Below are 58,092 nucleotides of genomic sequence, written 5' to 3'. Positions count from 1 at the left end.
AGGCCAGGGAGCGGGGAGCGGGGCGTGGCTGAGGCCAGCGAGCGGGGGGCGGGGCGGGGCTGAGGCCAGGGAGCGGGGGGCGGGGCGTGGCTGAGGCCAGCGAGCAGGGGCGGGGCTGAGGCCAGGGAGCGGGGGGCGGGCCGGGGCTGAGGCCAGGGAGCGGGGGGCGGGCCGGGGCTGAGGCCAGGGAGCGGGGGCGGGCCGGGGCTGAGGCCAGGGAGCGGGGAGCGGGGCGGGGCTGAGGCCAGCGAGCGGGGGCGGGGCTGAGGCCAGGGAGCGGGGGCGGGGCTGAGGCCAGGGAGCGGGGGGCGGGGCGGGGCTGAGGCCAGCGAGCAGGGGCGGGGCTGAGGCCAGGGAGCGGGGGGCGGGCCGGGGCTGAGGCCAGGGAGCGGGGGGCGGGGCGGGGCTGAGGCCAGCGAGCAGGGGCGGGGCTGAGGCCAGGGAGCGGGGGCGGGCCGGGGCTGAGGCCAGGGAGCGGGGGCGGGCCGGGGCTGAGGCCAGGGAGCGGGGAGCGGGGCGTGGCTGAGGCCAGCGAGCAGGGGCGGGGCTGAGGCCAGGGAGCGGGGGGCGGGGGGGAGGCCAGGGAGCGGGGGGCGGGCCGGGGCTGAGGCCAGGGAGCGGGGGCGGGCCGGGGCTGAGGTCAGGGAGCGGGGGCGGGCCGGGGCTGAGGCCAGGGAGCGGGGGGCGGGCCGGGGCTGAGGCCAGGGAGCGGGGGGCGGGGCGTGGCTGAGGCCAGGGAGCGGGGGCGGGCCGGGGCTGAGGCCAGGGAGCGGGGAGCGGGGCGTGGCTGAGGCCAGCGAGCGGGGGCGTGGCTGAGGCCAGGGAGCGGGGGCGGGGCTGAGGCCAGGGAGCGGGGGGCGGGGCGGGGCTGAGGCCAGCGAGCAGGGGCGGGGCTGAGGCCAGGGAGCGGGGGGCGGGCCGGGGCTGAGGCCAGGGAGCGGGGGGCGGGCCGGGGCTGAGGCCAGGGAGCGGGGGCGGGCCGGGGCTGAGGCCAGGGAGCGGGGGCGGGCCGGGGCTGAGGCCAGGGAGCGGGGAGCGGGGCGTGGCTTAGGCCAGCGAGCAGGGGCGGGGCTGAGGCCAGGGAGCGGGGGGCGGGGTTGAGGCCAGGGAGCGGGGGGCGGGCCGGGGCTGAGGCCAGGGAGCGGGGGCGGGCCGGGGCTGAGGCCAGGGAGCGGGGGGCGGGCCGGGGCTGAGGCCAGGGAGCGGGGGGCGGGCCGGGGCTGAGGCCAGGGAGCGGGGGCGGGCCGGGGCTGAGGCCAGGGAGCGGGGTCGGGGTGTGGCTGTGGGACTGTCCGGGCGGGAGCTGGGTATGGCAGGTTTGACTCCCGGACGTCCCGCGCCTCCTACCGGGTCTGAGCTGCGTACAGCAGGGCTGGGCTCTCCGAAGCTCCCGCTTGCTCTCTGTTGTGGTTCCGGGTGCTGTGCGACCCCACGGACGTCACTCTCAGGCTCAGGTTGTAACTCCGGGGCGCGGCCTGAACCCCCTCCTCCCGTCAGCATTCTAATTAGGTTGGATTCACAAGAATCCACAAGTGTATTGGATGCCACGGTGAGCATGTATATATCCCCCAGAAAAACAACAAGAAAACTCCTACAAATTGTTCTGGGTTCACCAAATCAGTGAAATTTAGGGATTCTGCGGTGCGGGGCACACTTTTTTTGTGTTCCGTTTAAGAAAGATTTGCTAATTCTTGATAATTTTTACGTTTAAAGTATTTATTTTACTGTCATATTTAGATCTACGATCCATATGGAGTTGATTTTTTGTGTGTGTATGAGATACAAGGTCTGTCTTTACTTATTTTGTAGTGTTAACCAACATCCCTCAAGATCATTACTGGAAAACAAAACAACAAAACAAAAAAACCTTTCCATCATTGCTCTGTACTATTACTTTTGAAAATTTAAATTGCTTTATATGTGTGGATCTTTTTTGGGTCTTTCTAATTCAACCCATTTGCCTATTGTCTAGCCTTGTGCGAATAGCACACAGACTTAATAACTTAATAACTATCACTTTAGAATACATTTTGTTACATTACACAGTGCTTTTGAAAACCAGAACTTCTATGACCAGAAGTCATAGCAGTCACTTGGTTGGGTGTAGGATGTGGAATGGATATCAGCGCAGGACGAGGGGCTCCTGAAGTGGGAGCAGAGCCTGCACCAGTTAGGTCCTAAGGGAAGTGTTAAGAATTCAGCTCCTGACTAGATGAAAGTGTACCATTATGAAACAGAGAAGTTAAGAGAGGTTGATTGTAATTTGGAGAAGAGTAAAAACAATAAGTTGGCAGGGTGAAATGGTTATAGTCACCATAGTCGTCAAACACCATCATTAGGATCCATACAAAGGAATTACTGCAATTTAAGAAACTGCAAATGCTTGGAATTACATAAGTGGTTAGTACGTTAGTGTCTTTAAGTATGAAGTTTCCTTACGTTGCTTTGTAATTAATTGCCAAAGCTATTTCCATTCACAATCAGAAAAAAGCAGATCATCTAATGGCCAACAGCTGAAAATGGGATCCATACTTCCCAGACCTTTAATCCAGTACACATCCATAGATTGCGCTATTTTCGCCTAGCCACCAGGTGGCGACCAGGCGCCAAATTGCCCTCCGCCTACTTTTCCTACGCAGGCGCGGTCCCGGGAGCGCGCACGTCACAGAGCCCGCGAGTTTGCGGGAGCCGCGGCCGCGCATATCTGTGAGCTGAGGTTTCGCAGCAGCACGTCGTCCCGACACTAAGACTGGATCCATGTGGAAGCTGGTCCCCGAGGCGGACTCGGCCCGAGGTGAGGCGGAAGGGAAATGATCAAGAGCCGATTTCCCAGGGACATGCTGGGGAGAGAGGGTATGAGGAGCTCTTCCGGCTCGGCCCCGCCCTTCTCGTCATCTTCCGGCGACGGCGGGAGGCGGGGCGCGCCTTGCGAGGGGGCGGGGCGTCGGACACGTCACTGTAGCGGCGGCGCGGCCCTCGCGGCCCTCGACGCGGCGCCACCCCGCAGGTTTACCTAGAGGCGGGGCGGGCCGCGTGTTCACCGGCAGCTGCGCGAAGGTCGATGCGCAATAAATTTAGACGTGAACGGGGTGGAACGTTCGCGCTTTTCAGCATGGTTTTCCTCTAGTCTGCCTTCTGCGTCCTGCAGTGAGGCTTTGCTGGAAAAACACGCTTCATTTGGGAGCGCACTGTTAACATTTAAAGAGCAAAGTGAAAATACTTTATTGGAATCTTGCCATACCTGTTTATATGTGCACGCGTGTGCGTGCGTGTACACGTGTACGTTTACCAGTTTCCTCTTTAATTTTCTTAGAACCGTACCGACTTTTGACGGATGTTGAGTACGTGGTTGGAAGGAAGAACTGTGGCATCCTCATTGAAAACGATCAGTCCATCAGTCGCAGTCACGCTGTGTTAACCGCCTGCTTTCTCAGGACCGGCCAGGTGTGTGACTGGTTGTACTTCAGTGGCTCACAGTCAGGGCACAAAAGATTGCCTTGCTGCATATAGGAAAGTCTGTAGGAACTTTCACTTTATAAACCTATTAGATTCTTTTTAAATATTTTTATTTAAATAAAGGATTTGAGAGAGAGGAAGAGGGAGAGAAGCATCAATCAGCGGCCTCCTGCACGCCCCCTACTGGGGGTTGAGCTTGACTGGGAATCACCCTGAGGCCTCCCTGTGCAAGTAAGGCCCGACCAACTGAGCCACACTGGTCAGGGCTAGATTTTTTTAATGTTAATAAATTAAATACATTTTTGGGTGGTACCAGTGGTGTTTGTTTATTTTGATATTTGAAATTTGTGTTCCAGTATTTTACTGTTCATTTTAATGGTTTAAAAACGCAGAGGAAGTAGGACATATATATGTATATTGACCTAAACATTCATTGAGTCTTACTGTGTGCCAAGCCTGGGGATGGAGCAGTGAGTATCCTGCGTTAAAGGGTTTGTGCACCCCTGTGAACACAGGTATTTTCCCTACAAGGTGGGTTTGCACAGTGGGAACCGATTTGTTTTATTAGAGAAAACAGCTGTTGTTCCTGCCCCACAGTTCTTTTGAATGGCTTTGAGTTTGTTTGGCTTGGTTGGTTGTTTTAATTACAACCTTGGGTGATAAAAGTACTAAAACCAAATATAAACAGCTGTGCTCGTGGTCATGTTGGCGGTAATAAGAAAGAAAAGCCATTATCCAGTAAGTGCTGGATCTGTTCAGTGATATTTAGGTTTTGTATCTCTATTCTTACAGGTATAGAAAAACATCATTGAATATTTACTGACTGGTAGAACACTTAAATTGTTTGTTGATTTTTTTTTCCAGAGTCAAACACAAGAAATCCCTGTATTGACGATAAAAGATACTTCTAAGTATGGTACCTTTGTTAATAAGGAAAAAATGCAGAATGGCCTTTCCCAAACTTTGCAGACAGGGGATAGAGTTGCTTTTGGAGTGTTTGAAAGTAAATTCAGGTAAGAACTTTTAAAGTTGATATTAAAAATGGAGCACTTTATTTGCATCAGTCACATTCTAAAGCACATGGAAGTCTAATTTAGTTTCTACTTAGCACAGCGGTGAACTTTGTACTGTTTGTTGTCAGTGGGTCTTGTCAGTCATAGGAAGTGACCAGAGGGAGGAAGAGTTTGGGGGTGCCCTTGGAACCTTGATTCCCATAAGTGAAAGTAGAATGTTAACTTCGTTGTTTTTTGTTTGCAACTCCAGATTTAGGGAATATTTAGTTAGATTTTATTAGGTACAAAGCTTAGTAATACATAAAAATTAAAATAACACGTGTTTAAAGTTCTATAAGTTGCCATCTCTATACCCGTGATAACAACTTTATGTAATTCATTTTCATTTGCAGAGTGGAGTATGAACCTTTGGTTGCTTGCCCTTCTTGTTTAGATGTCTCTTGGAAAACTGCTTTACATCAAGCCCTACTGCAGCTGGGAGGACTTACTGTAAACAGTTGGACAGAAGAATGCACTCACCTTGTCATGGTATCAGTTAAAGTTACCATTAAAGTAGGTTGAATGCCTCATTATTATGTTAATGAGTTCTGTGAACTCACCCACTATGCATAGTTGTTTTTCAAGTCATTTACTGTAAACCCTTCAGAACTGTTAGTTGTAGATTTATATATGCCAACCCCATATTTTATTATTTATTTTTGTTACAGATGTTTCTCCTTTCTCCCCCTCTAGACACCTTCCTCCCGATCCCGCCCCCCCCAGCATTGTTGTCTGTGTCCACTGATTATGCATATGTGCATATAAGTTCTTTGGTTTATCTCTTCCCTTCCTGTCCCCCTCCTCAAGGTTTGTTGATTTAGCATTTTAAAGAATGATTTACGTTATTTGTTCATCAAGAAGTTTATTCAGTGTGTAGCTTGTGTTTTTAGTCTGAAAGCAAAGTGACTAGAGAGCAACTGCCAGTCTTCACAATTAGCATCTTCTGCCTCCTCATCAAGTTGTCTTCCTCCAGTCTGTCATCTCATCTCACGCTCTTTTATCTGGTTTAAGGCCCTAATCATAAATATTTATTAAGTTCTTGTAGTTTAGTATTACCTTAATGTACCTTCACAATCTAGAGATTTTAAGTATGTACATTTAGAAGATGCTGATTATTCATTAAAACAGTGATATATTTTGTTGTGTTTGCAGATTTTGCATCTTCATCAGATTTATTTATATCCAAAACTAATTGAAGAAAGACATTGGGAGGTGATTCATCTCCTATTAAATAGATTGATCCTACATATATAGAATTGTTTTAGGTTAATATCTATAGTGTAAAGCAACAGATATTTAGATTTCTTTGTTAGATGATAGGAAAATCCTTTAATATTTAATATAATTAATTAAATAAGATCGTGTTATAGCTACAGAGGTGTCGCAGAGAAGGTCTTGCTGCTCAGATTGAACCTCATGTCAAACTTGTGTCTTGGTGAGGTTATTTCTGACCAAGGGTTATATCATCTTTGCAAGTTTATGAAATTGATTTATAAATTCAGCAGAGTACTTATTTATGCCAGTACACCCACAGGTAACAGATTCATAAATCATGTGTGGACTCTCAGAAATCAAGGTACCTGAGAAACAGGACATAATCATGCTCTTGCTTGGTGGCTATGAAATAGGAGCCGAGTATATGAGAGTCCTGGAAACTAGCGCCCATTCACCAGAGCACACACTTTCAGTGATGGGATCCGACAGCCACCCTGTGAAAGTCCTGAATATAAATCAGTGAAGGCTTGTAGAGCCATCCTTTTCGATACTTCTGATCAATCACATGCCAAAAAAGAAAACCTCGTCATTACTTTTTTGGTAAAATTTCCCAAAGTACAGACAGGTTAGCTTATGTGTTTAAAATCATTGAATGTTAGAACAAAATAGAACTTCACATTTAGTTCAATTTTTATTTTCTGGAGAGGAAACTGAGGCACAGAGCAATTAAATCCTTTGCCCAGGATTACATGTTTTGGAGCTTACTCAGCCCAGTGTTGAATTGCGCACTTTTGCTTCATAAGTCAGTTATTTCATTTGTTGATGCCTTTCAGATTCCATTCTTGAGAGATACCCCAAATTGCTTGCTCACATTTAGGTAATATCATGTTATTAGAAGCATACTTAAACAAGTTCCTTCCTTAGCTGGATTATTTCCAGACTTATGCTGAATCTTCTTCATTTGTATTACCAGTGGAGGTATTTCCTAATCTTTCTCAAATGTTGTGGATATATCTTATTTGAGGCTGACATCTTCATTCACTTGCTACTTAAAGCCCCTACCCCATCTATAAATACTTACTTTGAGCTTTTACTTAACCCCAAACAGTTATTCCTTTGTTTACTTTCTTGAAAAAACCTTATTTCGTAGTCACAATCTGTGGAAAGGTAGGCTGAAAAGGTCTTCTCTTTCATGTTTCTCTCTTGATACAGTCTTGTCTCGGGCACATGTTACATTGCCTCGATCCTAACATATTTTTTAGCATTTTAATGTTTTAAAAATTGGAATACGTTTTGTAATTGATGTGTGTTTTATATTATGTTTTTCCACGTCCCCAAAGAAATTTATAAGTTAATACTAAATATGGTGGTGTTCATAAGTGAGTGATTATGTTGGGATTTATATACTAAATTAAGCAGTGACTGAACTGACTTCTATTATATAGACTGGTTTCTTTCTAGAGAGATGAGAGGGAAAAAGAATAGAATAGCCCCTTTGTAGTCTATAACTTAAAACTTTTCTTTAAAATAATCTAGCAAAGCCCTGGCCAGTTTGGCTCAGTGGTAGAGCATTGGCCTGCAAACCAATGAGTTTCAGGTTCAATTCTGGCCAAGGGCACATACCTCGGTTGCGGGACCAGGTTGTGTGGGAGGCAACCAGTTGATGTGTCTCTCTCATTGATGTTCCTCTCTCTTTCCCTTTCCCTCTCTCTCCTCCCACTCTATCTGAAGATAAATAGAAAAATATCCTCAGGTGAGGATTAAAAGTAGATAATAAATAAAATAAGCTAGCACGAGTATAGGTATTCACATACATTTCCTTCTTTCAGACAATATGTGCACTCATTTGTGGACGTCCGATTGTAAAGCCAGAGTATTTTACTGAATTTCTTAAAGCAGTTCAGTCCAAGAAACAGCTTCCACAAATTGAAAGGTATATTGTGTACTTTAAATACAATAAAATATGGCATGTAAAATATGATAGCACTAATTTTTTTTAGGTTAATTCCCTCTTTAATGACTGTTTCAGGATGTAAGGTTATAGTTCAGTTTTATTAGTGAAGTTTTTTTTTGTTAGTATGTAAAGAAACGATCCCCATATTCTGTGTTGGTTGTTTTTTATCTTGGTGAAACAAGTGTTACGTATATGCTAATATTTAAAGAAATACACTGAAGGGCAGTGACTAGCACAAAGGTGCCATTAGCAGAACACACCGGCCAGTGCCAGGCGTCCTGCATGTGGACACTCCCTGGACTGTGTGGTGCAGCAGCAACCTGTCTGGGAGCCAGAGGATTCCCAGCCAGAATTGTGACAGTACCAGGGCTGGGAATGGAGCTCTCTTCTCCTGAGAGTCACTTAACTCCTTTGAAGAAGGAGACTAATGCCTGTCCTGCTGAGGATTTACATATTTAGTGTTAGGTATTTTAACTACTTGTATATACAAAGTCTGAGCACGTTGCCTGGCATCATAATAGGTGCTTGTTAAAAGAAATTTTGCTAATTGCAATATGTGGGGAGATTCATAATAGCTTACTAGCTAGCTTTATTTATTTATTTATTTATTTATTTATTTATTTATTTATTTCTATTTATATGCTTTGCTAAATTTGTGAACCACCAGGCTCAATGATATGGTATTAATAATGTTTGAAGTAATATAAACATTACATTAATTACATTAACAGAACGAGATCCTCGGATTTTAAAATAGATGATTCTTAACCTTTTTTGAGTCCTAGATCCTGTGAGAACCTGAAACTTCACTTACATACCCCCAGCTAGCGTGGTATTTCAACAAAATCACATTTTCCCCTGAAGCCAATTTATGAACCTCCTTAGAGGAATTGATAAATGCTGTAAATAACGACCCTTGTTACAGAGTGCAAACCATCATTAATTCTAGATTACTTGGGATAGGTTACTGCTGCTGAGAGTATGTTTCATGGTCTTAGAGGGTTTCAAATTAGTCATTGATTCCTACTTACTGTTCTGATTCTCAGGTGTTTCTGACTTTAGGTTTGGCATACATTTTTTTTTTCTGGCTCAGTTTATGACTTTATTAATCTGAATGGCTACACAAAAACATTTCTGCCAAGAGATTGTTCAGTAACTCCTGATTCATTGTTAACTGGGAAAGTCTGTTACATTAGTCCATGCTTGATGATGGCAATTGAAAATCAGATTTTTAATGTTTTTTAAAAAAAATACGTAGTTTTTCCCTTAATCAGTTCCTACACCTACTGGGATCCATTTGATGCTTGTTGAAGACTTTTTTTTTTTAACTCAACTATTAAATAGAAAAAGGGTTACATTGAGTAGTAGGAATATGAAATAAATTGTTGTGGCTTTATTACATAACTGCCTCCTCTTTTAGTTCTGAAAAAAGCATTGTCGCTAGTCCTGGGTTTGAAATTGGAAGGCATGCTACAGTATTTTTACCTCACCAAAAGTACATCCTTTTTGGTGCAGTTATGTCTGCACTGTTAGCAAGAGACAGGGGAAGACAGGCTATAAGCCTCCTGTACCCGGCCCGATGTTGTCTATTTTTTGGTCAGTACCACACTGTCTTAATTACTGTAGCTTCATAGTGATTCTTGAATTCAGGCAGCATCAGTATTCTTAACTTTGTTGTTCTTCAGTATTGTTGGCTATTCTGGGTCTTTTGCTTCTTCATATAAAATTTTAGAATATGTCAGTATCCACAAAATGACTTGCTGGTAGTTTTATTGGGATTGCATTGAATTTACAGATCAAGTTAGGAAGAACTGACAGCTTGACAATACGGAGCCTTCCATTATCCATGGACATTAGTAATTTTTACTAGAAGGTAGAGGTAAGCTGAAAGGCTGGTCACTTCTGAATAGCTATAGCAAAATATCTGAGTATGTAGAAAGTTGAGACTGGACTGATGAGAGAGTTAAGGATTATCTGTTGATTTTTTCCTTTTTATTTTCTTTTTTAAATAATGTTTTATTGATTTTTTTAAAAAAGAGATAGAAATATCTATGTGAGAGAAACATCAATCGGTTGCCTCCTGCACGCCCACTACTGGGGATTGAGCCGGCAGCCCCAGCATGTGCCCTGACTGGGAATCGAACCTGGATCTCTCAGTCCATGGGACCATGCTCAATCCACTGAGTCACAGCAGCCGGGCTCCTCTCTATTTTCTTCTTTTCCCACATTTTCATTGGTGATTAAGATGTTTTTATAGCATTGTATTAAAGAGCTAAAAGATTGTATTTTTAAATCTTACTTTGGAGATTTAATTTAAACTGACAAAATTATGTAGAACTTAATTTCCTGAGCTTCCTTAAAGAGACCTGTAACAAAACACTTATAGTAGAAGTTCACAGAATTGGAGTACAAAAACTATTAATATATACTGGTTCCCAAGCAAACACAAGATGGTGGTAGAATCTAATCTTTATGGATGTCTCTCTCAGCTTTTGTAATTCATGTAACTTGAGTCGTATATATATTTAATTGTGTCTTGTTATGATTGTCAAAAAACAAACAAAAACCAGTTCTGTTGTATGTGGCACCTGTCACAATATTCTAGAAAAAGCATTTAGATGCTTTTTGTCATTTTGTCCTAGATAAAAACTTCTTTAAAATAATAAAATGGTATTATGGAAATTAAGCCTTTCTAGTGTCTAGAGAGCTACTCCATTTCCAAATTTAACAGCATGCATACAGAGTAGTTTATAATTAGAATATACTTTAATTTTTTTACAGTTTTTACCCACCTATTGATGAGCCAGCCATTGGAAGTAAAAATATTGATCTGTCAGGACGGCAGGAAAGAAAACAGATTTTCAAAGGGAAAACATTTGTATTTCTGAGTGCCAAGCAGGTAATGCTATAAGCTAAATTTTTCTAAACAAAACATTACACACGAGGAAAAATTAGTACTGTTTTCAATAGCTGTTAATGCATTGTCTTTTGAGATTTTTTGCAAAAGTGTGGCATCAAATAAAAAACTGCCTATCATGTACATGATTATAATATTCCTTAATATCCGTCAGTTGGCCTATTAATTAAGTTTACATAAATATGTAAATTGGGGTGGGAAGAACTGGTTTAAGTTCTGATTTGTTGGATTAGTGTTGAATGTCTTCCGTGTGCTGAAGTGGGAGTTCTAGGGTTTTAGTCTCGGGTGGGAAGCCCTGCCCTTCGGCCCTGTGGACAGTATGATGTTCCAAAGCTGCAGAGGCGCCTGTGAACCAGGAATTTTCTCAGAATGGAGGCCCAGATTTCCTCTTAAGGAGTAGGACCAATTCTATGTCAGTTCTTTCATTTTATTTCCAGATCAAATTCTTACAAATTTTAGAAAATACTCAAAATTAATTGTGGCTGTTATATTACTTTTTTCTTCTTTCCATTTTTAGCATAAAAAATTAAGTCCAGCAGTTGTTTTTGGAGGAGGAGTTGCTAGGTTGATAACAGAAGAAAATGAAGAAGAAGAGAGTTTCTTTTTGGCTTCTGGAACTTGTGTTATTGATATAGGAATAACAAATTCGCAGACCTTAATTTCTGACTCTCAGAAAAAATGGATTCATTCAATTATGGATATGCTCCAAAGGTACTTTATTATTCTTTAATAGTAAAAAAATACATATATATATGCAAGTAGGAGGCTTTGTATGTAACTTTTGGTGCACTCTACATAACAATGAAAAAGCATATACAATAATTATTACAAAGATTTCATTATATGTGGTTCTTGTATTTTGCTTAAGAAATCCTTTTCTATTCATGGATCAGATTATTCACCTATATTGTGTACTAGTATTTTGATATTTTGTTTTGAAATTTGTTTTTAATCTATCTGGAATGGATTCTGTTTATACCAAAGCTCCAAGTACATTGGAGCGGTTTGACTTTATCTTCCTCCACTGATCAGCATCCATTTTGCACCAACACTACATTAACACCGTCATGTCTGGCCAGTGTGGCTCAGTGGTTGAGCATCGACTCATGCACCAAGATTCCTGTCAGGACACATGCCCAGGTTGTGGACCTCAATGGGGGGCTTGCAGGAGGCGGCCAATCGATGTTCTCTCTCATCGATGTTTCCATCTCTCTTCTTCTCACCTCCTCTCTCTCTAAATCACTAAAGAGGAAAAAAAAAATAACACCCTCATGTCCAGCAGTATAGGCTCTCCGTCTGCTCTTCCTCAGAAGCACCCTGGCTATTCTTGGCTCTTTACTTTTCCACATACATTTTAGAAGCATCTTTCCAAAAACCTTTTTGGAAATTTGATTAGGAATTTTATTGACTCCACAGATCAATTTGGTGATAATTAACAGTTTTTCTCATTTCTCTGGAGAGATCTCAAATCCTATTTATTAGGTCTGCCTAGATACTACATATTTTCTGGCAGATAGTACATCTGTGGTAGGTATAACATAAACACATGTTATTTCTTAAGTATATCTTTTAGTTGTTTCCTGTTGATGGATAGAAATTTAGCTGAAATTTAGATACTATTCTTTTATTCCACAACCTTGCTATAATTCATCTGTAGTCTTTTTTTGTATAAACCATATCTGTAAATAATGACACTTCTGTCCTATTTTTAATCATCATGTCTCTGATACCTCTCTCTCTCCCTCTCTCCATATGTGTGTGTGTGTATACTTCTCTTTGTACTTCTTTCCCTCCTTCCCTTTCTCCCTACTTCTTTTTCTCTAATTTTTTTTTTTTAGGATTTTAGTAATCATAGATTTGCTTACAGAAATATTTTTTTTGCTTCTATATATGTATGTTGTGTGTCCCCTGGGACCTCCGGAGCCGTGTTGAAAGGGAGTGGTGATATAGCCAGATATATCTCAGTGTTGACTTCAAGAGGGTGCTTCTACTGTTTCCCCAACTAAGATAATGTAATGTCTGTATAGCAGTTATTAAATATGTGTTTTAAATGTTTCAACTTTATTTTATACAGCCAATCTTTATAACTAATTTTCATAGTATATTTATAGTTTCAAAAACCTTTAGAAGGGTAACAAAGTATCAATTTTTAATTACCTGAATTGTAAGTAGGTATATGTGGTCACTTGTTTATAATAATTTGTAAATTTTTTTTTAGTATACCACTATTAGAATTGCACATAAGTTAATGTAAGTTAACCCAGTCAATACATTAAAGAACAAATGTTAAAGCATCTGAAAAAGACCTTTTAAACTTCTGCAGCCTCTTAAAATATCTTGCAATGAGTATTAAAAGGAATTTTGTAGTTCTTAAAATTTGAGGTATAGTTTCTGTATGTTGCTTTTGTTTTATAAAATCAATCATTATTCACATTACAAAATAACAGAAGATAGGTTCACCATAAGATTCCTTTAATAAGATTCCTTAACACATGTAAATTTGGTAAAATGATTTAATTTACTAAACTTTAAATCATACCACGTCTAGATTCAGCTTATACATAGTTCTTTCTACTTTTCTCCCTCCTTCCCTTTCTCCCTACTTCTTTTTCTCCTTTAAGTTTTCTTTTAGGATTTTAGTAATCATAGATTTGCTTACAAAAATCTTTTTTATTGCTTCTTTTGAGTATTACTGTTGTCTTCTTGTCCTGAAAATTATAGCATTTTAGAAATGAAGGACCTGTATCCTTTACTCCAGACCTTTACAGATGAAATGCCTGAGTTAGTAAATGTGGTGGACTTGCCCAGTGTAACCTTACTCAGTGAGTAAGCCAACACTATGCATATTTGAAATTCTCTCCATATCATAAAATTCCTGGGCCCCTTAGGTGGGGGAGATAGATTCAACTTGACTTCATCTTAATAAATTTGTTAATTGGAATGAATATATCATAACAATTAAACTATTTTATTCTAATAGGCAGGGTCTTAGACCTATTCCTGAAGCAGAAATTGGATTGGCAGTGATTTTCATAACTACAGAGAATTACTGTGACCCTCAAGCCCAGCCCAATACAGGTAATTTATGTATTGTTTTTTTTAAATATATTTTTTAATTAATTAATTTATTTTTGTTGTAGATGTTTCTCCTTTGTCCCCCAGTCACCCTCCTCCCTATCTCACCACCCCCTAGCCAAGCATTATTGTCTATGTCCATTGGTTACGCATACGTGCATATAAGTTCTTTGGTTTATTTCTCCCTCCCGCTTATTCCCCTCCTCTGAGGTTTGTCAGTCTGAACCATACTTCTTTCTATGTCTCTGGGTCTATTTTGTTCATCAGCTTTTTTTGTTCATTATATTCCACAAATTAGTGACATCATGTGGTATTTGTCTTTCTTTGATTGGCTTATTTCACTTAGCATAATACTCTCCAGGTCCCTCCATGTTGTCTCAAAGAATCAAGTACTGTTTTATTGACTCTTTGGCAACTTTATTATGTAATTGACAATGGGCTGTATGCACATTACTGTGTATTTGCCAGGGGTCAGCATTTCCAATGCCTTTAAAACTCACCTTTTCCACTCAGTCATTTATTCACTGGATAAATATTTGTGGCTGCTGCGTACTGGGCACTATTCTACGTGCTGAAGGTACAGTGGTGAATAAAGTAAACAAGTTACCTGTTATTGTGAACTTTATATTCTGAAGGTCGGGATTCAGACAGTTAGCAAACAAACACTTCATATACATTCTGTTAGTGCCAAGTACAAAGAGAAGCTGAGAAACAGTGAGGTGTGGAGTGCTGGGAGTGGGCTGTTGTAGCTGGTGGTCAAGAGGGTGTTACTGCGGAAATAACTTTGGGGCATCACGCGTTCTGCGTGATGAGAAGGGGCAGGGTGGGAGGATCTGGGGAGCAGAGTTCCAGAGAGGAGGACCTGAGCACAGCTGTGTCTATGGAGAATGGATTCTGGGGTCCAGGAAGTGGGGATCAAGTGGAAAGCTCTTGTGGCAGTCCAGGTGGGGGCGCCAGGGGCCTGGGACTGCGGTGGCAGCTGTGGAGAAGCAGAACAGATTCAGGGTATAGCTTGGAAACAACTTGTAGTTTTGGCATGAGTCGCTGGTTGCTGGTGGTGCCATTTCTGAGGTGAAGGGCCAGTGCTGCAGTCAGCTCGGTGCTGGCTGGCACAGCCGTGTGCTTGCAGGCGGCAGCGCTTGCCCCTGCTGTTAGCGCATGTTCCCCTGCTTTTCCTGAAAATGAGCTGCTCTGGCCGTCAGGATGATTCATTTATTCTTTGCCGCTTGCTTTTGGACCCTAGATATTTTTATGTTTATTCTCCCTAGGATCTCTCCTTTCTCTTCTTTCCCTGGCTATGAGAGCATCCATTCTGTATGCCTGTATACATTTATTTTCCTATAGTTACTTGTCAGCAGTGATTGGACTTCAGCTAAGGGAGACAGCATACCTCACCGTGCACCCAGGGATATTGCTCACGTTATGGCCCACTGAATGCAGTTGGACAGTGTGCCTCCTGAGAGACTGTACTCTGCAACCTGGTTTAGACCAGCTAGGAATGTGCTAAGCTAGATTTTGGAAGGAGAGAGACATTAGAGCCTGATGGCCAGGAATTGGTTAGGTGTGTAGATCATTACTAGTAACAATTGGTAATAATAATGGCTGTCTCTTGAGTTTGCAGAGACGGAAGTGATTTACATACATCATCAAATTTAGTCTGCAAAACAATCTTTTTAAGATAAATGACATCGTCTGCACTTTATAGATAAGGGAACTAATGTACAGAGAAATTAAAAAATTAGCCAGAGATCATGTAGCAAATCATTTGATTAAACTGACTCTTAAGTGAAAGCTGCTATGATTTCAATGCTCTGCGGTGCAGAGAGCAGATACTTGGATGTGTGAAATTCTGAGAAACGGTGTGGGGCGATGGGAGCAGATGTGAAAGGACAGAGATCTGGTAACAGTTTGACAGGCTAGTATTTTACTCTGGATGAGAATGCTTCCTCACCAGCTGTCTCTCCCTTTCCCACTGAGCACACTAGGTATGTTTCTGTATGTAGCTGACCTTCACCTACAGTTTTAAATGCTTGTGAAGTTTTCAGTATATCCAAAGAATGTATTTTTCTGGAATTGTGTTATGTTGAGTATTTCCCCAAAATTCACCCCTGGAGTCAAAGCTAAAGACAACTTCCCAGCCTCTGAGAGAGATGCGCGTCAGTATGGATCCAAACAGCCACTTCTTGGAGACACTACACCACCTTCAGAGACAGTATGCGCTCTAGATACTGTTATTGACAGGATTTCTGTTCTGTTACAGAAAAACACAAAACAAACGAATCCTATCAATAATTGCAAGCTTTTAACAACACACCAAAAAACGTGTAAAAACAAACAATTGTGTCTGAGTAGCTCCGCTTGTCCCAGCCCCTATGTAGGACAACTGTCCTTTGTTTATCTTTTAGAAAACTAATTCTCAACTAGGTAAATGCTTCAGAAACATTTTTTTAAATGCAAATTTACATTCTCCGTAATTTAAAATATTCTGGGATATGGCCAAGACATCTTTTTGTTTGTTTTAATTGAATTTATGCTTGTGTTTCTCATACAAATGCCAAGAACCAGTGGGTTAGATTATCTAGGGAAGGACTAACTAGACAGGAGCCTCCTTTTATGTCAGTCGTTCCTCATTCTTACAAGACTTAAAGTACTCCCTCTGCAGCTGCTGCTCAGAGGCTGTTCCCATGCCCTCCCACAGCTTCTGCCCTATGTGAACCCTGCACATCTGTCTGTCTTGAGGGCTGCTTATCGGCCCCGTAGAGGTCCTGTCTCTATATCCATCTCTACAGTTAACATTTTACTTTGCCACTGCAATCATTTTCCCTTTAAAACTCTTACTTCTCACTCGATTGAGTAAACCCATAACCTTGTCTAGACTTGTGAGTCCTCGAGAGTTTAGCCGCAGCCTGTCTCCTCACATCCTCACTTTTTCAAATATACCTTACAGAACACACATGCACTTTTATTTCTTTTCTTTTTTTTATCCTCACCCGAGGACATTTTTCCATTTTTTGTTCAGGTAGAGTGGGGGCGGGAGAGTGGAACAGAGAGAGAGAGAGAAACATCGATATGAAAGGGACACATCGAGTGGCTGCCACCCGCACAACCAACCAGGGCCGGGGACAAACTGCAACCGAGGTACATGCCCTTAGCGGGAACCAAACCCGGGTCTCTCAGGACCGCAGGCCGACGCTCTAACCGCTGAGCCAAACCGGCCAGGGCATGCTCTTTTATTTCTAGTCCCTACTCTTGACCTTGCTCCTATGGTCCTTGTTCCTGCTCCAGATCTGCCTCCTCCACAGATACTTATCTCTGTCGTGGAGCTTTTCCAAATTGTTTTCTCTCATAACTCTCCTCCAAGTCAGAATCAGTTACTCTATTCTCTACCCCAGCAACTTCTGTTTACATTGCAGTTAGAGTTTCTTCCTACTTTGAAATCTACCCAACTGTTTCCATGCCTCTACCAGTCACTGTGTTGTTTGTAAGCTCTTGTTGACTATCCCTGACAGCACCAAGCACATTACTTGTTTGTAGGAGGCATGAATATTTACTTAATTTGAACTAAGTTGTTGGTACATAAGATTATCTTTGCCATTGTGGAGCAGCAATTATCTTTGCCATTTCATCATCCATGGTTGGAATGTATTTATGGCCCTAGAGATCATCTGATCTGTCTTCTTATTAAAAGGTAAGAGATCTCAAGGCTGAGAAGAGTTAAGGTCCCAGAGATACTATATGGCCAAGCCAATCCTAAAATTTGGATTTATAGACCATTACTTCTTCTGTTGTATAGTTTCATATAGAAACAAGGTCATAAGGAACTGGTAAAAATCTACATCATAATTAGTAGTAGTACTTCTTTTTTAAAACATTTTTTTTACTTTATTGATTTTAGAGAGAGAGGAAGGGAGAGAGAGAGAGAGAGAGAGAGAGAAACATCGATGAGAGAGAACATCGATTGGCTGCCTCCCACATGCCCTCCCCTGGAGATTGGGCCCAAAACCTGGATATGTGCCCTGACCAGGAATTGAACTGGGACCTATCAGTCCATGGGTTGACACTCAACCACTGAGCCACACCAGCCAGGCAGTAGTATTACTTCTTGCACACATTCATAGGTAGGTCAGTGTGGGTTCCAAGTCATACACCTCTGACTTACAGTTTTAGAAGACAGCCCGTTTGGGGGAACAGAACAAATGCATATCTCTTTCCCTGTCTCACCCCTCCTTTCTTTCCTCCTGCTATGGTCATCCATTTACTTATTCAACAAGTATTAATTGAACATTTGTTATATACCTGTAATTATTCTAAACACTTGGAATAAAGAGGTGAGCAGACCAGACCAAATAATCCCTGCCCTCTGATATTTTCAGCAGGGGGAACATTGTAAATGATCTTACTGTTGACAGACATCAGTTATTCTGGGTTATTGGGTTCCATTTATAAATGTTTCTTTTAGTGATTATATAAACATCTGTAATTATTATTTTTTGCAAACTTCTGTGCAAGCAAAAATGAGTTTTAGGGATATGTATGTTCAAGGAAATGCCAAGTGAGCTTGTGAGGTGGTCACCTAAGGAGAGTGGCAGTCTTTAAATATCTAAATTTGAAATCAGTAGTAAACATTTGTTAGACACATCTATGTCATGAAGACCTAACAGTGATAATTGAGCCTAGATACTTAGTAAATGCCATTTATCAAAATGTTCAGCTCCAATTTAATCCCATTAACCTATTTATGTTCACTATTTACCAAACATTGCTCTGGGACTGGAGACAGAAATGAATGGCTTCCGTCCCAGCTCCGAGACAGAAGGGAAAGTCACAGATGTACAGCGCCATGCACAGTGAAGCAGTGGTAACACCCACACTTGCACAGTGCTTACTGTGCTCCAAGCATTTCCAAGTGCCATCCGTATGTCAGGTCATTTTACCCTCAACTTCCCCATTTTATAGATAGAAACGTCCAGCATAGAGAGGTTCACTAATGCAGGTCCCACAGCTGGAGATAGTGTATTGAAGTTAATGGGCAGGTGCATGGGAGTTGAGATGAAGGCCCTCTTCCAGTGCAGGTTCAGAGAAGTGTGCCAGGAGAGCGGCACTTGAGCTAAGTCGCTGTCCTAGTAACTAAAATGATGACATAGTCATGATTTTCTTTAGTAGCCAAAAAATTTGTCTAAAATTATTTATGTATATTTTTCAGATAGTGTATTCCTTCTAAAAATAGAACTTACGTTATGATTTGTGTAGATGGTAGGGTAGATACACTTTCTTTGGGGAAGAACTGTAATTTTGTGTCTATTGATTTAAAGCATTATTTGAGTTAGAATTTAAGTTGATTATTTTTACTTAATTCTTTACCATGAAGGATATGACATAGCTATCAAATGATTTAGTTTAGTCCTGGCCGGTTTGGCTCAGCGGTTAGAGTGTTGGCCTGAGGACCAAAGAGTCCTGGGTTTGATTTTGACCAAGGGCATGTACCTCGGTTGCTGTTTGTCCCCGGCCCCAGTGGGGTCATGCGGATGGCAACCAATCGATGGTTTCTCTCACATCGTTGTTTCTCTTTCTCTCTCTCTCTCTGTCTCCACCCCCACTCTGTCTGAAGATAAATGTAAAAATATCCTTGAATGAGGATTAAAAAAATAATAATAAAAATAAATAAAATGATTTAGTTTAGATAAACTCATCATAGAGGCCATTTCGTTAACTATTTGTTGGCTCCACTGACTGGAGACAGCCATGTGCTGTCTTACTTACATGGTTAGTTCTGTCAGCATGACACAATATAACAATAGTGAGTGACCAAGTGTTCTTGTGTCCAGTAGCTGTGTTCTTTCTTTCACACTTATGATTTGCAGGATCCAGGATGATGAGTCCAGGGCTGAGCCTTTCCCAAGGCTTGTCAGTCAAAGAGCAACTCATGTCAAGTGCCCCCATGAACACTGTGACGTATGTGGCTGACACGGAGTCAGAGCAAGCAGACACATGGTAAAGCTTCCCTGTTAACAAATTGTCATATAATTCTGTCAAATTCTATCAGAGCCTTTATCAGATCATTATCTTGGGAGGTGTAGCATGAGAGACAGGATGCCAGGGGAAATAATGTTTTAGGACAGGGATCAGCAAACTTTTTATGATGGACCAGAGAGTAAGTATTTTTGGCTGTGTCACAGCTGCTGAACTCTGCCATTGTACCGTGGGAGCGGCCAAAACAACATGTGAATGAATGAGAGGCTGTACTCCAAGGAACTTAATATACAGAAAAGATGGCAGGCCAGATCCCACATGCAGGCTGTCCTTTGCCAACCCATCTTGTGATAACATTCTTTTTGTTCCTTGTAAATGTACATAGAAGACAAGAAAGAATTATACTGCTTTATTTGTGACTGGCAAAATGAGTTTGTGTTATATGATGTTGCCTGAATTTGAACATTACTTATAATTTTGGAGATACTTTATGTGTGTATACCTGGCTAATCTAAATAATTAACACAGTGTGTCTTATTTTGAATAACCCATAATGAATTTTCATATTGAAAGGTACTTGTGATTATCACTGTATATGACCCCATTTCAGTTTTCTGCACCATATTTTATATTGAGGCCAGATAGAACTTTCTAAAAAGAAACTGTCAAGTGTTTTGAAGGTCACTTGAATGACAGCTTTACTGTTTTGTGTGAAATATGAATAGCAAAGACTGTATATACTCAGCCATGCATTGCAGATGTGTGTGTGTAAAATATTTTTTCAGGCAGTCTAGAGCTGAGTTCTATTGTAGAGACTTCGTCTGGCTGGAATATAATCACATTAGTTCATTTAAAGTAATCTGAATACCCTAATCTATGATACTGGAATGCTAGGAGATTATTCTTTTTGTAATTTTTCCATTTTTAATTTTTTTGCATGGAAATAATTTAAAAATTTTAAACAAAGCAACAATTACCTTGGATTCTAGGTCATAAGAGGACACTGGGTTGATATTATTCCATGTGTGCTTGGCAGTGCGAGAAGGAGAGGGGTCATCCGTCTTCAGGGAGCATTGATGACACGGGAGAGTAAAACAGTCACTGAATTATCACTGTCTGAGCATAATTATGTTCTAAAACTGTGTTACATTAGTACTACTTAAAGAACTTTGTTTCTGGATAAAAACTGCTGTAAACTTGATTTCCTTGCATTCTTTTCTTTTGCTACAGTATGGATTTTAGTACAAGGCCAAAAGAAATCAAAATCTCCAGAATGGAACAAAATTTGAGAATGCCTTCACAAGCACCCTCTACTGTTAAGGAACCCCCCAAAATAAGCTCTGATAATACTACTGTAGGATCAAACGCTCAACTTAGGACGAAAGTCCCAGACTATCAGCTCTCACCAGTGATGCTCCCAAGTGTCAGTAGAGGTAGAGATCTGGCTTCCCAGCAGCCCAAGACCAACTCCATCCGAAACTACTTTCAGCCATCCACCAAGAAAAGGTACATCTTCACAGCCCTCCATGTTTCGGAGAAATGTTCGTCATGTGGTTGGAGAGGGGTGTTTAGTCTGGGGAAAGCTTGGCCTTGACCGTGCTCCCTCACCTTTGGATGGATTTGCTCTCACCTTTTCCTTCTGTGCCTTCACTCATCTGTTGTTTCCTTGGCCGCACTATCCTTTCACCTCTGTCCCTTCCCTGAGGTAGGACCTGCTTCATCAGTGTTCTCTCAATTTCTAGCACGTTAGTGTCTTCTGGGTCCTGTTCTGTATTCAAGAGCTCTGTCTCATTTCTTCCAACCTTCCCTCAACTCAGTTTCTTCCTCTTGCTACTGTTAAACTTCTCAGAAAAGGAGACAATTGTCACTGCTCCCATTTCTGTATGAGATAATTCTAAACGGGCAGATTTCATCTGGACGTGATGTCCTTGAAAGTAACCACTGATACATCACCCCTTAAATGGCCTGTTGACAACATGCAGCTCCCAAGCCTTCTCCTCGAGTCCCTTCTTGGTTGTGTGGCACTGGTCTGTCCTGGATCTTGTCCTCTCTCACTGGCCCTTTGCCCCTGCTTTGAGGCCTTTTTCCTCCCACCACTGCTTTTTTCCTCTTTATATCTACCTGCAGGATGTCGTGACATTATTAGAGATGGTCAGTACATTTGGCTCTAACTCATCCTTTAAGCTTCACTTTTGCACAGGAATTTCCTGCTGTTTTCCCAAATGATAGTGCTGAAATTGTTTCTCAGTGACTGAATGTTTTCTTTTTAATTAATTGATTTATTTTTGTTACAGACGTTTCTCCTTTTTTCCCCTTTGACACTCTCCTCCTTGCTTTTGTCCTCCCCCCACCACCTTCACAGTATTGTTGTCTGTCTATTGGTTATGCATATATGCATGTAAGTTCTTTGGTTTATCTCTTCCTGCCCTCCCACCCGCTCTTTCTCTGAGGTTTGTCAGTCTGTTAACTACTTCTATATCTCTGAGTCTATTTTGTTCATTATATTCTACAAAAAGTGAGATCATGTGATATTTCTTTTTCTGATTTGCTTATATCACTTATCATACTCTCCAGGTCCCTCCACGTTGTCTCCGAGGGCAAGAGGTCTTTGTTTCTTACAGCTGCATAGTACTACATTGTGTATATGTACCACAGCCTTTTTGAAAAAAAATATGTTTTCATTTATTTTTAGGGAGAGAGAGATAGAACCATTGATGTGAGGGAGAAACATCGATCGGCTGCTTCCTATACGTCCCACATTGGGGATTAAGGCTGAAATCCTGGCATGTGCCCTGACCAGGAGTCAAACCAGGACCTCCCAGTCCATGGGATGATGCTCAATCCACAGAGCCACACCAGCTGGGCATACCACAGCTTTTTTACCCACTCATCTACTGATGGACACTTAGGCTGTTTCCAGATCTTAGCTATTGTAAATAGTGCTGCTATGAACACAGAAGTGCATATATTCTTCCTGATTGGTGTTTCAGGCTTCTTAGGATATATTCCTAGAAATGGGACCACTGGGTCATATGGAAGCTCGATTTTTAATTTTTTGAGGAAACTCCATATTGTTTTCTACCAGCAGTGTACTAGAGTCCCCTTTTCTCCATATCCTTGCCAGCACTTGTTTGATAATTTGTTGATGGCAGCCATTCTGGCAAGTGTGAGATAATACCTCATTGTAGCTTTAATTTGCATCTCTTTGATGATTACTGACATTGAGCATTTTTTTATATAATCTCTTGGCCATTTGTTTGTCCTATTTGGAAAGGTGTCTATTCAGGTCCTCTGCTCATTTTTTAATTGGATTATTTGTCTTCCTTTTGTTGAGTTGTATGATTACTCTCTATATATTTTGGAAATTAACCCCTTATCTGATGTAACATAGCAATTATGTTCTCCCATACAGTGTGTTTCCTTTTTTTTTTAGTACGTGCCCCTTGTGGGAACTGAACCCAGGACTCTCTGGTCCACAGGCCGATGCTCCAACCGCTGAGCCAAACCAGCCAGGGTCCCTTTTCATTTTGATGCTTGTTTTTTTTGCCATGCAGAAGATTTTTAGCCTGGTGTAGTCCCATTTATTATTTCTTTCTTTGTTTCTCTTGCCCTAGGCGATATATTGGTGAAAATTTGCTATGTGATGTCTGAGATTTTGCTGCCTACATTTTCTTCTAGGATTTTTATGGTTTCACTAGTGACATGTAAATATTTTATTCATTTTGAGTTTATTCTTGTGTATGTTGTAAATTGGTGGTCTAGTTTCATTGTTTTTGCACATAGCTGTCCAATTTTTCCAACATCATTTATTTAAGAGACTATCTTGACTGCATTGTATGCTCTTGCCATTTTTGTCAAATATTAGTTGAGCATTATGTCTTGGGTTGATTTCTGGGTTCTCTGTTCTGTTCCATTGAGCTATATGCGTGTTCTTGAGTCAGTACCAGGCTGTTTTGAGTACAATGGCTTTGTAATATAACCTGATAGCTGGAATTGAGATCCCTCCCACTTTATTCTTCTTTTTCAAGATTGCAGTGGCTATTCAGGGTCTTTTTATGGTTCCATATAAACTTTTGAAGTATTTGTTCTAGATCTGTGAAATACATCATTGAGTTTTTTTGTGGTTGCTTTGAGTCTATAGATTGCTTTGGGTAGTATGGACATTTTAATGATGTTGATCCTTCCAATCTGTGAACATGGTATATGTTTCCACTTTTTAATATCTTCCTCTATTTAAGTGGTTCTCAACCTGTGGGTTGTGACCCCTTTGGGGGTTGAACAACCCTTTCACAGGGGTCGCCTAAGACATACATATTTCCGATGGTCTTAGGAACTGAGACACCGCTCCTCTATCCATCTACAGGAGGGTCTGTCCACATACAGCATGAGGAACTGTATTAAAGGGTCGTGGCATTAGGAAGGTTGAGAACCACTGCTCTATTTCCTTTTTCAATGTCCTATAGTTTTCTGAGAACAAGTCCTTTACTTCTTTGGTTAAGTTTATTCCTAGGTATCTTAATTTTTTTGTTGCAGTGGTAAATGGGATTTTTTTTTTTTTTAAGTTTCTCTTTCTGTGTGTTCATTATTGGTGTATAAAAATGCTAAACATTTCTGGATGTTGATTTTGTATCCTGCTACTTGGCCAAATTCATTTATTAAATCTACTAGTATTTTGGTGGAGTCTTTAGGGTTTTCTGTATATAATATCATGTCATCTGCAAACAATGACAGTTTCACGTCCTCCTTTCCAATTTGGATGCTTTTTATTTTTTCTTGTCTGATTACTGTGGCTAAGACTTCCAGTATTATGTTGAATTGGTAAAAGTGGACATCCCTGTTTTGTTCCTGTTATTAATGGAAATGCTTTTAGTTTTTGCCCATTGAGTATGTTGGCTGAGGATTGTCATATATGGCCTTTATTATGTTGAGGTGTGATCCTTTAATCCCACTTTTCTGAGAGTTTTTGTCAGAAATGGGTGCTGGATTTTTTTGAATGCTTTTTTTAGCATTTGTTGTTATGATCATATCATTTTTATCTTTTGTTTATGTGGTGTATCACTGAATGTGTAGTATTTTTGTTAGGTGTTCACTTTGTCAAAATCTTTGACTCTTCTGTGCTCCCCTCCAACCAGTAGTTTGATTCTTATTTTCAGTGTTTTATAAATTGCTCCCTTTCCATCTATTTGTGTTGTTTTCTCTGGTTCAAACTCTGACGACTCCAGTTATTACAAAAACCTCTTGATTGGTCTGTCCAGTACCCTGATGTTAGATTCGAATTATTAAAATATCACCTGACTGTTTCAGTTCGATGTGAGCCCAGTAAACTCCCGGAGATCAGAAACCTGAGCTTGTGTCCTCTATAGGCCTCAGTACAGTTGAAATGAATAGTGTTCTTATGGAAGAACAATATAGTGTTGTCTAGAAGATGCTTAGTCACGTGCTCACATGTCACTTGCTATATGTAGTCTGTAGAATATTCTGGATTAGCCCCTGTGACTATCTATCTCTTGAATGCAGCTCATTAACCCATCAAGTGTCATTCCCAGGGTGCTTTTTCCCTGCCCAGAAGTTCCCTACATTATAAAGTAAACTACTGTTTTCTGGCAACAAGTCCTTTGTGTTTTTATATCTTTCTATTGCTTTTCCACATTGATTTGTCAACTACTACTACTTCAGCAAAGATAGACCTCTCTGTATTGTTTTAGCTGTATGGGTGATCAATCCTCTCAAAACAGTTGAGTATGTCTGAATTAGGTACTGTTTTCTGATGTCTTTTTTTATTTCCAGTGATATTGTTAATTAATAACCAAGAATATTGTGAACTGAATGCAAGAGGGCTAAATGTTGCCAAACTATTAAATTACATAGCTGTGTTCATTGTCTTTTTTGTTTTTTTCTTTTCTTTTTTAAATCTAAGGGAAAGGAATGAAGAAAATCAAGATACGTCTTCATCTAAATCAGCAAGAACGGAAACGTCTTGTTTCTTTCTGGAAGAGACACAACCTGCTACACCCTCGGTGTGGAGAAATGAGGAGCAGCATCTACCTGAGAGCGAGCCTATGGGGAAAAACCCAGACAACGTATTTATAGATACAGAGTCAAAATCCACTGTGAAAAATCCTGCCAGTAAATTTTTTTCTACAGAAAAACTAAGATCAGAAAAAAGGAAAATTGATGATGTAGCCATAGAAGATGAAGTACTGGAGGAGTTACTCAAGGAAACAAAACCAGAGTTAGAAATTGAAGTGAAAGGTCTAAAACAAGAGGAAGATGTCAAATTTAGAAAAATGCCAAGATTGGTTATAGAAACAAATGGCTCTTTTAATGATGAAACACTACCAGAAAGGAACAAAATATCTGTAAGTAACATTTTTTAATGAAAAATATTACAAATAGAAACTTAGAATGGTAAAAAGCGTTTTAGAATTTGTATTGACAGTATGACTGAGCATCTGTTATGTTTTCTTGACAAAAATTAATATCTTCAACAACCCAGTGTTAAGTATAATCTGTGGGTGGATAAAGTAGATGTTAATAATACAGAGATTCTTTGACAGTATATAATAAATGACAGTAAATAAAACTGTTACTCATCGTTAATAGCTTTCCAGGCTGTACTGTTATATCAGACATTTGGCCAGGAATGTAAGTAAAGCAGATGCCTTAATAGAGGAAGTAAAGACAGAAAAATGAAGAAAGTTAGTGAAACAAAGTGTCTACTAAATAAAATTTTGGGATAAAACATATATAACATCACTAAGAATTTTAGTTTTCATTTTGATTTTTAATGTCCTATCCTATTTTCATGCATATGTTGATAATTGTCCTCCTCACTTTGGTCTGGGAAAATTCTTCATATTACTTTCTAGTATGCACTGTAAGTTGTCTACTATCTGCAGACAAGTTAGCATATTAGATGATAGCACAGACCTCATGAAATCAAAATTTAATATTCTGATCTCCCACCTAGGTCTGTCAGCTATGCTCTTATTTATGATTGTGTGTGGTCATCCCCTTCTATAAACAGCTACTGGGTAAGGACAGAACTTAGTAAAAGGATAAGGATGAAGTGATTGGGAGGTTACGGTGGATGTTGAGAACCTCGTGTATATCAAGCATTATATAAATGAATAACTACTATTGAAGGAAAAAAGTGTATGTCCTGTTTAGCCTATATATTGGCATCTTCACATGAGGGAGAGAATCCTCATTACTTACTTCTTAGAAGTAAATCCCAGATGCCCTTGTGTGGAGCAGCTGCCAGAATCACCTAGTAAGGTTTTTAAATGTGGGTTCCCAGACCAGAGCCCCAGAGATCCTGACTCAGTACATCCAGTTTTCTTCCCAGAAAAATTCCCTCATTGTATTAGAATTCCTCTGAAGTCTTTAAAAATTCTAAAATCTGTGGCTTAAATAAGATATGGTTATTTATTTATTTATTTTTCTATAAAAGAAGCCCAGAAGTAGGTAAGCAAAGCTGCTTGGCAGTTCCATGCTATTAATTTCCTAGGAGTCTGCCTTCCTGGTCTATGAGATGGCACCTCCAGCTGTCACTGTGACTTTCCACGGAGGAAGCATGGTGGACAGAGGACAGCATAAAGACCTTTCACTTGAGTTCTCACCGCTTTCTAAGGAGCTTCCTCAGAAACTCTACTTGATAGCTTGGATTATTGGCCAGAACTTAGTCCTGGTCTGCACCACTCCCTATCCCTCCCACCCTCCCAGGGTCCTAGAGAGTCTGGGATGTGCTTTCAGGTTGGCACGTGGCCATCCCTAACAAACTTAGCCGCCACAAGGAAGAAAGAGAGTGGGCACTGAGATTCACTCTAGCTGGATTGAAAACGTCAGACGGGTCTTTTATTGTCAAAGATTGAAGATTAGTTCTCACTTTACCAAGAAATTAATTGAACAAAGTGGCAATTTGTGAAGCAATTGCCACTACAGTGGAGAGCTAAGTTAGCTTAATGTGGCATGTGGTGAAATCCAAGGGGTGACTTCCTAACCAAGTTTAATAAAATCACATGAATTTACATTGTCACATTAGTTCCAGCCTGTTCTAGAACTTGTGTCCAGGCCTCTTAATGTTATAAGTGGAGTTAGGCTGCTGATATATTACTGTGGCCACACCTTGGGAAATACATTTGCCTTGTGGTACCCTTTCCTCCTGTATTTATTTCTAATTTATTTTCTGATATGTTTTTATTTTCCGTCTCTCATCATCTTGTCTTATTACATGTTTTTTAAATAACGTTTTTTTCCCCTTTTTCTTCAGTTCTCTTCCAGATTGGTCCACTGCTCACAGTGGCCACCGCTCTGTCTGGACGTGTTGTGTTTTTAGTCACAGAACTCTTTGGTCTGCCCTGTGTGGCTGCTGATTAATCTTCCTAAATATCTACTTTGATCGCACGTTTTCCCAGGGCTCATGTCAACAAGGAGGTGGGCATGGGAGCCCAGACAGGAAGTGGCATGGACCCAGTGTTGCAGGGACCATTAGATAAGGCTTTTGTGGGCCTGAAGAGATCTTTGATTTAAATGCCAACATTTACACACTATGTAATGTTTCAGGAGTAATTATTTTATTTTGCTCTATGATTCTGTAGCATTTCCTTTATCCTTATTTTATTATTTCAGAATTCATGACATTCTGAATAAAAATACAGTACAAAATAAGTATGTGTGTATACTTTTGGAGAGTGAATAGCAATTTGTCACATACACCTTTGGGTATTCTAAAAATTAAATCACCGTATTCTAGCACTATAATTTTTTAGTGAAAATCTTGTCATAAAAGTAGTTTTCCTTTTATTGTAAGATAATTATTTAAAACTTTTTTTTTGAGATAATTGCTGATTCACTCGCTGTTGTAAGAAATTATGTAGAGAGATCCCACACACCTTTCACCCATTTCCCCTGATTGTAGCATTTTGCATAAGTAAGTACCAGAGAATTGATGTGGACAATTCATCATCCTTACTCAGACAATATGAGATCATCTTCAATTCTTTCATTTTTAAGATTTTAAAATGACTCAAAGTGGATTAAAGGAATTGCACCTAATATTTCTAGCAACAGAAATGATTATCAGGAAAAAATAATCCTTTTATTTTAAAAACATTTTTCAATTTTAAGAAGGCAAAACGTGATACTTCTAGTTGACATTGGATTCCTTAGTTATATTTCAGAAAGGCAATTTTCTAAAATATGGTAGAACTGCCATTTTCCTATTTTGGGATTTAAATATAGATTCTAGCATGTCTGTAAAGATTTCCTGTAAGCTGAGATAGAAAGCTATTGGCTTGATACTCCTGCTAGGAGTTTATCGTGATATAAATGGCATCTGTGCCTCAGTTTTGGCCTTCCTTTCAGTCTCCCGGCCTCCATAAAATGCAAACATGACTTGGCATCCTTGTTAACATTTTTCTTCACAGCACCCACTGTCCCACAATCTCTCCATCTTATTTCACCTCCTGTTCTAGATTAAGCGTTCCTACCCTTGTATAACTATAGCATCTTCTGAAGCCCATTGCAATAGCTACCTCTCATTGGATAACAGCCCTACGGTGAAGCATCCTGTATGCATTGAACAGGTTAGGAAATGAACAGGAGGAGGCGTTAAGTAACTTGCCAAGCTTGGTAGCTAGATTTTGACAACTGGGACCAAAACGCAGGTCTACCCTGCTAGGATAAATCTGAGTGTCTATGTAGATTGTAGTATGATTCTCTGAGATAAGAAATATAAACTTGCTTAAAAGAATGAGCAAGTCTGGCCCTGGCCGGTTTGGTTCAGCGGTTAGAGCGTCGGCCTGCGGTCCTGAGAGACCCGGGTTCGGTTCCCGCTAAGGGCGCGTACTTCGGTTGCAGCTTGTCCCCAGCCCTGGTCGGTTGTGCGGGTGGCAGCCACTCGATGTGTTCCTTTCACGTCGATGTTTCTCTCTCTCTCTCTGTTCCTCTCTCTCCCTCCCACTCTACCTGAACAAAAAATGGAAAAATGTCCTCGGGTGAGGATAAAAAAAAAAAAAAAAAGAATGAGCAAGTCTGAAGAAATGGGCACGATGGGGAGAAAGAAGGTACTACGAGGGAATGAAAATGGCTTCTAATGGGAGTACTCAGTGAAGGGCACATGGTAGGCTTAGAATATAAATTTGTAATCTCACTATTGATAAATACATTAATATTCTTTTTTTTTTTATTCATACCTAGGACATTTTTCCATTTTTTGTTCAGATAGAGTGGGAGGGAGAGAGAGGAAGAGAGAGAGAGAGAAACATCGATGTGAAGGGACACATCGAGTGGCTGCCACCCGCACGACCAATCGGGGCCGGGGACAAACTGCAACCAAGGTACGCGCCCTTAGCGGGAACCGAACCTGGGTCTTTCTGGACTGCAGGCTGATGCTCCCATCGCTGATCCAAACCGGCCAGGGCTACATTAATTTTCTTTAGCCTCTAAGCAAGCAAAAAGTACATTTTATTTTTCTACCGTTTCTTTCCAACTTTCTTAAAATTTTCCTGAATTTTTATTTCTGAATCATTGAAAATTTGTTGTAAAACCATATGCCCCTCTATTGTATCCAAATGGACTGTAGTTTTCACTAAAGTATTAGAAAGCCATCTCTGTAATGCACTTTTGTTTAGAATGTGGTCTGGACATGAGTGTGAAGGAGCATATGACTGTATCCAAGGCAGTCTCCAGTTCATTACAGATAAACATCTCGAATGATTAAAGTAATTCTGTTTCACTCTTGGATTAAAGGTGATTTAAAATTCAGTTCTAAATAAATTTGGATAGAATCTGTTAATTGTGTTTGTTTTTATTTTTAACTGTAAAAGCAATACATAATGTAGAAATTTGGAAAATAAAAAATATAATGACAGTTTGTTGATAATCCTACTGTCTACAGGTAACTGTAATTAATATTTTGGTGTTTCATTTTTTTAAATCATTTTGAAAACTCAGAATCTATTAATATAATTTTAAAGCCATTTTTATGTACTTATTGTTTCTCATATTATTAAATATCCTTACATATATAACTTACATGAATTTAGATTGCTTCCAGCTCTTTTGACAGGCTCATACCACAGTGTATTTTCTACATGTATTCCTATTCTTATCTCATAATTTTGGTAGTAAAGATATTGAAAGTCAGATAAGTGTCCAGGAGTATGAATATCGCTGAGGTTATCGTAAAGGCACCATTTTATAACTCCTTCGAATAATTTCTTTTTTTCCAGCAAGAAAATGGAATTGGGAAGAAATGTGAGATCAAGAAAGAACTACTTTGGTCAACTAAAGAAGAACCATCTGTGAGGAAAACTTTAAATTTAATATTTACAAAGATTTGACTTCTATGGACCATCATCCCTTCAGTGTCTGTTAGTGTACAGGCTTAGGGTTGCTTCTCTGCTGCGTTTTGGTGTCCACTGGAAGTGAATGGATTGTATTGTAACCATGACACAGCAGAGTGTGGAGAAAAGCCCAAGTGTCGTTCCCTGCCCTCTGCTCCATAGAGAGTGTGACCTTGAACGAGTCTTTTTTACATCTGTGAACCTCAAGTCTTCTGTTTATAAAGTCAACTTGATGCTTTCCCAGCAGGGTTGTTGTTTCTATCAAGTAGAGCAGTGGATGTGAACATTTTCTAAATTCGAAAACACAGTAGTAAAGTGTGAGGCCGATGTTGTTTTATTAGAGCTCCTGATTCATCCTCTCAGATGAATCTTTTCTTTTGACGTTTCCCTTTTTTGTTCTCACTGTCTTTATCTGTCATTATCGTAGTCCTGTTAGCGACTTCCCTATGAAAATATACAAAGTAGTTTAAAAACTGAGGTAGTTGGCCTGAGCAGCTGTAGCAGTGTTGATGTCTGCCTGTTTGTTAGTTAATAACAAATGATACAAAGAATCTGTCAGCCACAGAAGGGAATTTTAGGCTGATTTAGTAACTATTATCCAGAATGAAAAAGTGGTTTTCAGTTAAGAAGGTAGTGTGTCCAGAATTAATTATTGATTTTTTTTGAGGTGTCAAAAATAATTACAATAATAATTTAAAAAATTATTGAAAACCCAAGAAAGTTTAGAGTAGATAAGAACTTGTGGAATGGATTGTATAATAATCTTGGAGTATGGTTTTAATGAGAAGCAGACAGTACTGAGATTTACCAAGAAAATATATACAAAAAGATACATTGTTTATTGAGGTGACATTTATTAAAATAGGCTACTAAATTTAAAATACTATATAGGTTTTAAAATACTATATGGTTTTTAAAATACTGTATACCTTCTGTCTTAGATTACTAGGTTATAAATGTTTCTAACGCTATAGAGCAATTGAATAAATAATCTGGTTTTGAAATAGATACGATTTGATTTCAAATAAAAGTTCAGATGCAGCCCTGGCCGGTTTGGCTCAGCGGTTGGAGCATCGGCTTGCGGTCCGGAGAGACCCGGGTTCAGTTCCCTCTAAGGGCATGTACCTCGGCTGCAGTTTGTCCCCGGCCCTGGTCGGTTGTGCGGGTGGCAGCCACTCGATGTGTTCCTTTCACATCGATGTTTCTCTCTCTTTCTCTGTTCCTCTCTCTCCCTCCCACTCTACCTGAACAAAAAATGGAAAAATGTCCTCGGGTGAGGATAAAAAAAAAAAAAAAAAAAAAAAGTTCAGATGCAGAAATAAACCTTTTAAACTATTTTTTCAGATATTTTGACTTTTAAAATTTAGATCCCTCAATGACAAGTAATTTTTCTTTTCCTTCTTATCTGTTCATCTCACCTCATACAAGAACGACGACGGGCTTCAGAATGGTGATGAGACACCTCCGAGGAAGATGTTACAGACTGAATTTAGGTCCCTGGTGATGAATAGTCCTGCCTCCAGAAATGCACCCCGTGAAAATGATGAGTGTGGTCGACTAAAGAATTTCAAGAAATTCAGGAAGGTATGCATTCCTTTAACTAAAATATCACAAGAGAGCAGTGTTTGAAATGGTTTTAGAAATACCACTGATGCTAACCCATAATAAAAGCATTTGATATTGAAAACTGATGCTGTTTCTTCTGCTTAAAACAGTTAAAACGTGAACTTACAATTAATATATAGAACACCTAGAATGAAACAAACTTCATTCAGAGTGAGTTCTTTACAGTGTGTGTTTACCTGATTTTCCCACCTTAATCAGCTGGCAGTTGGCTGTATTGATAGGGTCCTCTCAATTCTAGTATTGATCTATGACTACCTGAAGGGGTTCTTTAATGCAGGACTTTATGAAGATAACAGATTTGTTGAAAATAAGAGCACCTTTAGTAAGAAAACTGGGCATTTTATTATCACATGCATATGTAAAATATAACTATGTACACTCAGTATTACCATCAGACATGAGTTCCTCTTTTAGGAACGCATAAGATCATTATTTTATCAGTGTGCTTCTCTGTATTCTTTTGTTGTCTGTTCCGGGATATTTGCTTCTGTCTGTAAACCTACTGACAACTAGCTTTTGCTTAGGCATTTGATACAGTAATAGTTTTTTTGAAAGTGCTTTCTGTAGAAAAAGCATTTCTCTAGAACATGATCTGTGTGATTCTTTCTGAGACCATGAGGTGTTGGAGGTTTTTCTCTTTAATGTGAGCTGCTAGTAACATTTCTCAGTTAAATTAGTGTTCTGTCTGCTATGGCAGGCTCTCCAGGGTTCTGAACTCCATCAAAGAGTAAGAATCTCTTCTGCTTAGAATGGAAGTTGGGGATGTCTCCAGCACATAGCTAATAAACCCTTTCCCATCCCACAGCTGTGGTTTGTGCAGAGACTAGGGGTGGGGGGATTTCTTTTTTTTTCATCTTCACCTGAGGATATGTTTATTGATTTGAGAGAGAGAAACATCGATCAGTTGCCTCCTATACATACCCCGTCCAGGAATCAAACCCACAACCCAGGTATGTGCCCTGACTAGGAATCAAATCCATAACCTTTTGGTGCATGGGATGACACTTCAACCAACTGAGCCACCCAGCCAGTGCCACAGGGGCATTCTTATCCCATACTTTATGTTGAGTATCTGGTTACAAAATCTCATTGTCAAAATTCAAAAGACATACTATTTTGTTATTAATGAAGTTACTAAAGGAAAACAATAATATTCACTGTTGGCACAGGAGCCGTGAAGAGATACAAGGCAATGCCGACTTCTGGAAAATAGTTTGGAAAAACTTAAAACCATTAAAAATATTAATATCTTTGACAAAGAATTTTCTTTTGAGACGATAAAAGAAGTTTTATCGTCTCAACCCAAAATTTATAGGAAAATATGTTTAATGTTGTTATCGCTAATGAAATAATTTGTCTGAGTTTTTCTTTATATACCGAAATCAATGACATGGCTGTATTTGTACTTTTAAAATACTGCTTAATGATGAAAATGAATTTTACATTCCCTTTCCAGTTCCTACATTGGATTAATTACTTACTTCCTAAATACAATATTACCAGAGTACTTGTTTTGCATTTTCACATATTTTTTAAGCATGTCTTTATTTGTAAGCAATTAAAATTTCAATTAAAAGTATAAACTGTTGCCTGGCTGGTGTGGCTCAGTGAGCATTGACCCCTACACCAGGAGGTCGCTTGTTTGATACTTGGTCAGGGCACATGCCCAGGTTTCAGGCCCCGTGGGGGGTATGCAGGAGGCAGCTGATCGTTGTTCTCTGATCAATGTTTCTGTCTCTCTCCCTCTCCCTTCCTCTCTCTCAATAAACAAAAATATTTTAAAAAATAAACTTGCTAGGGATGTATAAATTAGAAAGTTTGAATACTTGAATATTCACAAGCACTAAAAAGGACTTAAGCTCTGAAATCTTTAGAACACAATATAATACTTAAAATTATTGTCTGTGTGTTCACCTTGAGTTGCTCTAATTGGTGGATGATGTGTTAATGTCATTTCTGAGTACAGCCTCCAAATTCAAATTCTTAAATTCTCTTAGTACATAAATCCCAGTTGCATAACTAAATGTAGGTATAATGGCCAAAAAGTAGGGCAAAAACGTGTGGCTCTAAACACAGTTACCACTTTGTCTCACACACTGTCACTTATAGGATATATTCCTCTTTGGCACTTAAATTACACATGATTTATAATTCTTGCTTTATTAAGCTTTTAAAAAACGGATTGTTATTATTTGTTAATGTATTTAACCTTACTACTTAACAGGTCACATTTCCTGGAGCCGGAAAACTTCCACAGATCATTGGAGGATCCGATCTAATAGCTCATCATGCTCGAAAGAATCTAGAATTAGAAGACTGGCTAAGGCAGGAAATGGAGGTTAGTGGGAAGTAAAGTCTGGCAACTTGTTTGATTTGTATTTTGATCCCTTTTGGTTGCCTTACATTCTTCTTTTTTACTTAATTGTTTAATTAATTCTCTTTGGTAGGTGGGAGAAGTCACTGAAGGGCTTAGGTCGGCACTTGGCAGGGCTGGAGCTGGACCTTGGGAAGCTGTCCCCAGCAAAGGGTTTTTCGGGTCCTAGCTCTGGAAGGTGCTTTGGGAGTTTGGCGAGTTCTTTGTGGGTGAGGCAGTTCAGCAGCAGCTTCCGAGCTCTGGTTGGGGACGATGAGGAAGGGAGCCACTTGACCTAGAGAGTTGCTCTGGGTGAAGGTGGGATAAGTATTGCCCGTGCAGCCCCTTCATCCGTGGTGTGACCTCAAAACACTGAGGTTTCATCAAGTACAAGGGTTCTGCTGGAAAAATGTTTTAAAGCCCAGCAGGGGGCTAGCAGGGTACATGTTGGTTGCCTTTGAGAAGAGATTGGCTTGGTGGAGTTTGTTTAATTAGAGGACTTGGCAGTAGTTGTGGCATGAAGCAAAAAATGGCAAGGGTCTATGGGCTGGGAGAGATGTCAAGCCAGAAATCGAGACCTGTGCCCTCCTGGATGTGGAAATCCCAAAGGTGACTAGTATAGTGATTCATTGACTGTACACATGCATCACTGAGCATACCTTTGAAAGCATGTTAATTTCCACAGGTGCAAAATCAACAAGCAAAAGAAGAGTCCCTTGCTGATGATCTCTTTAGGTAAAGTTGCTTTTCAGCTCCCTCATGAATCTTAGAAGTATATAAAATTCATTTCTGTTCATAGAGGTTAAAAATTTGTTTTTCTTCTGTCCTTAGAAATAGAAACTTCATCCCTTCACCTAAATAATGTTTTATTTTTAACATATGTATTTCTTTTTATTATGTGAGCACCTCTTAGTTGTGTTACTGGATATAGCTTCAAAGTTTGGAGTTGACTCATTGTACTGTACCACAAGATATTTATTTATTTATTTATTTATTTATTTTTTATCCTCACCCGAGGACATTTTTCCATTTTTTGTTCAGATAGAGCAGGAGGGAGAGAGAGAGAGAGAGAGAGAGAGAGAGAGAAACATCGATGTGAAGGGACACATCGAGTGGCTGCCACCCGCACGACCAACCAGGGCCGGGGACAAACTGCAACCGAGGTACATGCCCTTAGCGGGAACCGAACCTGGGTCTCTCTGTACCACAGGCCGACGCTCCAACCGCTGAGCCAAACCGGCCAGGGCTGTACCACAAGATATTTAAAATTTGCATGGGGTCATTCAGGTAAAAGAATGTTCCTGAGCTGAGTGTTTTTAGCTGGTTAATTTGTGAGATTTTCAACTGAGAAGAATTATGAATGGGTTTTGAATTAAGACAAGTAAAATACCAGATTATTTATTGAGTTTTAATTGGCACTAGTTTAAAAACAAGAGGCTGGATTAGAGTTTCAAAGTAGGTTCTTGTGGGAGATTTAGCAGAGTTATAAATGGGTGCTTATAATTTAATTATGATGTAACATATTTTCAGCATCTTATAAGCCTTATAATAATTCGCTTTCAAATACTTATAAAATACTCTGTTGTAGGTAGATACTGGTTAGGGGAAAATAACATTTTCCCAAACTTACTTAAAGGCAAAGAAGGTAATAGATTTTTGAGTCTCTTTTGCAGCCATTTGATTCTTTATTTTGTTATTGACAGTAAGAATCATTGGTCAAAATTTTGATAAGCAGTGCTGATTTTTTATAAGCCATCAAATGAGACAACTGGTTGCCCAGCTGCATTTGTTTAATTGCTATAGTAGAAAATTTTGTGAAGTAATCATATATTTTAGGCTCATTATCGCTCTTTTGTGCAAATGGTATACTTTAATATGATTGGGAGGGGGGTTGGGGAGCAAAGAAACTGAAGTGCTGGAAAAGTATAAATACATATTTATTTTTAAACTGTTGTTTTTGTTAATTATTTTAATGCTTTTATATATTTTTTGTTGATGCGTTAGTTTTTACCGCATATTCATCAAAGCAACATCAAAAGGATAGATGAAAGTAAAAATGTCAGTGCTTAATATCTGATTCTAAGAATAAAATTGGCATTCTCATTCTGTATGTGTGACTATGTTTTGAAAACCCTTTAACTTTAAAAATGAAATGCCACCAATTATCTAGATATTATTTAACCCATTTCTTTCTTTGCAGATACAATCCTAATGTAAAAAGGAGAAGATAACTGATGACTTTATAAAGAAACCACAGAAAACATTTCCTATCAGCATTGCTTCCTGTTTCCTCTGGAATACAGGGATTCACATTACAAATATTCTGTGGCCCGAATTTGTTAAATAAAATGCACAAAACTCTGTTTCTTTTGTGTTTGAAAAATGGTTTGTTTTCAGTCTTTGTCATCTCATCTCTTATGGTAATTTTTTTCATTTTTCAATTTGGTTTTTATTACTGAGTAATTAATATAGTCACACTTCATAATTCTAAACATAGAAAAGGGTAAGGATTAAAAAGACTCCTTTCTATCACTGTCCTAGCTGTTGGTTCTGGTCCTCAGAAAAAAATCCACAATACTCATTTCTTTTGAGTCTTTCCAGATATCTTTCCTATTCAAATTTCTGTGCATATCATTTCTCAATAATTTCATATAAATATGTTATACAACATATACAGTGTTCGGCACCTTACTCCCTTTCACTGCATAGATAGATCATAGGCATATCAGAACATAATGTTTTTCTTTTTCATTATGCAGTTTTTCCTGAGCTGACATGACCTGAATGAAATGGATTTCAGGGTAAAGATATCACCTCATATTCTAGTACTGGAAACTGGAGACAGTGTGGCACCTTCCTGAAGCTTGCAAATAAATCTCACCGGAAGGGAAAGACCTATTTGTTGGTCTTACTGAGCTGGGTGTCCCTCTGCTTTGAGAAACCTAGGTTTTGTAAAGTACAAATGGTAATATTATCTTCTTTCTTCCCTAAAGGGAGATAGATGGTAAGAAAAAAATGAATGTATTTTTTCAGGTTTTGTAATGTAACAACTTAGGGGTACATTAGAATTACAGTGCAATCTTTTTAGCACTCTGAGGACTGACTGGTGTGATTTGTCCCAGGAAGGAGAACAAGGTTTTGATACTGAAAGCTACCTGGTGTCACATAGCTTCTGCCACCCTGACAATATTTTTGATACTATTATAAAAGGGTACTTTTTAAAATTTTATCTTTAAATGATGGTATTGCTTGTGTATGGAAATTTAATTACTTTTTGTATTTTAAATTTAGAGGCCAAGAACATACTAAACTCATAGAATTTAGAATACTTTTTGTAGATTCCTTAGGATTTTAAAAAATCTATAGGTATAAAGTTCACAATATTCCTTTGTTCTACTTTTAATGTTTGTATAATATATAGTGATGTCCCTTTTTTCATTCTTGTTTTCAGAGATTTGTGTTCTTTTTTTTTTTTTATCCTTACCTGAGACATTTTTCCATTTTTTTGTACAGATAGAGTGGGAGGGAGAGAGAGGAACAGAGAGAGAGAGAGAAACATCGTCATGAAGGGACACATCGAGTGGCTGCCACCCGCACGACCAACCAGGGCCGGGGACAAACTGCAACCGAGGTACATGCCCTTAGTGGGAACCGAACCCAGGTCTCTCAGGACCGCAGGCTGGCGCTCTAACCGCTGAGCCAAACCGGCCAGGGCTGTGTTCTTTTTCTTGATCAGTCTAACTAGAAGTTTGTTCTTGTAAAACAATTTTTTAAAGAATGGTTTTGATTTTTGTTTGCTGTTTTCTATTTGATTTTCACTTATCTTTATTTTTTTCCTTATTACTTTATGACTGATTTTTCTTATTTTTCTAGCCCCTGTAGATAGAAGCTTAGATAACTGATTTTAAACTTAACTCTTAGCATCAGTATTTAAACTGTAAATTTCCTCTGTGTACATTAGCTGCACTTTGGATATTTGTGCTAGCATTTAGTTCAGAATAGGTCTTAATCTTCCTGTGCTTTATTGATATGTGGATTTGCTACTTAATTTCTAAATAAAAATTATCAAAAGATAAAATAGTTGCTGTTTCTTTTTTTAAAATGTTTTTATTTTTAGAGAGAGGGGAGATAGAAATAATAGATGTGAGAGAGAAACAGACAGGCTGTCTCCTGCATGCCCCCCACCAGGGATCAAGCCCACAACCTGGGCACGTTCCCTGACAAGGAATTAAACCGGGACCTCTCAGTCCATGGGAGGATGCTCAGTTCACTGAGCCACACCAGCTAGGCACTATTTCTTTCTTTTTTTTTTTTAATCCTCACCCGAGGATATTTTTCCATTTTTTGTACAGATAGAGTGGGAGGGAGAGAGAGAGAGAAACATCGTCGTGAAGGGACACATCGAGTGGCTGCCACCCGCACGACCAACCAGGGCCGGGGACAAACTGCAACCGAGGTACATGCCCTTAGTGGGAACCGAACCGGGGTCTCTCCGGACCGCAGCCGACGCTCTAACCGCTGAGCCAAACTGGCCAGGGCACTATTTATTTCTTTATTATTGCTTTCTAAATTAATTCCACTGTGGTTTAGTAAGATTTTCAACCTTTTGAAATTTTTTGAGACTTGTTTTATGGGTAAGTATATGGTTGATGAATGTTATACGTGCATTTAGAAAGTATATTGTGGATATTATAGGTGTCAGTGTTCTATAAATGTCAGGTCAAAATGCTATTAAAATCTATGTTTTATTTTTTTATACTCACCTGAGAATATGTTTATTGATTTGAGAGACATCCATCGATGTGAGAGAAACATCAATTGGTTGTCTCTCGTATGTACCCCAACCAGAGATTGAACCTGCAACCTAGGTATGTGCTCTGACTGGAAATCAAATCTGAAACCTTTTGGTATATAGGACAATGCTCCATTTAACTAAGCCATCCAACCAGCAAAGACTGCATAATATTTTTAAATACCTTTCAGTCTGATGTTTACAAATCTTTAACTAGATTTGATTCCATGGAAACATATCCCATAAAACTTCTTGGATTAAAAAAAACAGCATAGTTGAACAAAGTTCACATACTCAGACTGCCTAAAACACTTAGAAATGACTTAATCTTATTTTTGTGTACTACTTTTAAAACCAAAGAGATTGTTTTTTAAACATTCTTTCAAGAGCCAAACTTGAGGGATGGAGAGATGCCCACATCATGGTTGTTACTAGTCAAATAGTTAGTGCTTTGTCCTCTCCCTGAATAGCTAGTTAACACTGAACAGTAAGAAGTTAGAATTTTGGGACAGAAATCAATCAACTAAAGAACACGAGAATATGTAACACAAAACAGCTAGGTCTGAGGGAATTGAGAAATGGGAGATTGCTCAAGATGAAACTCTTCACATCAGGTTTATTTAGGGCCCCATGGAAACTTTATTTTCCCTTGAAATCTTTTTTTGGGGGTAAATAATCTCATGAAAAAATGCTATTGAATGGTTAACAGCAAACTTTTGAAACAAGGGGATGTCAACAGTTCTTATTATTGCCTAGAACCCATCTTTTTAACTGTCATTTCAATTTAGAAGTGACATTAAGAAAAACATCCAATGTTAACTCATTGAGAGCTCAAAAGAACAGGCCAGCAAGAGAGTTCAAGTATTGTCAGAGGATATTACACCATTTCCAATAGAGGTAACATTAATTTGAAAAAAGTTACTATTATAATAAACTATAACGATCTCATCATTTCTAAAATGTTAAGCAGACCATGACAGTTATCAGAAATACAAGAATTCATGTTTATCTGAACCAGCTAGTTATAAAGGCAAGTATGTTCTGAACAATAAGATTTTAAGGTGAATTATGATCCTGTGAGCACATAACCTTGCAAAAGATTGGACAGAAAAATACACTTTAGTCCATTTTTTTAATACTAAGAAAAAAATAGATTAGACATACAATAAGTTCATTCTAGATGAAATAAATTATATCAAAAGAGAAAAACTGAGAAATTGTTTGCCATGGAGGACTTCAGAGGACTTTTTGTCTAACACTGAAATTCTGGGGATCTGTATGGAAATAAGACATTAAGCACATCTAAATAAATATAAATGAAAGTAGAGCATACAATTCAAAAATAACCATAGAAAGAGCTGCTGTGTCATCTGTGAACAAATTTCAAAGTAGTCTTGGGAATGGAAGACAAGTTTTAACCAAAATTTCAACTTTAATCTTTAATAATTCTGGCAATACCGAAATAGTATTATAATATTAAAAGTACTTAAACAAGTTAAGCCAGTGTTCACACAGGGATAAGTAGGTTCATTAAAAATTCATTGAATCGCAAATTATTACGTAGAGAACAAATGTCCAGAAGAAAATATCTTGGCAAGTTCCTGTATGTCTAACTGTATACCATCATTATTGGACTGTGTATTAGAAGCTAAGAATGTGAAGTATTTGTCAAGATTTCAATAATGAAAATATTTTTTAAAAGATCAGCACATTTAGTAATCAATTATATTTATACAATTGTTAATTTCAAAATAAATAAAACCTGAGTTATAAATGCCTCCTATCCCCACCCCACTTCCTATCCCATTTTCTTTTAGATTATGTGTCTCAACCTTGAATATTCCTTGAGGAGCTTGTTGAGATGTCTCTGGTGTAGTCAGTCTGTGGTGGGGTGAGTATACACACTTCTAACAAGGCTGGGTTTTAGACCACCCTTTGAGTAGCAAGATGCCCCAATAGGTAATGAGGACCATTTCTGGCCTAATGACTGTTCGGTTTTAGATTCAGACTGTAATGTTTTAGAATCAAACATACCAACCAAAAATGACCACAAAAGAGAAAATATTTTACTTGAGAGTTTGAAGTAGACAAGATGGGCAGTGTCTGACAGTGACACCTGTGGTGCGTTACAGCAGCGATTTCCAAGCTCTGTGCCTCTAAGATTTTAAAACATGGAAGAGCTTACTAGTCAGGGGCACCAACCTCTTTTCCCTTAGACTGTCAAATGAAAAAGATGACAACAGCCAACACAATAGCCCTCTGGTGTCAATGTCCTGTTTTGAACCATAGATATATAGGTCATATAATAGAGTTGCATCTTATTGGTCATGTTGCATAAGGTTGCGTCTGATTAATTCTTGGTACCAGAAATCCTTACAAGTATAGGCACCTGATTTTTTAAAAAGTCACTTTGGAGCCCTGGCTAGTGTGGCTCAATTGTTTGGAACATTGTCTGGTGCCCCAGGTCGCAGGTTGGATCCCTAGTTAGGGCACATGCACAGGCTGCAGGTTCAATCCCCTACAGAGTGCATGCGGGAGGCAACTGATCAATGTATCTCTCTCAGATCAATGTCATTGAAGGAAAAAGGGTAAGTAATTACAATTACTATTTGTTTTTGTAAATTAAAATTACCGTTTTATTTTTGTAGATCAGCAGAAAATGTTTTTTTTTTTTTTTTTGGTGCGCTGCAGTTTTAGTAAGTAGTGTGTGCCATGAAATGAAAAAAGTTGAAAATTGTTGCATTACAGTATAAATCAGAATGCCACGCTCTTGTAACTTTAAAAATCTATTAATATTGCTTGAGACTCTCCTCCAGTTAATTCAAGTCCAGAAAATTCAATCCAGTACACTGCAAAAAGTTAAAAATCTTTAATGATAAACTGTCCATATAAATTCTTGTAAACCTACTTTAAGCTATCCCATCTCCTCCTCCTCTTTCAACAAATAAATGCTGCTTTTTCTTCTGTCTTGTTGCTAAACAGTGTGTAACACCCAGTGCCCCTCCCTTTAAAAATCGAACAAAATTATCTCCAACTAAAGGACCCAATGCAAAAAGGTGGGCTTCCTTAACACACTCATAGGTAAATGCATCTATTTCCACAGGATTACTCTTACACTTGATTGGGTGACTTGAGTTATGGCCCAAGTAACAGCCTTGCTCCTTCAGAAAAGACAGGTTGGGATGAGAACCGATCAATACTGCTGCTGCAGAAAGTTTAAATATTTTCTTCAATCCAGAGACGCTCTGAAGGATGCATTTCATGTCCGGCTTAAAGGAAAGCACATGGTGCTCAGGAAAACTGGTATAATCAGATAAAAGGGTTGAGTCTGCAGAATACGACTGAGTACACATCATATGATAGACTTTATGGTATTCTGGATACAGCTTTTTAGGAAGCTGCTTGAAAATTAAACTTGGATCAGTTACTCGTCTGCGAAATACATGAATCACAGGGATGTTGTTGTTGTAAGCACACAGTACTGCATCAGCTGCAGTGAGCCCAGAACCTACAATTAACACTGGGTCCACTTTGCCACGCAACTTTCCTTGGCTTACAGCCGCTCCAAATTCAGGCATTGAATGAAACACAAAAGGAAAATCTTCCCCTTCGACCTCCAGATGGGCAGGAGAATCCAGCGTTCCAGTTGCCAAAACTACATTCTCAGCAAAGAGAGAGAAGGGAACATGGGAACCATCAGCTATTCTCTGATAACCCCGGATCTCCCAGTTTCTCTTGATAAACTGTGACTTCTCAATCTGTAAATGCTGTGCTGAAATAGCTCTGTCCTGACCACCACCATCATCCTGATCTCTGTAGAGTCTTGAAACAGAGGTAATATAAGTGTTCTCTCTGAAGTTCTTCTGAAGACCCATTACTTTTACATAATGTTTATAGTATCGAGCTACTTCCTCTGGCATAACTCGATCCCCTTTTAGGTTCCTGTAAAAGTAAAAATATCCTATGAGAACAGTACCACTAGTTTCATGATTATTTCTCCATCTAGTAAGCTATTACATCTTTTCAATTCCTCTGAATTGTCTTAGCTATAAATTATCCTAACACCTTATAAAGAAAGAAAACTCTTTAGTTAAAAAGAGGAAGCTAGCCCTGGCCGGTTTGGCTCAGCGGTTAGAGCGTCGGCCTGCGGTCCGGAGAGACCGGGGTTCGGTTCCCGCTAAGGGCATGTACCTCGGTTGCAGTTTGTCCCCGGCCCTGGTTGGTCGTGCGGGTGGCAGCCACTCGATGTGTCCCTTTCACATCGATGTTTCTCTCTCTCTCTCTCCCTCCTGCTCTATCTGAACAAAGAATGAAAAAGTGTCCTCGGGTGAGGATAAAAAAAAAAAAAAGAGGAAGCTCTGCCCCTCTGGTGTGGCTCAGTGGTTCAGCGTCGACCATGCACCAAGAGGTCACAGGTTTGATTCCTGGCCAGGGCACATGCCCAGGTTGTGGGCCAAATCCCCTATGGGGCCATGCAGGAGGCAGCCAATTGATGGTCTCTCTCACTGATGTTTCCATCTCTCTCCCTTCCTCTCTAAAATCAATAAAGAAAATTTTTTTTTTTAAAAAGAGGAAGCTCTATGAGGGTAGAGACTATATTTAATGTATGTCTGTTTCTCCATTGTCTTACATAGGTAGTATCTTTTCAGATTAGCTGCTTTTACCAATAGGCTTTTATTAAATAAATGAAGGGATTAAAATGTGAATATATGAAAATTAGACTAGTTTACAGTCTATGTCACAACTGTAATTAAAAAATTCAGTCTATAATTATACTTTTCAGTCTATGTTCTGTACTACAAGTCAGTGATTTTCAGCCAGTATGCAGTAAGAATTTTTAAAATATGTAATACCTGACTACTTAGTCAGGGGCACTGACCTCTTCCCTTAGATTGTCAAATAAAAAAAATGACAACAGCCAATACAATAGTTATCGGTGTTAATGAATCAAAATATCTTTTTTTTTTTTTTTTATCCTCACCCGAGGATATTTTTCCATTTTTTGAACAGATAGAGTGGGAGGGAGAGAGAGAGGAAGGGAGAGAGAGAGAGAAACATCGATGTGAAGGGACACATCGAGTGGCTGCCACCCGCACGACCAACCAGGGCCGGGGACAAACTGCAACCGAAGTACGTGCCCTTAGCGGGAACCGAACCCAGGTCTCTCCGGACCGCAGGCCGACGCTCTAACCGCTAAGCCAAACTGGCCAGGGCTCAAAATATCTTTTTTTATCAGATCAGCAAAAAATGTATTTTTTTGGTGTGCCACAGAATTTTAGTAATTAGTTTACGTGTGCCATGAGATGAAAAAGGTTGAAAATAACTGCTCTATGTACAGACTAAATTATTTAGATTATAATCATTAAGATAGCACAGATCTAACTGTAACATATATACTCATTAAAAATAGCCCCAGCCGATTTTGCTCAGTGGTTAGAGTGTCGGCCCTTGGACCAGAGTCTCAGGTTCAATTCAGGTCAAGGGCATGTACCTTGGTTGTGGTTTGATCTCCAGCCTTGTTTGGAGCAGTGCGGGAGGCAACCAATCGATGTGTCGATCTCACATCCATCTTTCTCTCTTTCTCTCCTCCTCTCTCCCTCCCTCCCACTCTATCTGAAAATCAATGGAAAAATATCCTAGGGTGAGGCTTAAAAAAAAATGTGTGTGTATGTGTATCTATCTATATGTATATATATGTGTGTGTGTACACACACACACACACCCCCCATGACCAAAAACAAGCTGGGTCAGTCTTCTGCAAACAAATTAGTTTACGTCTAAGTAAATAATATATGGCATTTCTGTGTTTTCCTGCTCAGAGATATATAAATAAAATATCCTTATGAATAAGTGCATTAGTACATCTTTCATTCTCCACTTGCAATTTAAAGCAATGGGCATAAGCACCCCTAAACATTGTGCCCCATATAGAGATAAGTAGTAGGAAAAAAACCAAATCACTTCACATAATTCATTATAACTTGAATTTGGGAAAAGTTCACACTTTTCTTCTTGAATTTAATGACTATAGTAATTAAGACTTAAAATGACTAACTTTGATTTTTACAGAAACCCTTTGTAGTAGTTACTACTCGTATTATATCTCCACTTTACAGATTAAGAAATTGATAGCTAATTTAAGTTAATGTGACCAGGGTTACATTAGGAGTTCTAGAGTTAATCTCTAGAGAGCTAAGAGTCTTCCATCTCCTAACAAGATGCAAAGGCAGGAACTGAAGGTGATGTTTATCACAAGATTCATTTTCACACAGTAATTCTATACTCAGTATCCTCACTTCAGAAGGACAAACACTCTGGTACATAAGTCAGGAAGCTCTTTCTTCATCACAAAGAGAAGAATGAGCAGTTTCATTCGCTGACCTATGTAAATCAGGAACTTGTACAACTTGCCTGACTTTGCAACTTTACATTTCAAATCCGTATACAATCCTTTTTTAAAAAATTCAAGAAGAATATTTGAAGGTTTATTCTCAATTTTACATGCTGGTCTAAATTTGCTCTCCTTAACTCTTGTCAAATGAAGGATAATTTCTGGGGATTAACATGGGTTCTATCTAGCAGGAAGTCAAACATTCAAATGTTACAGCCCTGTTCTAATAAAGATTAAGTAACTTCCTGCTTTCATTTATTGTTTTTGTGAGCAGTCAAATTAGATAGCGTATTAGTAATTTCTATCTAATATTTACTATCCTTGAAAACAATAGGGCTTTTCAAATTTTGGGTTCTTTCTCTCAAAATTATTATAAAGTTCCAAGTTGAGATTTCTTCTCAGTTATTTGGATTTTCTTACTAAATATTTACCTCTATACCTAAGTAGCCAATCACACCACTGATTCTAGTTCATTCTATCACTAAATTATTAATCATACACAGCCTTCTACTTTGAAAGTCAAACACTTCAGGTCTGTATACATGAAATACGCACACATGAAGTTACATATCCACTCATAAAAATTAGTAAATAAATGTGTAAAGGATATGTGGTTGGATGAGAAAGTAGAGTGGTTTAACAGAATGGGATAAATCCATGACGACCAGGGAAGTCAGGAACCCACTCTACAAACAAGCCCTTCCTCACCTCTGGCTTAGTCTGTGGCAGCTCTAAGTGTACACTAGCTCACAGTCATTGCTACAAAGAGGCTTCTTATACCTGAGAGACAGAGACATTTACATTATTCATTCAAGGATCACAGATATTTTGAAATATGCTGACACACTCTTCTCACTGTACACAAAAGAATTTTAGTAATTTGATCTTTACCTTCGTTTGCTAGTTACCCAATCTTTAAATTTAAGTCCAGGTAGCTCCATCCAATTTCCAAAGCTGATTGTCAACATGGAGCCTTCCATATTCTATTTGAATAAAAAATGTACAATCAAAAACACATTTAAGCAGTAACATTTTTGTTTAACCAAACCCATCTATTTGCTATAAGAGTCTGGATCAGGAGAGCAGAGAAGTCTTAAATAATGGTTGTACAGATTACCTCCCAAAGTTTATTCCAATAAACTTTTAAATAATACTTTCATCATTTGGTGTATCTATCTATATTCTTTCTTTCATATAGTTATACATTTACAAAACAAATTTACAATGTTACCCAGTGCCTACACAATGTTGATAGCTTTGGCTTATATAATCGATATGATAATTCATATATAGAATATCATGTTAGAGAAACAAATGAATATTTTCACTTTTTAAATAAAAGAGTTTATTAATTTCACACTTCAGATGTCTTTTCATTTTAATATGATTAATAGATTTTTTTTTTTTTAAATGGGCAGCACAACAGCCTCTCCTGATCAATTATAATGGTGAAGTCTAAGATGATTCGGATATAGCAGCATCTCTTTCTAGAACAAGGAAAAGCAGCAGTGGTTGCCTAATTAAGAACAGACTCAATACTATTGCTAAGGCTGCCTTTAAGGAAGTGAGCTCTTCAAGCTCCCATGTTCTCCTTCTGCTGTGTTCAGTACAAAGCAGGAAAAGCCCAAGGGCCAACAGCACCTCTCCAGTGACCTCAAATGACCTCTTAACCAGCAGGCTATGACTTTTTTCTCTTAATGCTCTTGCCCTGTGCCTATAATGCCCAGTGTTGGAAATGGGACTTACTATTATTGGCTAACATTCACAGAACACTTGCTATGTTCTAGGCCTCATGAAGCCTATTATTTGTGACATTATCACCAAGGACAGAATGCAATCAGCTGCCACTGCTCAGAGGCAGGCTGGGCCTGGGCATAAGAAGAACCATGATGAAAAACAGATGATCAGAAGGGGAGCTGTTAAGAAGTTATTATATATGAGAAGTTATTTGGAGCCACAAAATCATCTTATCTGGAACTCAAAACCCTTGAAGCACCAGTATTCTACTTTCTGTCAACAATCTCTATTTCCACTGCAACAATTCTTCCTTTTGGTTGCAAGGCCTAGTCCCTTGGATCTCTGTAATTTTCTCCCAATCAGTTTTTCTTTTTTTCCCCTATGCAACCTATTTACCATGATGCCTGTAGTCATGGAGACTCAGCATATTAAGGGGTGCAAACCTGACAGAAGTCCTGTAGGAGCATAGAGAAAAGACTATTTCTTCAAGGACACAAGCAGACTTTGAGGATGCACTATTAGAAAGGGAGACTATTCTAGGCAGAACAAACAAGTTATGTGACTGTTTAATAAAAAGTTCATCCTCATGCGGAAAAGGAGTTACAGGCTCAGGTTGTGTTAGTCCTTGCACGTTACTAGGAAAGGTCTGTGTTTAGAACTGGCCCTTGGCTGCCTCCCAGGAGACATCCTCTGATCCTTGGAAAATTCTACCTGATGAGAGTGTTTTTTGCATGCTAGAAGCCATGGGCCATGCTGTACCAGGGTGACCATGCACATTTACCCTAATGTGATTTATGGTGATTACTGCTGTTTGCTCTAGGAAGCAGGGATCAGTCAGAAGCCAGTCACATGGGTGGCTGCTGGCGTATATGACTGACCACCGCCCCCCCAAACCCCCTCCGAATACCAATGTGTGGATGAGCATCTCTAATTGGTTGTCACTTAATAAATTAAATGCAAACAACTTTTAGACATAACAGTACAATAATATAGGAATATCCAAATAAAGTCTGTACTAAAGACTTAATAATGTTAAAATTTCCGTGAAGTCTGTATTTCATAACATAGCAAATTTACATAACACTTATTTGTACAACAAATGAGCACTCTCTACACACTAGATACTATACTGACTGCTAAGGATACAGAATTAACAATAATGGTAGTTGCTGTCCCTAATGAAATGCACTGGATCTTAATGTTATCAGTTTTCTGGTTAAACCTCTGCTACAGACTAAACTGTCACCTCCAAATTCCTTGGGAAGCTCTAGTCCTGCCTCCATGTAATGGTATTTGTAGGTGAGGCCTTTTGGAGGTCATTAGGCCTAACATGGGGCCCTCATGACAGAATTAGTGACTTCATAAGAGGAAGAGAGAGAGCATGCGCTCTGCCATGTGACAACACAAAGCGGCTATTTGCAAGCTAGAAAAAGAGCCCTCACCACGAACTGAACACACTGAAGCTTGATCCTGGAAACCGCAGTTTCCAAACAGGGAGAAATAAGTGTCTGAGGTTTAAGCCACCGGGTCTATGGTAATCTGTGATAGCAGCCCAAGCAGACTAATACAACTTTATTCCTTTACAAAACATTTTTCATTTAAGATCTTGAAAATGTAGAGAAATAATGGATATTTGTATAAAATACTGTGTGAAATTTTGTAAATTATAAAATTAATAAATTAAAAAACTGTACTATGCAAAATATTAAAATATCCTCCAAATAATTCTTATAAAATAGTATAGAAAAAATGCTTATTCTAAGACTATAATCAAATATGGCTTAACTCCCAGTAATTAACCACATCTAATGAAACAGGATTAAAATTCCAGGTAAAAATTTAGTAAACATCTATACCAGCGGTTCTCAACCTGTGGGTCGCGACCACTTTGGGGGTCGAATGACTCTTTCATCGGGGTTGCCTAAGACATAACAGTAGCAAAATTACACTTATGAAGTAGCAACAAAAATAATTTTATAGTTGGGGTCACCACAACACGAGGAACTGTATTAAACGGTCGCGGCATTAGGAAGGTTGAGAACCACTGATTCTATACCATTATATCGTAATGTTTAAGAATCAAAATGATCTTATTAAGATATATGTAATAACTCACGTACATTGAAATGCTAAGAAAAGTATACTCACATGCCAAGCTCCACCAGGTGGACCTTTACCAAGGACTAAGTGAGGGATATAATGATGTTGTTCTAATTTCCAATGCAAAACAGATGGATAGTCATACCCAAAGTCAGCATCTGGATGAAGAAGTGTGTCGAAAAGTACTGCAACTGGATTTGATGATCGGCCTTCAAGGCCCTCAGACAAGTATTCTAAGTCCTGAATGAATTTTTTTTTAAAAGAAAGGAAAAAGGCAGATAGACTTTGAACAAAGAAAAACAAACTAATGCTATCCTAACAAAAGTAAAAGCCATTACTCTAATCCAGTATTTCCCAGATAGTGTGCTATACAATGCTGATGTTCCTTGAGATCTTAACAAATCCTTTAGTCAAATAAATATAGGAAGGGTTGGATTTCAACAAATCAAATCAGATCCTTTTACACAAAACTTGAAGATGCCTTTAACATGCAAATACACCTTAATATGTCTACAGTGACAATGCAATAACAAAAGGCAGCCCTTTCCAAACTTATTTGAACATAGAACACCTATTAAACCTTTATCAGGATATCATTTGGGAAATTCTACTCTTATCAACTCAGGAAAATAAACAATGCAACAAAATGTACTTACAAATCTAAAATAAAAATGATAGAAAGTGTTATTAGAAGAATGGATTTTCAATTAAGAAACACAATGCTTATATAACTCAAATTAATCTTGTTTCAGTATAAAAAAATGAAAAGGATTGCCATGTAAGAAAAACTACCTGATCAACAATGGAAAGATGTCTTGCTTCTTGTAATTTACTATGTAGGATTGTATTTGGATGTACTGCTTCTGATGATAAATATGGTCTGTAGCCTGATAACATATAAGAAAGGCAGATCCCTGAGGGTCCATTTCCTATTAAAAAATAAGAAAAAGGTGGACAGGGTGTGTCACGCACAATACCCCTATTCCTCGGCTTTTCTCCTTAAGAAAATGGCTTTCTCCCTACCAATTCTGCCTTCTCTAAACTCTGAAAACCAAGCGTTCACAAGATTCTGACTTTTGCCTGAGCATAAAGAGCTAATTTCCTTAATGTATGTATTGATTTTCTATTATATGGATGTTTCACAATTTACCCATCCACTAACTAGACGACATCCTGGTTGCTTCCAATTTTTGACAATTATGAGTAAAGCTGCTGTAAGCATGCAGATTTTTGCATGGCCATTAAATTTTCAACTAATTTGGGCAAATACTGAGGCATATACATGACTGGCTGGATCATCTGGTAAGACTATGTTCTAGTTTTTAAAAACTCATTACTAAAACCAAAGGTCATCCATGTTATCTTCTAGAAGGTTTATAATTTTGTGTCCTGTATTTATGTCTATGGCTAGCTGAGGCCAAACAGGAATAGACTGTTTGGGGGTGGAGTGAGGTGGTCAGGTACAGAGGATGGTGGTTTTTTCTGACTCTCCCATGCCAAGGTAGAACAAGCAGCCAGGGTTCCTTTACTCCAAGACACCAAAGAAGGACAACTAGGGTAGACAAAAGTTGGAAAATGGTACAGGAGGTATGGTCTCCAAAATATCCTGGATGAGAACCAGTGCAAAAACTCCTCTTTGTCCTCTCCCTTGGAGGGTAATCAGTATAGAACAATCATGCTCTCTTCCTTTCCATCCTTCCCTCCTTTACAGAATCACCCATATGCCGGTCACAGGAGAGGACTTTCCTTCCCACTACTTTGAAATAAAATACAGGTTATCATCATTACCAGGACACTGCCATATAATCAACACAACTGACAGTATTTTAAAATAATAGAGTAATATCAATATTTCATGAATGGACGCTGCATTCTAACACAAAACCTAAATCAGATAAATATACTCTCTCCAAAGATTTGTGGTTAATGGTTGTTTTAAGACATCAAACCTAATAATACTTTTCAACACAATTCTAAGAACTTGTAACTATGTAATTATAAATGTATAAAAGTAACAATCATCACTGTACTTTTAAGTGGTAAAATGCAATAACTTACCTATTATTACCACAGGCAAAGTCACTGATGAATCTTCAAGTAAAGAAGTTTCTTCAACTAATGGCATGGCTTTAACTTTTCGCCCCAAATTATCACCAAAATATTGCACTAAGGAATTATAAATCTCTCCTTCTGTTTCAGTGTCACCATAGTTTCTTTTTAAAAAATACAAACATGGAACAAGAACAAGAGATATATAGTCAACATAGCCTTTATAAAAATCTATCCTTATTCAGATTTTATTTAAGCCAAAAAAAGCAAAAAAAACCAACAAAAATATTCATTACTTCCTAAAAGGAGAAAAATCCTCTGATTAATACTTTCAAATTAGTAGCTTATCTACATGTCAACCTACATCACTTTGAATGTCGGACATCCTTAATAGCTGTCAATGTCTTTTTAATACTTTATGGGCAAGTCCTACATAAGATAAATTCCAAATACGAAGCTATCTTTAATGACCAAGACATTGGAGACAATATATTTAAAACAAAATAGTCACACCTAATATTTTAAGGAAACGTTACTGTACTTAAATATTATAGTTTGTGCATTTGGGTAAAAAATTTATATATTTTATTAATTCTCATAGATACTGATATAAAGATCTTAATGTTGGTTTCCAATCTACCTCCTTTCCCAAATGCCTTCCTAGAATCTAGTTTTAGCTTCTGACATGCTCATGTAATAAATGGGCTAATGTTAAAACATCTTTTCATGTGCTCATTGGCCATTTATGTATTTTCTTTGGAGAAAGTCAAATTTTTTGCCCACTTTCAAAATGGGTTGTCTTTTTATTGTTGAGCTTTAATAATCCTTTATATATATGATACAAGTCCCTTTTCACATACATGACTTGCAAATATTTTGTTTCACACTGTGGGTTGCCTATTCAGTTTCTTCATGTTCTTTTTAATCATAGAAGTTTTAAACTTTGATCAAGTCCAACTTACTTATTCTTCTGTTGCTGTGCTTTTGGTGTCATATCTAAGAAACCAATACCTAATCCAAGGTCACAAAAATTTACTCCAATGCTTTTTTCTACAAGTTTTATAGTTCTGGTTCTTACATTTAGGTTTCTCATGCATTTTGAGTTAGTTTTCGTATACGGTATGAGGTAGGAGTCCAACTTCATTATTTTGCTTGTGGATATTCGTCCTGGCACCATTTGTTGAAGAGACTGTTATTTCCTCTTTTGTCTCAGGATCCCATGGAAAACCAAGTGACCATAAGTGTAAGAATTTATTTCTAGACTCTCCAATCTATTCCATTGATTATATGTTTATCTTTATGCCAGCACCACAGTGTTGTTTCTTTGTAGTAAATTCTGAAATCTGGAAGTGGAAATCCTCCAACTTTTTGTTTATCAAGACTTCCTGGCTAACACTGTCTTAGCTACTCTGTGCAATTCCATTATTCTTCTGGGGGGGAGGGGGCAGCTAGGATTTTTATAGGATTGCAATGATTTTGTAGATCAATTGAGAAATACTACCATCTAAGTACAGGGTGGGACAAAATTGAGTTTACAGTTGTTCCTATGAAAAATAATACAATAATTAATAAATAATACTTTAAGAATAAACTGTTTCCCATATTTACAACTGTATATCTACTTTTGTCCCACCCTGTATATTAAGCCTTTCAATCCCTACACTTGGGATTCCTTTTCATTTACTAGTCCTTCTTTTATTCTCAGTGATGTTTTGTAGTTTCAAGTATACAAGTCTTACATTTCTTTTTGTTAAAATTATTCCTAAATATCTCATTCTTTCTGATGCTCCTATGATTAACTAGAGTTGGTGGTGGAAGGCCTTGCTTCAATGTATAAAAATTGCTACAACAGTGAAGCCTAACAGAGCTTAGCGGGTTTTATGCTTCTTGCAAACACATGTACTAAGTACTGTAATTTTATAAGCATAAGCAATATTTTTAAATATGTGCAACAACTGTAATGTGATATGAAAATACCTGTGATTTCTGGTGGTGACAGTCGCAAAAATTACTGTGATTTGTTACTTCTATTCATAATTGAATATTAGAATTCGGTTATTAAAATGTAGCAAAAACACTGCTGTACCTTTCTTTACATCCAAGTTCACGGGCCACTTCAATTCATCCTATGAACCCAATTTAAGAACTCTGATGGCAGTTTCGCATTTGACAAAAAAGAGTAGTTTTCACATAATTTTTCTAGTGAATTGGTACATGGAAGGCCAGGTCCTCCTGGGTCTTGAATGAAACCCAGAACTCACACCCCCCGCCGCTCCCGTTTTTTAGGCACCGCCCTGTCCCCCTGAGAACCGTCCTCGGAGCCCAGACTCGCTCATTTTCCAAGTCTGCACTGTATCTACGGCGTCAGGTGACGAACGTCTCAGTGAGAACCTCCTGGAACCAGATCATCACCCTGAAAACTTAGTTTCCTACCGCCCTTCACCCAGTAACTTAGCTTATTAGGTTTTTTAACAAAAATTTTAAAAATCGTAGGGGCGGGGCGTCTCGTGACCCTTCCCTGAAACTTTGCAGCTGGGCAGCCGCCTGGCTCGGGCCTGCGGGGCTCCAGCGCGTGACTGGCGCGGCCGGGGCTGCGGGGCCCAGGGGAGGCCGCGGCATCCCGGCGCCCGCCCCGCCTCGCCGGTCCACGCGACCCCAGCCCGTTCGCCCGCCGGGTCCGCGCCCTGCTGCCTGCGTCCGGCCCTCCATCCCCCGCACCTCACCCCCTCTCCGCGGGGAGTCACCTGAAATGCCCGGCCAAGGAGCAGCGGCAGCACCACACTGGCATGGAGCGCGGCCCCCGCCGCCGCCTCCCGGGCGGGGCCGCCCGGCAGGGTCGAGGGTCGAGGGTCGGGGGTCGCGGCACCCGGAAGCCAAGGCTGAGCGGCTGGCCGAGCTGGGCGCCGGGGGTCCCGACGCAGCTTCCGCTCCCGCCGCGCGGACCCGACGCCGTGGGGACGCTCCGAACGCCGCGGTGGGCGGGGCGGCGCCTCCTCGCAGGTGCGGGGCCCGCGATTGGCGCGGCCGGGTCGAGGGGCGGAGCCGCCGACCAGCTGAGGGTCGGAGCCGAGGGAGGCCCCGCCCCGCCGCCGCCTCCCTCAGCGTCGCCTCCCTCAGCGCCGCCTCCGAGGACCGGCCGGCGGATGCCCTCCGCTGTGAGAACCGCCCGCGTCACCGCTAAGACCCAGGTGCCCGCCCCGGGGAGGAGACACCGAAGGCTGTGGGATCGGGAGACGGGCAGGGCGGGGCCGTGGGGAGGGGATAGGGAGGCCGCGTGAGGGAGCCGGGGGGCGGGTGCGCGGGGTGGTGCGGACCGGGGGGCGGGTCCGCGGGGTGGTGGGGACCGGGGGGCGGGGTGGTGGGGACCGGGGGGCGGGTCCGCGGGGTGGTGGGGACCGGGGGGCGGGTCCGCGGGGTGGTGGGGACCGGGGGGGCGGGGTGGTGGGGACCGGGGGGCGGGTCCGCGGGGTGGTGCGGACCGGGGGGCGGGTCCGCGGGGTGGTGGGGACCGGGGGGGCGGGGTGGTGGGGACCGGGGGGCGGGTCCGCGGGGTGGTGGGGACCGGGGGGCGGGGTGGTGGGGACCGGGGGGCGGGTGCGCGGGGTGGTGGGGACCGGGGGGCGGGTCCCCGGGGTGGTAGGGGTCGGGGGGCGGGTCCGCGGGGTGGTGGGGACCGGGGGGCGGGTGCGCGGGGTGGTGGGGACCGGGGGGCGGGTCCCCGGGGTGGTAGGGGTCGGGGGGCGGGTCCGCGGGGTGGTGGGGACCGGGGGGCGGGTGCGCGGGGTGGTGGGGACCGGGGGGCGGGTCCCCGGGGTGGTAGGGGTCGGGGGGAGGGGTCGCGGGGGACCCTTCGGCGACGGCGGTCGGGAAGGAGCACGGGCGAGTGCGGGAGCGGGGACCGGGAAGCGCGCTGACCCCGCACGTCCTCACACCGTGACTCTCTTCCCTCCCAAACCTCAGTGGTTTTCGCACTTCAAATACAGATGCGGAAGTGTCTCTCTGGAAATAGTTTCTACTAAAGTTCCCAAGTTTGGCTGACTTGTCCTCGAACTTGCACCTGGTGCTTGAACCTGCGGGAGTGAGCCGCCCCAGGGCTTCGGAGTGGGGGGCACTCGGGGGGGGGGGGGGACCCATTTCCTCTGAATTGCTGTCACCGGACACATGCTTTTGACGCGGAAGGCGTTGCGTTAGCATCAGCCCTTCGGAGGACCTGATGCCAAGGGCTGTGCCCGCTCGGGGGTCCGGGTCGTGTTCACCAGCACGCGGTCGTTCTTCCTTTCCGGCTCTTTTCGCGTCTTTCCCCGCACTATTTTCACGCTCAGCACGCAGATCCCCGCCAACACCACTGGCTGAACTAGCAGGGCCTATGGCGGGCAGGACCTTCCCCCCTTACGGAAGGGAGACACGGACTTTGAGGGGAGCCAACTTTCCCTCAAAATAGGCCCCTTTGGGGTACTGGTTATTTTAGGCTACTTAACTTTAAAAGCGACAGACATGGGAGAAACTCTGAAAACTGAGTAGCATTTACCTTTGAAAAATATGTGCAGCCCTGGCTAGTGTCGCTCAGTATTTAGAGCTTCGGCCTGTGCACCGAAGGGTGGTGGGTTCGATTTCTGGTTAAGAGCATACCTGGTTGCAGGTTTGATCCCGCAGGATGTGTCTCTCTTACATGATGTTTCTCCCTCCCACTCTCTAAAAAATTCAATGGAAAAAAAAATATCCTCTGGTAAGGATTAACAAGAAGAGAGAGAGAGAGAGAGAGAGAGAGAGAGAGAGAAGCACATGTAGCCCCAGTTGGGTGGCTCAGTTGGTGGGAGCATCATCAGTATACACCAAAAGGTTATGGGTTCAATGAGGAGGTGGCTGATCGATGTTTCTCTCTCACATTGATGTTTCTCTCCCACTCTCTCAAATCAATACAAAACATATCCTTGGGTGAGGATGAAAAATAAATAAGTTAAAAAGAAAAGAAAAGCTCATGTACATTTTTTTTTTTTTAAATCCTCACCTGAGGATATTTTTCTGTTTATCTTGGGACAGAGAAGAAGGGAGAGAGAGAAACATCCACGTGAGAGGAACACATAGACTGCTTGCCTCCTGCAGGACAGGACCAGGGCTGGGGCAATGGAGGTACATGCCGTTGACCAGAATCAAACCCGCGACTCATTGGTCTGCAGACGGATGCTCTGCCATTGAGCCAAACCAGCCTGGGCAAGCTCATGTCCTTTTGCAAGGGCTCGGTCCCTGTCCTGGGCCTGCCCTCTCTGTCAGTGGAAAAGTAGAACTTTATCCCTAACAACTTTACCTGTTCACTGTGCTTGTCCTGATAGCCCCACAGGTGACTCCACCACAACCTCTTCTCTCCTGACTTGAGACCAGTTCAATAAAGTGCACGCAAAATATTATCATTAAAATAAAATGTTTTAAGTCATCATTATTTGTGTTAGGGTGGTTTGGGCTTTGTTTTTGCTGTTCGGTATATTGAATCTTTATATTTTCTAAAAGTATGTACTACTTTTATTATTGATTTAATATTATTTGTTGTTTTATTTTTATTTAATGAAAATCATTACCCCATATTGTGTAAGATGGTTTTAACTGCTAGATTTTCCTTTTTATCACACACTGCAGGCATTTTAGTGATTTTAAAATTCTGTAAATAGGAAACTTTGTCAGAGTGTTTAATATGTCTGTTCCTTTCTGAAATTTTCAGTTGACCACAAAGAACAATTCTTTCAGAAACTCAGAATATAACATTTCAGTTTGAAAGCACCCTTGCAAATTTGTTCAGCTGCTGTTTTAGTTCCAGGTATTTGTCCTCGGTGATATAGGACTAGCAAAGAGAGTTGTCACTGAAGTATCACCTGCCAAACTTGAGAATGCATGAACAGCACAGACTTACCCCATATAATCTTGCCTTTAACTTTCCTACAACCTTTTCATTACCACCTTCACTGATTACCCCCTAAGTTATATTTTATAAAAACAGCAACCTGGCACTTCAAAAAATCCTGATTTCAAATTTATTTTTTTATCCTTATTAGTGCAATCATCTCA

The 58,092-nt window shown here is 40.2% G+C and overlaps 2 protein-coding genes across 3 annotated transcripts; one reads left to right on the top strand and one right to left on the bottom strand.

The window, feature by feature from the left end:
• The first annotated feature begins 1,323 nt into the window (after positions 1-1,323).
• NBN (nibrin) lies at positions 1,324-37,329 on the top strand. Of its 2 annotated transcripts, none has more exons than XM_036264178.1 (17): positions 1,324-1,549; positions 2,640-2,794; positions 3,314-3,444; positions 4,321-4,469; positions 4,862-5,021; positions 7,553-7,656; positions 10,459-10,576; positions 11,112-11,305; positions 13,575-13,672; positions 19,531-19,660; positions 20,870-21,145; positions 25,557-25,998; positions 30,874-30,945; positions 32,416-32,571; positions 34,838-34,951; positions 35,652-35,701; positions 37,167-37,329. In XM_036264178.1, the coding sequence occupies exons 2-17, from the start codon at positions 2,758-2,760 to the stop codon at positions 37,195-37,197; spliced, it is 2,262 nt and encodes a 753-aa protein (XP_036120071.1). In that variant the 5' UTR covers positions 1,324-1,549; positions 2,640-2,757; the 3' UTR covers positions 37,198-37,329. The 2 variants fall into 2 exon arrangements, with proteins under 2 accessions (XP_036120071.1, XP_036120072.1); XM_036264179.1 differs by having other exon boundaries at positions 1,325-1,454.
• Positions 37,330-42,617: 5,288 nt separating this feature from the next.
• Positions 42,618-54,849, bottom strand: OSGIN2 (oxidative stress induced growth inhibitor family member 2). Its single transcript, XM_036264148.1, has 6 exons — positions 54,780-54,849; positions 52,045-52,199; positions 50,779-50,915; positions 50,035-50,226; positions 47,041-47,132; positions 42,618-43,700 (listed from the first exon to the last, which is right to left on the bottom strand). Exons 1-6 carry the CDS (start codon positions 54,821-54,823, stop codon positions 42,668-42,670), a joined length of 1,653 nt encoding a protein of 550 aa, XP_036120041.1. The 5' UTR covers positions 54,824-54,849; the 3' UTR covers positions 42,618-42,667.
• Between the last annotated feature and the right edge of the window lie 3,243 nt (positions 54,850-58,092).

This window comes from Molossus molossus, unplaced genomic scaffold (assembly GCF_014108415.1).
Source record: "Molossus molossus isolate mMolMol1 unplaced genomic scaffold, mMolMol1.p scaffold_m16_p_16, whole genome shotgun sequence".
In the NCBI taxonomy this organism is placed as follows: Eukaryota; Metazoa; Chordata; class Mammalia; order Chiroptera; family Molossidae; genus Molossus; species Molossus molossus.
The sequence above is the reverse complement of the archived record's forward strand: the minus strand, read 5'-3'. Positions and strand labels throughout refer to the sequence as shown.

Bases quoted from the DNA above. Each gene is read 5' to 3' on its own strand.
- NBN (XM_036264178.1), top strand. From the start codon at position 2,758: ATGTGGAAGCTGGTCCCCGAGGCGGACTCGGCCCGAG. The intron at 4,470-4,861 runs GTAAGAACTTTT...TTTCATTTGCAG, and splicing joins GTGTTTGAAAGTAAATTCAG to AGTGGAGTATGAACCTTTGG. The intron at 35,702-37,166 runs GTAAAGTTGCTT...CTTTCTTTGCAG, and splicing joins CTTGCTGATGATCTCTTTAG to ATACAATCCTAATGTAAAAA.
- OSGIN2 (XM_036264148.1), bottom strand. From the start codon at position 54,823: ATGCCAGTGTGGTGCTGCCGCTGCTCCTTGGCCGGGCATTTCAG. The intron at 52,200-54,779 runs GTGACTCCCCGC...TTTTTTAAAAAG, and splicing joins TCCTTGGCCGGGCATTTCAG to AAACTATGGTGACACTGAAA. The intron at 47,133-50,034 runs GTGAGTATACTT...TTATTCAAATAG, and splicing joins CACCTGGTGGAGCTTGGCAT to AATATGGAAGGCTCCATGTT.